Source organism: Castanea sativa, chromosome 5, assembly GCF_040712315.1.
Source record: "Castanea sativa cultivar Marrone di Chiusa Pesio chromosome 5, ASM4071231v1".
Lineage (NCBI taxonomy): Eukaryota > Viridiplantae > Streptophyta > Magnoliopsida > Fagales > Fagaceae > Castanea > Castanea sativa.
Window position 1 is genome coordinate 20,000,876 of NC_134017.1, and position 68,392 is coordinate 20,069,267.

Here is a 68,392-nt window from a genome sequence, read left to right on the forward strand (position 1 = left end):
TAGGACTAACACTAGATACACCCTGACTTTGACGGATGTGAGACATGTTCTGGATATTCACCTAAATTTGATTTCCACTCATGTTCTTGATAAAGAAGGTTATGGCAATTATTTCCGTGATGGAAAATGGAGGCTTAGCAAAGGATCATTGGTGTTTGCTAGAGGGAAAATTTGTTGTACACTTTACAAGACACAAGTAAAGTTGTGCAAGGATGTTGTTAGTGCAGCCCAGGAGGATTCTTCGCCTAACTTGTGACATAGGCAGTTGGCTCACATGAGTGAAAAAAGGGTTGCAGATTTTGGCAAAGAAGTCTCTCATTCCCTTTGCCAAACGTACGTCACTAAATCCTTGTGATTTTTTTTTTATTTGGTAAACAACATAGAGTTTCATTTAATATACCCTCTACTAGAAAACCCAATGTATTAGATCTTGTTTATTCTGATGTATGTGGTCCCATTGATGTTGAGACCTTAGGTGGCAATAAATATTTTGTTACATTTATTGATGATGCTTCACAAAAGGTGTGGGTTTATGTTTTGAAAACAAAAGACCAAGTATTTGAGCATTTCAAGAAATTCCATGCCATGGTGGAAAGAGAGAAAGGGAAGCCTTTGAAGTGTCTTCGTAGTGATAACGGAGGTGATTACACATCTAATGAATTCAAGAGTTACTGCTCCAAGAAATGCATTAGATATGAGAAGACAGTTCTTGGTACCCCACAGCAAAATGGTGTGGTAGAAAGGATGAACCACACTATTGTTGAGAAGATCAGATGTATGTTGAGAATGGCTAATCTGCCTAAGTCATTCTGGGGTGAAGCTGTTGTGACTGCATGCTACCTAATTAATAGATCTCTATCAGTTCATTTGGGTTTTGATATTTCAGAAAGAGTTTGGACAGGAAAATATGTTTCTTACTCTCACTTGAAGGTATTTGGGTGCAAGGCATTTGTACATGTGCCTAAGGAACAAAGATCGAAACTTGATAGCAAATCCACTCCTTGTATATTTGTTGGATATGGAGATGCAGAATTTGGCTACAATTTATGGGATCCTAAGGAAAAGAAAATGATCAGAAGTCAAGATGTAGTTTTTCATGAGAAAGAAAACTTGGTAGACTTTGAGAGAACTGAGAAGCCTAAAACTACAGTTGAAGGTGTTCCTGATCTTGCACCTACCTCTTCTTCCTTAGATAATGTCACAAATAGGGAAGAGGTATAAGACGAGAATTATGGTGATGAACCAACTGAATTTGATGTTGATAAGCCAGTAGGTGTTGATGGTGATGATGTGATAGATACAAATGGTGTTGAGCAGGGGGAGCAACCTCCTCCACTAGAGATGGTAGAACATCAAGTGAGAAGGTCTATTAGAGAGCGTCGTCCATCGACTAGATATCCCACTTCTGAGTATACTATGATTACTGAAGAGGGGGAGCTAGAAAGTTTTCAAAAAGTACAGTCTCATAAGGATAAGCAAATTTGGTTAAAGGCTATGCATGAAGAGATGAATTCTTTAAATAAGAATAAGACTTATGACTTGGTGGAACTTCCTAAAGGAAAGAAGGTACTGAGAAACAAATGGGTGTTCAAGCTAAAGAAAGATGGTGACAAGTTAGTGAAGTATAAAGCTTCATTGGTGGTCAAGGATTTCAGTCAGAAACAAGGGACTGACTTTGATGAGATATTCTCTCCAGTAGTCAAGATGAGTTCCATTCGGGTAGTTCTAGGATTAGTAGCTAGCTTGGATCTTGAGCTTGAGCAACTTGATGTGAAGACTGCTTTTCTTCATGGTGAGTTGAAAGAAAAAATCTACATGGATCAGCTAGAGGGATTCAAAGTGAAAGGGAAAGAACACATGGTTTGCAAGTTAAAGAAGAGTTTGTATGGCTTGAAGCAAGCTCCAAGATAGTGGTACAAGAAGTTTGACTCATTCATGGTGGGTCACGGGTACATGGGGACAAATGCAGGTCATTGTGTGTATGTTAGAAAATTTCTCAATGGTAAATTTGTTATTTGTCTACTATATGTAGATGATATGTTGATAGTAAGACAAGATGCATGTGTGATTGGAAATTTGAAAAAGGACTTGTTCAAGTCATTTGATATGAAAGACTTGGGTCCAGCAAGACAAATTTTGGGTATGCAGATTCTACGTGACAGGAAAGCTAAGAAGCTATGGTTATCACAAGAGAAGTATATTGAACGAGTTCTTGAAAGGTTCAATATGAAGCATGCCAAGCCAGTTAGTACACCTCTTGGTGCTTATTTCAAGCTAAGAAAGAAATCTTGTTCTTCATCCAAGGAAGAGAAAAAAAAGATATAGCATTAACTATTTATTCCTCAGCAATTGGGAGTTTGATGTATACTATGGTTTGCACACGACCAGATATTGCTCATGCAGTTGGTGTTGTCAGCAGGTTCATGATTAATCTTGGTAAAGATCACTGGGAAGCAGTGAAGTGGATTTTTTAGGTATTTGAGAGGTAGCTCTAAATTGTGCTTGACTTTTGGTGATTCTAAACCAGTTTTGAAGGGTTATGTAGATGCAGATTGGGCAGGTGACCTTGATGGTAGGAAATCTACATTGAGGTACTTATATACTTTTGCAAGGGGAGCTATATCATGGCAGTCAAGATTGCAGAAGTGTGTTGCCTTATCTACAACTGAAGCTGAGTACATTGCAGCTTAATGAAGCAGGTAAAGAGATGCTTTGGTTGAAACAGTTTCTCCAAGAATTGGGTTTGAAGCAAGATGGGTATGTAGTTAATTGTGATAGTCAAAGTGCTATAGACTTGAGCAAGAATTCTGTGTACCATTCACGCTCGAAGCACATTGAGGTGAGATACAATTGGTTGAAACTAGTTGTTGAACAACAGTCATTTGAATTAGAGAAGATTCACACAGATGAAAATCCAACTGACATGTTGACCATGGTTATGTCAAGAGAGAAGCTAAGGCTTTGTGTCGGGTTGGCCGGCATGAATTCTAACAGAAGAGTTGGGTTGAAGATCTCCTCCATAGTGGGCTAGAGGGGGAGATTGTTGGGTGCGTGGCACCTAGTGGGTCCAGCCCACTTGCTTGCCTCTTGTCAAAGCTCATTTATGAGCTTGTCTTCTCAAGCCCCACAAAGTCAGACCTTGGTTTGATGCAAAGCTAAGCATGCATGGGAAGGTCTGACTTCTCTTAATGAGAAGGGATGCAAAGCCAAGTTAGAGTGTGAGACATACTGAGGAGAAAAGAAAGAAAAAGAAAAGAAAGGCCATTCAGCCTTAGAGAAATAGCTGAAGCAGAGAGAGCTGAAGCAAGAGAGGGTCATTCGGCTATTGTGAGAAAAACAAAAGTGAGAGCTTCAGGAGGTACAGTCCGAAAAGATAGAGAGAAACACAGTGAGAGTGTGAGAGAGTGAAAAAGAAAAAGGAGACATTTTTTCTTTGCTCAAGTTACACACAAGGAAGATAAATTGGTGGAGTTTTCATGGAGTTTTTGAGTGCTACAACCATGGAGAGTTGGAGTATTCAGAGGAAGATTTTGCTACTAGCTTTGTGGTGAGATTGTATTTACTCCTTGAGATTTATTTGTTGTATATCCAATTTATTGTGGACCCAATTTTAGTATAAACTTGATAGTTGTAATCTCTATTTCATAGTGGATATTTTTTAGAGCTACCCCGTGGTTTTTCCCTCTACACCGGAGGGTTTTCCACGTAAGATTTGGTGTTCTTGTGTGGTTGTGTTTATGTGGTGCTTGCTGAAATTTTTTTTGTTTCCATAATATTGCTATTGCTTGGTAGTTATATATTTTAATTCACACATAGACATAGAGGGGATTAGGACTTTTCCCCAACAGTTAGTTCATGCAAGTTCGAGTGTTCGTCGATATTACGAAGCCCCTATGTCGAGGTAGGAAGATTGGGTTGAACAACGGTGAGGATAGCTGGGTTAGTTTCAAATATGAATGTCTGTCTAATCTATGTTATTGGTGCGGCCGTCTTACCCACCATGATAAGAGTGTTCACTGTGGTCAAAGCGGAAGGGACCAATGAAGGAGGGTGACCAACAGCTTGGGTCGTGGCTGAGAGCTAACACCCCAAACCTTTGGAAAAAAATGATAGTTCGTGTTGCGGGATATGAGGACGGGGAGAGTATAGATACTGAGGCAGTACTGAGAGTAGAGCCAAGAACTGGTTTGGTTGACATGGATGCAAGGGGGTCTATTGATCCTAAGGAGCTCCATATGGAATGCGGAGGCGACATCAGTGTCCATGCTTCTCCAGAGGGGGTATACACGACAGATATGGCAGACCAGCTCGCACAAGGGGTGTTACATAGAGCTTCGAGTTGAGAAGTTTCAAATTCTGAAATTGTTAACTCACCCGATTGTCTGGTTTCAGTGTAGGTTGCGGAAGTTTTTCCTACCAGTGATTTTCAGGTGCAATTGCAAGTTGTAGATGATGAACTAGACAAATTTGATCAGAGGGTAGACAAGAGTGTTGCAGGTTCAATTCCTATGTCAAGTGAAGTAGGTGCACGAGTTGTGGAATCAGCAGGCTTTCTGAAAAAATTATTCACATCCGCTGGGTCCAGTAAAAATGGTTCGGTGGTGTAGAAAGTGTCTAGGTGGGGAAGGTAGCAAAGTGTGAACTCTGGGGAGATGAAAACAATATTATCGAAGTAGATGAGGCAGAATTCAGATGAAGAAAGGGAGGAAGAGTGTGGTCACAGAAAGAAAAGGGCTTCAACAACTTTTATTCAATTGGCGGAGGCTGATGAGCAGCCCCGCCAATAGCCATGAAACTCTTAGCTTGGAACTATAAGGGGCTTGGAAACCACCGTGCAGTTTAGGAGCTTGTAGATATAGTACAAGTACAAGATCCCATGATTATGTTTTTGTCAAAACATATTCAGATAAGGAGCATATGAATTGGGTCCGTGATAGGATTTACTTTGAGGGCCGGGGTGTTTTACGGTTCCAAATGAGGGAAGAGAAGGGGGTTTGGCTTTACTTTAGAAGGCAGGCGCAAATGTTTGGGTGGATAGTTTTTCGAAGTACCATATTGATTCAATAAATAATGGTGGTTTGAAAAATACGTGGAGGTTGACTGGCTTTTATGGTGAACCTGAAACTAGAGTGAAGGGATGGAATATGCTAAGAATGTTAAGCTTTAAACCGAAACTCCCATGGTGTTGTTTTGGGGATTTCAATGAATTACTTGAGGTGCAAGATAAGAGAGGTGGTGCACCTAGGTCATATAATTTGATGTAGGCTTTTTGTGACGTTCTAGACCATTGTGGGTTTGTGGATTTAGGTTTCTCAAGTCTGGATTTCACTTGGCATGGCATTCGTAGGGGGGTTGATATGGGAGAGATTGGATAGGGGTGTTGCCAACTATGAGTGGTTAGATAAGTTCCCCATGGGAAGGATTAAACATCCTAACTACTTTACATTGGATCATAGGCCAATTCTCTTGTCACTGGATGAGAACGGAGAGCACCAAAGGTGGAGATAGAAACCTTTTCGTTTTAAAGCTATGTGGGTTGAGGATCCAGGATGCAAAGAGATAATTACTAGAGCGTAGGATTGTACTCCTAATGGTACACCCATGTATGCAGCTACTACAAAATTGAAGCGGTGCAAGAAATATCTGAAGGCATGGAGTTAGGATCATTTTGGGAATGTTTTGAGATGAATTAAATTGGAGAAAGAGAAGCTTTGGAGGGCAGAGGTAGCTTTGGCTAGCTCTGGTAATCTTGAGGAAGTAGTCCATTTGAAGAAAGAGTTTAATCGTTTGTATGACAAGGAAGAAAAGATGTGGCAACAGCAGTCTCAGATTCAGTGGTTGAAGGGCGTGATCAAAATACTAAGTTTTTCCATGGTTCGGCTACCTAAAGGAAGAGAAGAAATTTTATTAAAGGACTACGGGATGGGAATGGGAATGGGATGTGGCAAGAAGATGAGGAGGTAGTTTTGGCCCTTTTGATTGATTATTACTCTCAACTATTTACTTCCTCATCGCCTCATGATTTGGAACGTATTGTGGAAGGGGTTCAACCCATGGTATTAGAAGAGATGAGGGATGCTCTTGCTAAGCCCTACACTAGTGAGGAGGTTGGAGTTGCAATGAGGGAGATGGCTTCGCTTAAAGCCCTAGGTCCTGATGGTATGCCCCCTCTTTTCTTTCAAACTTATTGGACTGATGTAGGTATGAATATTACCTAGGCTGTGTTGTCTTGTTTGAATTCGGGCTCCATTCTTAAATCTATCAACCTTACTTTCATTACTTTGATCCCTAAAGTAAATAATCCAAATAGAGTTTATAATTTTAGACCCATTAGCCTTTGTAATGTAATTTATAAAATTGTTAGTAAGGTGATAGCTAATCGTCTTAAGTCTATGCTTATTTCTATTATTTCAGAGACTCATAGTGCTTTCGTGGCTGATAGATTGATTATTGATAATATCTTAATAGCCTTTGAATCTTTTCATCCTATGAAGACTTGCTGTACAGGAAAGAAAGGGTTCATGGAGATGAAATTGGATATGAGTAAAGCCTACGATAGGGTGGAATGGAATTTTCTTGAAAAATCCTCCTCAAATTGGGTTTTCAAGATTCTTGGGTGGCTCTAATTATGGAGTGTATTTCCACAGTGTCTTATTCTAGCCTGGTGAATGGGGAACCAAAGGGCCTAATTCAACCATTAATAGGTCTAAAACAAGGAGACTCTCTTTCTCCTTATTTGTTCTTGTTTTGTGAGGAAGGGTTAAATGCGCTATTTTGTAATGCCGCATCCAGAGGAGAGATTCAAGGATTTTCTATTTGTCGAAATGGACCTAAACTGACCCACCCCTTTTTTGTAGATGATTGTTCGATTTTTTGTAGATCTACCTTGGAGGAGTGTAACAAAATTCAAGAACTTCTTGCCTATTATGAAGTAGCTTCAGGCCAAATGATTAATAAGGAGAAAACTACCTTATTCTTTAGTAGGAACACGGATGAGCACTCCCAGGAGGCTATCAAAGTGGCTTTGAATGTGCTAGCTATTCAGCATTATGAAAAATATTTGGGTCTCCCTTCATTCGTGGGACGAAACAAGACGGCGTGTTTTATTCAGATCAAAGAAAGAATATGGGCAAGGATGCAAGGATGGAAGGAAAAGCTCCTATCTCAGGCTGGAAAGGAAGTCATGATCAAGGCTATGGTTCAATCTATTCCTGCCTACTCTATGAGTATTTTCAAACTCTCTGTTGGTTTGTGTAAAGATCTTGAGGCAATGATCAGGAAAAGTTGGTGGGGTAATGGTGATTTGAGGAAAATTCATTGGGTTAAATGGAGTTCACTATGTTCATCCAAATCTGTGGGAGGTATGGGTTTTCGTGATTTCTAAAAATTTAACAATGCTCTGCTAGCCAAACAAGTATGGTCCCTTCTTCATCAAAAAAAATACGCTTCCTTTTAAAGTCTTTAGTGCCAAATATTTTCCTACTGGTACTATCCTTGAGGCTCTTGTTCATCTGAAGTGCTCCTATGCCCGGAGGAGTATTTTGCAAGCTCGAGATGTTATTAATCAAGGGGAAATTTGGTGGGTGGGGAGTGGTCAATTAATAGATATTTGGAACCACCATTGGCTGCCCAACCTGGCTTGCAGCAGGATCATCTTCTTTCTCCCTCTTCATCTCATTCTACCATTCCAACTTCTGTTTCTTCTACTCTTGATGATACCATTCTTCAAGTCCATTATGAACTTGTTGATGATTTTCTTCATGATATTCCTGTTGAACCTCTTGAGCCTCTTGCTAATCCTATTCCCATTAAACAGTCCTCTAGTGCTTGTAAGAAGCCTTCCTATCTTTAAGATTTCCATTGTAACATGGTTACCTCCTCTCCCATTGCTTCTGTTCTCCAATTAGGTACTTCTCACCCCTTATCTTCTTTCCTTTCCTATCAATCCTTATCTTCTTCCTATAAATCCTTTTGTTGTTCCATCTCATCTATTGTTGAATCTACTCACTATTATCAAGAAATTACTAACCCTAAATGGCAGAGCCAATGGCTACTAAAATCGCAACTCTAGAAGCTAATAATACCTGGACCTTGACTAACCTACCTGCTGGCAAGAAGCCTATAGGATGTAAGTGGGTCTCTAGAGTCAAATACAAATCTAATGGCTCTGTGGAAAGGTATAAGGCATGGCTTGTTGCTAAGGGTTTTACTCAGAAAGAGGGTGTTGATTACACTGAAACTTTCTCACCAGTGGCCAAGATGGTTTATGTTAAATGTTTATTGGCAGTGGCTGCTGTTAAGGGTTAGTTTCTTGCCCAACTTGATATCAACAATGCTTTCCTCCATGGGGATTTGTCTAAGGAAGTTTAAATGGCTATTCCACCAGGGTTTCATAGCCAAGGGGAGCAGGTTTGTAGGTTGAACAAGTCTCTTTATGGACTTAAGCAAGCCTCTAGGCAGTGGTTTTCTAAGTTCTCTACTACCCTGATTCAAGAGTTGGGTTTTATACAATCTAAGGTTGATTATTCATGGTTTACTAGGCAAACAGATCAATCATTCTTAATCCTATTGGTTTATGTAGATAATGTGTTAATAGCTAGTGACAACAAAGATGAGATTGTCAGATTCAAGTTGTTACTAGATCAGAAGTTCAAACTGAAGGATTTGGGAGGCTTGAAATATTTCCTTGGCCTTAAAGTTGCTAGATCAAACCAAGGAATAGCCTTATGCCAAAGGAAGTATGTTCTTGAGCTGTTGAATGATGCAGTATATCTAGGGTGCAAGCCAACAAAGACACCAACGGAGCAAAACCTTAAGTTGAGTAAGTATGAGGGAGAGGAACTTAAGGATCCTCGTTTGTATAGAAGAATGATTGGTAGACTGTTGTATCTAACAATTACTAGGCCAGATATTACCTATGCAGTTCATAGGTTAAGTCAATACATGGCTAAGCCTAGAAAGCCTCAGTTAGATGTTGTATACAGGTATTACAATATCTGAAGAGTGAACCAAGGAAAGGCATCTTGTTTTTTTCAAAATTAGAACTGCATGTGAAGGGATTTGCAGATTCTGACTAGGCTGCATGTCTTGACATAAGAAGGTTAGTGACTGGCTATAGTGTATTGAATGGTTTCATGGAAATCAAAGTAGTAGTGCATTGTCTCAAGGTCTTCAATAGAGGCTAAATATAGGGCCATGGCTGTGGCTACATGTGAGATAGTTTGGATGTTGTATTTTCTAAGGGATATTGGAGTTCAACACAATAGAGAGGCTTTATTGTTTTGTGATAGCCAGGCTGCACTGCACATTGGATCAAATCCAGTGTTTCACGAAAGAACTAAGCATATAGAGATAGATTGTCATGTAATGAGGGATAAGGTGCTTGAAAAGGTTATCAAATTGATTCATGTTAGAATACATTGTCAATTGGCCGATTTGCTGACCAAGGCACTCAATTTCAATCAATTTTCCAACTTGATTTGCAAAATGGGAATGATTAATATTCATTCTGCAGTTTCCTTTGAGGGGGAGTATCAGAATGTAAAGCATGTTGAGCATAATGAGCATGACAGACATAACGGCTTGACAGAATCAGAACCAAGGCAAAACTGCAGAATTGAAGAAATTAAAGACAAGCAAGTGTAAAACGACAAGTAGCTTAAGGTGTTAAAGTTGTATGTAGTTTAGTCTATTTTATCAGTTGTAGATGTTAGTTGAGACACGTGAGAATGTTAGTTACTCTGTAGATTCACACGTGTATAGTTGGTTAGTTAGTTTTTGGCAGTTACTCTTTATTTTGTTTTCATTTCCTTTAGATACTCTAATAGTATATAAATCATGTACAATTCATTGATTGATTAATACAATTGAGAAAGTTTTCTTCCCTGTTTTCTGATAAGAAGTATCTTGCATGATACCTTGCATTACTATGTGTCTTCATGCATACATACATACATACATACATACATATATATATATATATATATATATATATATATATATATATATATATATTGTGCATTTTGTGTAATGCAAAATTGCCTTTTTGCACTTTTCAACTTACCTTCATTTGATCAAAATTGTTTATAAACATTTCTATTTTTTTGGAGAAAATGGCCCATTAGCCCTAACGGTTGAAGAATATAGTTAGTAAGCACTTGTTTGGAAGAATATGTAATACTAACATCTCGACTCTTATAGAGTCGATTTTCAGCCTATAAATCGACTCTTACATACTCGATTTACATGTTTTGATTAGATCTGATGTGGCGCTTTTCCATGTGGCGGCCACCTGGAAATCGACTCTTAGAGAGTCAATTTATATGCGAAGAATTAAATACTATTATATGCTGCCAGCTGGATGAACGGGAACTCCAAGTAGAAATCGAGTCTCATAGACTCGGTTTTTATAAAGGAAAATCGAGTCTCAGAGACTCGATTTTCAATGGTTGGTCCCCTTTCTACCACGTGGTTAGGGCAGCTTCTTTTTATCATACCATACCTATTTTTTGGGTTCTGCCGTTTGCCACACCTAAAAACCCAGCAGCTCTCTCTTCCTCTCTCACTCTCTCTCTCTCACTCTCATAGAAAACTTCAAATCAAACTCACCCTCCATTTACACATTCTCATGTCAAGTAAGGTTTTTATACACTCTCTCTAGTTGTTAGTTTTTTTTTTTTTTGAATAGTTGTTAGTTACATAGATGTAATGTTAGGGTTTTTTTATGGGTAATTGTTAGTTACATATATGTAATGTTAGGTTTTTTATGGGTATGTATCATTAGTTTTTTTGTTTGGTTTGTAATTTTTCTTTATATTTTTTATAGAATGATTTGAATATTTGTGCATTTAGTTTTTTTTTTTTTTTTTAATTTGAGTATGATTAATGAATTTTTTTTTTTGTTTAGAAACAAATGGTAATGATTGAGTATATATGTTAATGTGGGGTTTGTAGATGCATATGATGTAACAAGTTAGTGTATATATGCTAGGCTTTTTTTTATTTTTTTTATAAGAAGTAAAAAATATTTAAGATATATATTTGTATTGTTAGGCTTTTATCATGGCTATTTTGTTGTTGTTTGGTTTAATATTTGTTATTATCTTTTTGTTAGAATGATTTGAAATTTTGTAGTGGGGGTAAGTGTTGTCTTTAGTTTTTTTATTTGTTTGAGTATGAAATAATAATGATTGAGTGTGTTTGTAAGTGATGTGGAGTGAGTATATGCAAATGTGGGGTGTGTTGGATGTAAGAAGTTGTAATTTTCCTACTTTGAGTACATAAAAATGTTTTGTAATTGTGTTAAAATATGTCACTAACATATTACCCTTGACTAATAGGTTCACAATCTCTGAAGAATATTGACATAAATGTATACTACGGTGGTCCCCTTTTCAATCCTGAACAGATTAACGGATTCCCATTTCAAGGGCCGAGTATCGAATGCTATTACATGATGATACGTCGTAAGTTGAAGACATTAAATGATTTGAAGATGAAAATGATGAAAGAATTGAGTTTGAGCCCTACTTGTTATGACATAAATATTATTTATCGTTACCCACAAGAAGTCCTTCATGAGCGGATAAATTACAAGTACATGGCGATCAAAGAAGATAAACATGTAAAGGTCATGTTTAATAGAATCCATAAAATGCCCCAAGTAAATGCTGCTGAGTTGTACGTAAGTTCCGAGCCGCTTGCAGAAGTTGATGTCGAGGAGTTGCAGCAACAAACAACTACATCTTTGCAATTAAACGATGGATGCACTACAATGGGAGGTTACACATTCCCATCTCAAGATTATGCTGCCAATACTAGTGAAACACTTCAACCTCAAGAGACATATTTAGGGGTGGAGGACGAAGATCATTTTGTGAATAATGATGAAAATCTCGATGATATGGATGAGTACGAAGAGAGGATTGAGCGAGGCGACTTTGAGAAGGATGTGGATGACCATGAACTTGCTTCCAATTTTGAAGAGGAAAATATAAAGTGCCATGATGAAGATGATGCGGACGATGATATTGGTGTCCAGCATGTTACAAATACGACCACTGCCTACACACCTCCTGCCGAGTCATTCTCCGCAAATACTTGGGAAAATATGGTTGATCCTTCACGTCTTCAGATACCATTTGTTTCTACTTGGGAAGATGGGATGCATTTTAATAAAGGGTTGACTTTTGCAAATAAAGAGGCGGTGAAGCGTGCATTGATAATATACGCAGCAAAGGATAATAGAAATTTTATAATCCGGAGGTCGACCAAAACTAAATTGTGCGCCGCGTGCATTGACACCAACTGCAAGTGGTACGTTGGGGCATTCATGAAGGCTAAATTAAATGGTCTGTGGATGGTCACGTCTTATGTGGGTCCACACAGTTGTATACCCTTTGGCCTGCAAAGAGACGGTAAAATGATGGATTCTAATTTTGTTGCATCAGAAATTGTGGGGAAATTGCGACAAAATCACACTGCTCGTATTGAAGAGCTCCGGGGCCACATAGATACTAAGTATAATCATAAGCTCTCTTACTATAAGGTATGGGATGCAAAACAAAAGGCAATTGCTAAGATATTTGGAGATTGGGAGGAGTCTTACCAAAGGTTGCGAAAGTTGTTGTTGGCATACTTGGATCAGGATTCGGGTACCCAGTACAGCTATTGGACCATACCTAGCCCCATAGACGGTACTACGTTACTGCGCTATGTATTTTGGGCATTCGCTCCATGCATTGCTGCATTTAGATATTGCAGGCCAGTGATCAGTATTGATGGGACTCATTTGTATGGTAAATATCGAGGGGTGTTGATGATTGCAATGGCAACGGATGCTAACCAAAAGGTTTTGCCTCTCGCCTTTGCTGTTGTGGACAAGGAGTCAGGGGCTAGTTGGGGGTGGTTTTTAGAGTGTCTCAGGAATTCGATAGGGCATGTGATACCTAACGAGGGCATTTGCATTATTTATGACCGACATAAAGGTATCAAATGCGCCATTGCTGAGTGGCCTTTAGGTGATGATGGAAAGTTACAGGTACATCACCGATATTGCCTTCGACATGTTGCTAGCAACTTCAACACACACACTTTGATGACCCGACTCTAAAGGCATTGGCCTTGAAAGCTGGATATGCGACTCATGACGCTAAATTTAAGTCCATAATGCAAACTATTAAGGATGTCGAGATTAATGCACTGAGGAGGGTAGACCCTGATGATCCCCATCTTGAACGCTATATGCCATACACATATCTAATGAGTGAGGATGTGGAGAAATGGACCCAGTCACATGATGGTGGAAGACGTTACGGGGCAATGACAACCAATATCTCTGAGTGCTTTAATGGGGTACTTAAAGGTGCCCGCGGTTTGCCCATTGCTGCAATGGTTGAGTTCACTTGGTGCAAACTTGTTGCATATTTCCATGATCGACATAAACAAATTACTTCTGATCGCTCTCAAGGTAAGGTGTGGAGTGATTATGCAATGGGGATCTATAACACAAATTTGCAGAAAACTTCAGGACACACTGTGCGGGAATTTAATCATGAAACTGGTGTATATCAAGTGGTTACCCCGTACAACGACCATAGAGGTGGAGGGGGAAACCACAGTCATGAAGTGCGCGTATTTGCTAGAACATGTGGTTGTGGAAAGTGGCAAAACATTAAAATCCCTTGTTCACATGCAATTAAAGTTTTGCAACAATTGCATCTCAATGCGACTAGCTATATTGACCCATGTTACAGTTTGGAGAACGTCATTCACACATATTCACATCAATTTGTGGTGCCAATGTCAGAGTCATTGTGGAGGGACGTTCGCGGACCACGGTGGGTGCCTGACCCAAGTCTGTTGCGGGCCAAAGGTCGCCCTGTGAAGTCAAGAATAAGAAATGAAATGGATGGGGTACGGCGAAAACGGGGAAGCCGGAACCCAGATTCGGACTTGAGGGAGATTCAACCGAGGCAGCGATGCGGAGTTTGTCATGAAGAGGGGCATAACTGCAGAAGATGTCCCAATTCCCTTGGGGGTTCGACAAGCGGTTCCCGTGGGGCTTCGACAGGCGGTAGTGCTACAAACTAGGCAAGTGCCTTTGTTGTTTTGATATAATATGCTCAGAATCTTATTTGGTTTTTGTTCTTCGCATTTAGGAACTAACAACTGCATTTTAATGTTTTTCAGGCGAGCGGAGGCTCGATTTTGGAATGGCATTGTACGTGGGAGTTATAGTTATCTTCGGTATGGACAACAAGTGTTAGGCAACTATGTAGACTATGTTGTATCGACTTAGTTGTTATTTTGTTTATTACTGAATGTTGTTGTAATTAAAGCAGTAGCTATCCATTGTACTCGTTACATTAGTTGCGTTGTACAGCTTTTTTGGCTATAATGCCAGCAATTGTACTACTTTGGCATTAGTAGCACTTACTTCGGCAAGTTAAACCACAGGGGCCTTGTTTGAAGCAATGATAGCTAGTTATCAAATTGTATGCCGGATGTACACAGCCTTAAATTTGTATGGTCTGTACCTAAGAGGGCAACTATATTGCCCATGCCCAGTAAGTAATTAATGTTTGAATACATTGCCCATGTGTTGTGCTCTGGATTTGGTTTACAGTTGCAGGGGGGAAGGAAAAAAAATTTCTGGTATACTGCTGCAGGGCATGCCAAGGCCTTGGCTGCGTGCCTTGGCCTTGGCTGCTGCGTGCCCATGCCTTGGCCTTGGCAGCATGCCCATGGGGGCTGCCTTGGCCTTGGCTGCATGCCCTACCTTAGCCTTGGCAGCACGCCCATGGGGGCTGCCTTGGCCTCGGCTGCACGCCATGCGCCTTGGCCTTGGCTGCTGCATGCACATGGGGGCTGCCTTGGCCTTGTGCATGCCTTGGCCTTGGCAGCGTGCCCATGGGGGCTACCTTGGCCTTGGCAGCACGCCCATGGGGGCTGCCAAGGCAGCCAGGCCCTAGGCAGCCCCCATGTGCATGCAGCAGCCAAGGCCAAGGCGCATGGCGTGCACAGCGTGCCCATGGGGGCTACCTTGGCCTTGGCAGCACGCCCATGGGGGCTGCCTTGGCCTTGGCTGCATGCCCTGCCTTGGCCTTGGCAGCACACCCATGGGGGATGCCTTGGCCTCGGCTGCATGCCATGCGCCTTGGCCTTGGCTGCTGCATGCCATGTGCCTTGGCCTTGGCTGCTGCATGCACATGGGGGCTGCCTAGGGCCTGGCTGCCTTGGCCTTGTGCATGCCTTGGCCTTGGCAGCGTGCCCATGGGGGCTACCTTGGCCTTGGCAGCACGCCCATGGCTGCCTTGGCCTTGGCTGTGTGGGCCTTGGCCTTGGCCTTGGCAGCACGCCCGTGGGGGCTGCCTTGGCCTTGGCTGCTTGCCTAGGAAGACTAACAGGAAAAAAAAAAAAAACAACCCAGTAGAAATCGAGTTACAAAAACTCGATTTGTATACGACTTATTTACGAAAATACCATTGAGATAGAAATCGAGTGTCAGAGACTCGATTTTTACTGGGAATTTTTCCAGTGGCAATTGCCCGTAAATATTTTTCAACTCTCTGCCTGGCGTACTCGCTGGTAGGGAACTCGAGTTCCACTGATGGAAATCGAGTGTCTAATACTCGACTTCCAATCGAATGGCATAATGGTAATACTGGTAGTACAAATCGAGTTACAAAAACTCGATTCATATAAGACTTATTTACGAAAATACCACTGAGTTAGAAATCGAGTGTCATAGACTCGATTTCCACTGGGAATTTTTCCAGTGGCAATTGCCTGTAAATATTTTTGAACTCTCTGCCTGGCGGACTCGCTGCTAGGGAGGTCGAGTACTAAATATATAACTCGAGCTTCTAACACTCGATTTAGAATGTAAATCGATTGTTTAATACTCGATTTATGTAACTTATTTTTTTAATTTTTTTTAATCGCAGAACTATAAAAAGGTGATTTAACGAAATTCTGCGAAATTCTATGTAAAGAAATGGAGGTGATGTGGAATCTGGTGCATGTCAAAAGAGTGTTCAAAAATAAAAAGGTTTTCTCAACACCTTGAAAATTGTTTAAAAAAGATTTATAGGAAAAATATAATTTATGCACCTTAAAAAAACATGGAATTTGTAGAATATATGGTTGTTCACACTTAATCTTTTATTGTCACATTTAACAATGAAGTATGACAATTACAAAATCAGAGAAGTATGAAATTCCCAAATAAAAATCTGTATCCAAGTTTTTTATTTTATGCACGATCTTTTTTTTTTCTTCCTTTTTCTTGTTTTATTCCTCATAAAGTATCGAAGTTGACTGTGCATAAAATGGTTGGAAGTATGAAACACTAAAAGAAAATTTTATCACAAAAGAGAGAAAAAAACAAGATTGCCTTGGAATAGCCAAATTTACCACGCTGGAATTCTCCATTACAAGCCACCAAACATTGTAACCATTATTTGCTAGATGGTACATTGTAACCATTAAAAAACAGGTACTAAACATAAAAATAGCATTCAAACGCCACTCATCTCAACAAATCATGCTCTACGTATTCAAATATTTGCGTTCATATTCATGATAGAATCACAAGGCTGGTACAGTTTAAGTGCCAACAGAAAAATGAGAAAAAATATTTAAGTAATGTGACAACAGAAAACGGCTTAAAGCAGCTCACTAAGAATTTTGAATAGCCAAAAAGGGAAAGTATACCATCTATGAACTTTAAAATTCAAGAAGAAGAAGAAAAAAACACTATTTCTCAACACTACAAGTAACAGTTTCACAATTCCAGCTTAATTTTCTGTCAAGCATTACCAAATAAAGGTTTCATATGTTTTTGCACAAAATCCAAACTGTCCGAAAGTGAGTATTTGTAACTTCTTTCATTGCAGAAGCAAAACCAAAGGAGTTAGAGAGAGAGAAACATGAAATTCCAAGAGAAATCACAAAGCAGTCATGAGGGCTGTCTTCTCTTCAAATCCCATCATCTTTGACCCAATTCTCCTCCCATACCTCAAGCTTGCCTCATCAATATCATGACATTCTTCTTCCACAGAACTTTTGAATCCAATTAAATCATCAAAGCCCAATAATTCAAGCAAAATTGAAATGATGTTACTGTCCTATTTCCCAAATTCAACGCCCATGATGAAACCTATCTCATAAGGTTTCTGCTTGGAACCACGGCACATGGAAATCACACTCTTCTTAGACTTCACATAGTCTCTCTCTAAAAATTTGTAACAAGTAGAATATTCACAAATGCTGTTCCTGAATTAAAAAAAAAATAAGAAAAAAAAAAAAAAAGATCAAAGATCAAAGAGCAAATTAGAAAGAAAAAAATTACTTATAGAAAATTACACAGAAACACAAACACACGAAGAAAGAGCTCCACTCTGATAAACATATTTAACATATACTAATAGATAAATAAATATTCAAGAATTTATTCATTTAGCCATATATTCATAAAACTATCATCCAAATTCAAGCCAATATGGTTAGGACCATGAATGCTAACCAGTGCTCCCAAAATCTTAAGGTGTTACGAAGAGGCGAATCAAAGTCTGTATCCAATGGCAGCAGAGCAAAGCCCCACGTCAATACATGTTGCAGGTGGGCATGAGGGTCTTCACAGTGCGTTGGTAGACTGCATCAATTAACTGGGCTGTAAAGCACTGATGCCACGGGATCTCCCATACGGCTACATGACAGTGAAACGTCAGGGCGATTGCTGAAAATTCCAACACGTGAAACAGAACTTTGTCACAATAACAAGAAACACAACCAAACATTTTCTCATAGGAACCAAAGATACACTAAGCATATCAACAAAACCATGAGATTCAAAACTAAAATTACTTCCTTCTCATACATTTTCGTAGCAACCAACCAAGATGCTTTAACCATTCATAAATTACAATGGAAAGCCTCATATCCAATTTCTCTTTTCGATTCATTAATTCATTAATTATCTTTTTTTGTTTCTTATATGTTTTAACAGACAAAAAATGATATACAAAAAAAGAATCATACTATTAAAAAAAAATCAATCAAATGGCCCTAAATGTAGTAGAGAGATTCAGAAAGAGAAAAAAGAAAGAAAAAAAAAAGTCCCACACCACACACCGTCAGAAACAATAGGAAACCAACAATAGGAAACCAAAAAAGTCCCACATTAACTACAGAGAGCATAAAACTTCAAAATAGTATAGAAGTGTTAAATAATGAAAACCTTGTTCCCACTATCTCCAATGAATTCACCGTTCTGATGTTTGAAAGTTCTGGTTCTGTCTCAACTTTAATCATTGAAGGTCGAACTTGAATTGTTCTAGGAGGAAGCTACAAAATTTGAATATAGAAAATGACCAAAGTATGCAATATTAAAAGCAAAAAAAGGAAACTAGATCAAAACCAGTCAGAAAAAAAAATAATAATAATAAAGAGCATCACCCGCCAATCATTGCAGTCATTTAGGACATTTAATAACTAGAACATATTAGATACGAAAGCCGAAACCAGAATTCTTTACACTGAAGTGAGAAGCATAATGTATTTCACTAACATTAGAGTATAAGTAGCTAAATTTTACAAAATTATTAGACACAGAGCTGCAAGTTGGAGGTTGAATGATACTGAATTATAAGAACTTTTCATCGTGCGAGTATTAAACAGAAGTCAGAGGTGATTTCCACTAGCACTATAGCAGCCAAAAATAATAATTAATCAAACTAATCTAAAATTAGATATCTTCACAAGTGAGGCACATAGTTGATACATGGTTAAACTGTTAGAGTTACTGTTGTTATTTTTTCCATTCGCTTGTTATTACACATTAGCGAGGAGTATTCTAGTAATCTTGCCATATCGCAGTAATATAAATATGTGCTAACCTTTCTCTCTTTTCTCTGTCTCTCTAACTTCTCTTCCTCTTTCTTCTCTTTTAACCATAATTTTCATATTTTACAATTCAACTAAAACCAACAACAGTAGAGTCATGTTAAACTTTTAAGACTCGACTTTGCTAAGCTCATTTGCAGCCCTATCCATCAGCACTAGCTTGGGGAAAAAAATTATATTCTTGTTAGGCTCAGGAAGTGTGTTTAGGGTTAATTAATTTACCCTAACAACGCTGACTCAAAATTTCTGCATCTGTGGTGTTAGGAGCATAATTGTTTTCAGTTAAAGTTGGATCCTTTGGAATTAAATCTTTGTTCAAGTAAGAACGAAGTCAACGCTCAAGTGAGTACCAAAAAGAAAGTACCTTTTTTATTGACCAAAAGGGTTCCCTTAACAGCACAACCATTGTTAAAGAGACGGAACTGGATTAGCAAAGGCTGGAAAACAAATAATAATTGAAATGGAAATGAATTCCAAACCCAAAATAACCACACACACACACTAGTAAAGGCTCCAAAAGAGAAGGAAACACCAGTTTTTGATCAACATACTGGTTCTTGAGCTTTAGATTCTTGCCGTTGCATTGCCAAAAGATTACTTTCAAGTTCAACAATTCTGGGATTTGTCTGACATTATTAAAGAGACCATTAATCAAATGATAAGTTATGTACACAGAAAAAAAATTTCAACTTAACTAGATTCATAGAAGACAAGAAATTTCATTGAAAAGATAATTCTAAGATCATACCATGCAAAGTACATCTTCAATTGTTTGGATATTAACAGATGCTAAATCAACTTCTACCTTTGTAGTCTTGGACAAGATCAGAGAAAACCTGACTTCACAGTAAAAGTAACTTTCAAATCATTATAAAAAATTCTTAGATATGGCTCTCAAAAGACTCATTGGATTGTCAACATACCTAGCCATATAATTGGCCACACTAGGCAATCGATGTGCATGCATGAATGAAGACCTTGCTTCATAAACCTTTTCAATTGACTCCATACGAATGAAAAAACACTTGACAGATGAAGAAGTTGGGTCTTTTTTGTTTCCTTCTTTGCCTCCATCCTTAAACACTAATCAATATAAAGAAAACATAAATTACACTAGATCTTTTAACAAGTCAAAATTGAAAAGACACATGTTCTATCTGTTAACATGTCACTGGCAACAAAACGATTAACTTGCCTCAAGGGAAAAGAGCTTGTCAAACAAAACCACAGTAATTGTGGAAAAGTGATACATGTGTCAAAGTTGCTTACAAATCAATTGTACTTTCTAGAATTCTTTTCACACTAGCTGCACATCCTCCACACGTCATTCCCTGCCATACACACACAACACAGAAACACAACCAATAATAAATATAAGACAAATATATGAAGTATGTGCCTATATAACATAGAAATCTGTGTCTCAGTTCAGTGTATAATTACCTTTTTTGAACCTTACGCCGTCGCGTATAATGAGGAGGAGGTCTTGCATGTCCTTCGTCAGATACCTCAGGCCCAGCATTGTGTCCATGTTTGTGCCCTCCTGTCCCACAAGGAGGTGCCTTTGCTATGCGTTTCGGCCGACCTCCTGCCTCTGCAGGTAACCCAACAGGCTGCTCAACGTGAACATGGGATGGGTCAATGCCCGAAGAAGGGCCAGTGGATGTACTGTGGGAGGGTGGCTGCGAGTGCATGTCAGGAGGGGTTAGATCAAGACCCAAGTCGAAGGAAGGAATGGGTGACAGCTCAGGAAATGACCGTGGGGTAGGTGGACGGATGTCAGACCCAGGACATGGATGTGGAGTGGGTGAAGGGATGGTGGTGGGGCTAGAGGATGGATGTGGGATGGGTGAGGGGATGGTGGGGCTAGGGGATGGATGTGGGATGGGTGAGGGGATGGTGGGGCTAGGGGATGGATTTGGGGTGGATGGGTGGGGATCGGGGGTAGGGACAACTCTCGGGGTAGCAACAGACGAACGAGACCCACGTCCGACGAGAGCTCTGCTTGTGCTTGGGCTTTGAGTAGGCGCTGCCGCAGGAGTAGCTGCCTCTTCATTCGGGGCCTCAGGGATAGGAGCTTGTACACGGCCAATCTCCTGCACTGGATTTAGCACATCAGTAATGTCCTTGTGGTCCTCGGTGCCCACTGGGTGACGCCTCAACAAACGGGCATATCCTTCAATCTGACATGAATAAAGCCAGGTATATTAGTAATGCAATACCAGGTATATTAGTAATTCAATCGATAATAAAATAAACATTGGTTTTGAATTGGTTCTGCTAGTAATAATTGCAAGTTATAGAGTAGACAAAATGCTAATTAAAAATTCAACAGATAGAAAAGTTACCATTATAATCAATCTAGCACCGAGGACATTGATGAACCTCCGAGTTACCCTTTTGTACCAATCAAAGTACTCGTGTTGTGGAGGCATATCACCAAGCACTGCTTCACAACGCTGTTGAAGGCGACTACCCCACTCTGTAATATGCGCAGCATGTTTCCGCATCCAATCAACACCAACCTTCCCCCTCAAATCAATGGCATGAAGCACTGTATCGGTGTCAACATTACGGGGAATTTCTTGGATCATCCCGAATTGACGAACGACACGATCCGGTGTATGTTTCTCTACTAGGTGGAAACATACAAGTGGCACCGTTGCCGTCCACACGGCCCTCCCTGCAACGCACCACAGCGGAAGGTCCTCGAATTCAGCTTCATAAGGCTGCCACACCACCTACGACAGCCAAAAAACAAGCAACACATTAGGCAACAATGCTTATATGTCAAAGTTCACCAAACCTATATCTTGTTCCTAAACATGTTAAATAAGGCATTTTCATACCTGGCTTGGCAACATTGAAGCTATTTGCTCGCGGTACCTGTCCAGGAAATGTGGGCGGGCCTGTTTTTCTTGTTTGGGACCCACAACCACCTACAATCCAGAACAAGGGATCATATTAACCGATATAATTTAGAAAATTTGACACAAAATTATAGTGTATAACCTCTATTTCAAATTGTTTAATATAGACTTAAATAATTCCTAGAAGCTTTTAAAAAAAATAAATTGAAGTTACATACCGTGTATGAGGTAGAGACTTACTTCAGGGACAGTGGACCACGAACTGGAGGACCATAAGCATCCGCTGGCGGGCCATGTTCAACTGTCGGGCACAAATATGGGAACCTGGCCCATGCCCAATACTGGACCAACAGCAAACACCCACTAATCTGATTAGCTTTCTTATCGCTTGCCCTGCATAACTCTCGGTACAACCATGCAAGGCAAGCACTTCCCCAGCTGTACCTTCGTGGATTGCGAAGGTCTTCCAACTGCTGCACCCACATTAAATGTACCCTATCGCCGGATTTGTCCATGAAGATTGTGTCCCCTAGTAGCGCTAGGATGTAGCATCGTGCGTACTTATGCAACTGATCCTCTGTGGCATTAGGCGGCAATGGATTGGCAACAGCTTCCAAAAGCCGTTGGATGAGAATCCTCTGGCCATGAAGTTCCTTTCTCTGATTATTTACAGGTCGGAAGCCAAGAAATTTCTCACACACATTCTCCCATTCTTTCTGCGTGCTCCCTGTAATGACCTCGCCGTCAACAGGAAGCCTGAGAAGAACCTCCACATCTTGCAATGTGATGGTGACCTCACCATGTGGCATGTGGAAGGTGTGAGTCTCCTGCCGCCATCGCTCCACTAAGGCCGTTATCAGGCCGTGGTCAATCTCTCTACCCGGGGTCCTAAGGAGTCCCTCCAAACCGAGTGCCTTAATGATGTCAATGACTCGGTCGTCCACCATTGGCTCTCGATCGGAGAACTCTTCAGTACGGACACGGCATTTAAGAGACCCTGGATCCTGCACAGAACAAAACCATGGATTAATATATGACAACAAGTGCGTGTACATTGTATAAATCAAATGTGTGTACATTCGTTGGCATATTTAGTGTTGTGCTTTACCTGCCCATTCCAAATAGCTTCTGACCGATGGTTGGCCTGCAACGTCAACACCGACTGGTCAATGGGACCAGGCTGTGTGTAGTCAATCTGTCCAGCATTTGCAGCAGCCATACTGCACAAGAATTATAAGCAATTAGCACGTAATAGACATTGAAAACAAAAAGAAAAACAAATGAATATTAATTGGTGCTGCACTTGGCCTTGATTTCAATTTGTACAATGAATCAATCATTCTTAATTAACTGGAAGTTGTTCCTATAATTTATTGAAAAAATCAACGTACCATATTTGTCTAACTATAAGGAGGTTGATGATTTTTCTATGGGACATGGCTACATATAGTTCATAAGACTACACGGGCAGTCACTCACATTGGTAAATTTTTGCAACAAAGAAGAAAATACAAGTATCAGAGCAACCATACAGGAAATGAAGATACATTCCTCTCAAGCTTTGTTGGACATGCCAATGTGGAACATGTCTCCCATATATTCACAAGTCTAATAATATCTTACAATTACAGGCATATGTTGCAACTTGTGCAGTCTCCTTATATTGTAGCCTCAACACAACCTAATTAGTTTGGCTTATAGTCCTTAATTTGGCATACAAAAAAGGCTGCCTTAGATATAGATCAAGGATATCCACCCATAGTCTGTCATCTGGAGGAGCAGAGTGTCCAGTGCAGATACAAAACAACTCCAAGAAATATATATTATTACGTAGATTCAATAAGCTACACGTACTAGTTAACCACAACAAATTAAATTCAGCCAACCTTTTGATACTTTTCCCTTGATTTCTTTCTTCTTCTTTTTTTCCCCAGCTTTTTACCCCTTCAGTGGAGGAGGGGATTGCAAACAGCAAGTAGAGGCATTTGGCAATTTATTGTAAAAAATAAAATAAACTAAGAATTTGGAGCTGCATCTAAAGAAATAAGAAATAGTGTGAAATTCAGCCTTGGAAGTGTCGAAATGAAACTACATTTGGCACTTTTAGTGCCAAATTATGTGCTCAATTGGCACTCAATTATTATGTGAGGGGAGGGAAAATGCCACACTTCTGGTAGTTAAAAGAACCAAATTCGCTCAAGTGGGAACTGGTAGTTAAGCACCAATTTTGGTGAACTTTAGCCACTGAATTTGGTGAACAGTTGCACATTTTCCAGATATTTTTAGCTGCACAATTCTGAAATTAAAGCATGGAATAAAGTGACATGAAATTCAGTACTTTAACTGCCAAAATGAAACATGTCAATAACTCTCTGATCGGTGTCAAAATGGCTACCATTGACATCCCACAACTCAAAATCTCGCACCTTGAAAGGGTCTCCAAGAAGCTATGGCTTGGTTCCTTCAAATTTCTACTCCTGATTGGATTATCTACCTTTTTTTTTTTTTGATAAGTATTATCTATAATTTATTTCCTCACTAGTTACCGCCAATTGCTGCTAAAATAGGCATCTCAATGCATGTTCCATTTCTTTCTTTGGTTCATCTACTCCAGAGATAATGACCAATTACAAACCAGTAACTAAGTGAGAGGACTTGATTGTCCTTTCAAAGTGGGTAACCTTTCCAACCAAGGCGATGTTTTGACTCTACAAGGGCAAGAAATTTTTTGAAATGTTCAGAGATATCTCCATTGAGACTATTTTGGGGCCATTGATCTCAGGGACTGAATGCTTATTTTCTGCAGTTGCATGGAGCTCAAATCTCAATGGCTGAACCTCCTAAAAGAGCTCCACCAAAAACCTATGGTTCTGGTTGGCTTATTGCCCCCCAAAATACAAGTTTGGGCAGACAACAAAGATGACACTCAGGATACAATTGTTGAGTGGTTAGACAAACAAGATAGGTCTGTGGTTTATGTAGCACCTGGAAGTAAAGTGAAACCAAGTCAAGAGGACCAGGAAAAGTTGGCTCATAGGTTAGAACTATCCGGGTTGCTATTCTTTTGGGCTCTAAGAAATCAAAATATTTTGGTGGATGGGGATACTTTTTAGCTACCAGATGGTTTTGAGGACCAAATCAAAGGTCGTGGAATTGTATGTACAAGCTAGGTGTGTTAAGTCAAGATATTGGCTCATGACTTGGTTGGATGTTTCTTGACTCATTATGGTTAGGTCTCAGTCATAAAAGGAATTCATTTCTAGACTTACTGTAGTTGAGATTCAGTTCATAAAGATATGAATTTGCAGACTCTATTCCAATTTTAAAACTTAAAACTCATTGGCTTCGGCAGTATGGCTACGAAAATCCAGCTCTTCAACAGCTAAATTCCAACATAGCAGACCCAGCAGCGCACATGGCAAGTTGAGTGCCACATATACACGAAATTCAGAACTCTACTGGTTGAATTCAACCTAATTTCAACACTTTTGCACTCAAACTCCCTGCTATTCCTGAAACCCCTAAATTCTTTCAATCTTACCCTGAACACTACATTTAATTAATTTTTTTCACAATAAACTGCTAAAAGCCTCAGCAATAAGCCCACCTTTTTCAACCATACTCCAGACCCCCATTTTATTAATAATGAACAACAAAAGAATAGAGCTCAAACAAATTAATTTTTTCGGCAGCTAGATGAATTGTTATACAAACCCAACAGAACTAGGGTCCTGACAAGATCTAAAACTGCACACACATTATGAGTGGCCTTTGTAAGTTCTTAACCCAGGAAAGTGCAAATCATCATTCCGTGATGATCCATGAATGCATTTTTCCATCAACCTTTTTATTGTATCATATTTGAAGGTGCACATGTTCCACATTGACTAGTCTTCCAATGACAATGTCAATCATGCAATAATTGTGAACAAAAATTTGTGAATGTGAAAAACATATTACTCTCTATTCGACAATCAGTTCAATCATGATTTTCGAACAAAAACAACTAACCCACATAAAAAAATCACACACTTAAGAAGAAAAACATACCTGATTACTGAGTGAGAGTGGAGAGAGTGCTTGAGAGTGGAGACTATGGCAGGCTGAGTGACAGCTTAGGGAGCGAGTCAGAGGGTGAAGAGCCGTGACAGCTGCGAGTGAGAAGGTGGACAGAGGCGCGAGAGGGAGAGTGAGTGACAGAGAGTGAAGAGCCGCGACAGGTCTGCGACAGTGAGAGGGTGAGTGACAGAGAGTGGAGAGAGGCGCGAGAGAGAGAGGTCTGGTCTGTGCGAGAGGCTGGACTTGGGTTAATTTGAAAAACCCCTATTAGAAATCGAGTCTCAAACACTCGATTTCCAGGTGGTTCAAGTGACATGTACACGTCACCTGGAAACCTAGTATTTAAGAGTCGATATATAAATCGACTCTTAGAAACTCGATTTCCAGGTGACCGCCACGTGGAAAATCGCCACATCAGATCTGATCAACCCACGAAAATCGACTATCTAAGAGACGATTTATAGCCTCAAAATCGACTGTCTAAGAGTCGAGATGTTAGTATTCTATAATCTTCTCAAACAGTGCCTACTAACTATATTCTTCCATAAATATGGCTAATTGCCCATTTTGTCCTATTTTTTTGATCAACTCTGCTCTTTGACGTATCGAAACTTGTGCTTTAATTCCTTGACTCTTGCTTGATTGATCAAGATTCTCCTCTTTGTAGTTAAGTTACAAGCCTACTCCTAGACAATTGTGTGAGGCGATACACACTTGAAAACAAGAAGTTATTCTTCAGTTGATTGAAAATGGTCATTCTGGATAGAAGATTACGTTGTTGTTAGAGAGAGTTTGCTTGTAGACTTCAATCTTTCACTAATTGACAATAGGTGGAGGCTATTTTCAGCCCATAACTACCCCACCCCACACATGAAAGAGGGGTAGTTTATGTTAGGTTCATATTTTCTATGTAACTGGCTAATCAAGAAGTATGTTGCTCAAACATATCAAGTGATATCTTTAAAGTCATGAAGATTGATCCAAGAAACAAGTGAAAAAAAACTGATTCATTAAGTATCGACAGAAGCTCGACAGATACTGCTATTGAGGTTAAATGAAGAAGCTTGACACATGCTCGACACAAGCTCGATCTATCGAGAATTACGATTCCAAATCTAAAATTTGGCCTAGGTTGATGTACTTGTTTAGGGTTTCTTTTCACACAACCCTAAACATATATAAGGCTTATTTTAAAGCCGTCACACACCGATACAAAGACTAAGAGTTTAATTCTCTCTGTGAGAAGCTACTGCTTTTGTACGCCATAGGGTTTTGTAACCAAGTACTTCCTAATTTTCATTGTTTATTAAATGAAGAACTTTGTTGCCAACAACGATCATTCAAGTTGCTGGAGTTAGTCACGTATTGGGATCTATGCAAAGGAGTTAGTCACAGGTTGAAGATTTGTTCAACAAAGGAAAGAAGACTACTATAAAATCAAGTTCAATTGGGTATTGAAGCGAAGGTTCAACTGTAGATTGATATTTTGGGATAGGCCAGGGTAGTGGTAATATTCCTCATACTTGTAACCACTTGATTATTGATTAATGGATTCTTGGGAGTGATGACCCTAAATTCACTCGGTGGAGTTTTTGCCTTGTGAAAGGTTTTCCCCCCATTTTGTTAACAGATCACCGTGTCAATTTAATTTCCGCTGCATTTTGTTTATTTGATGATTTGTTGGTTCCTCCACAATTTGCATGTAATTTTATCTAATTCATCAACTTGGGTAATTGAATTAATTAATCGGAGTCATATCTATCTTAACCCAACAGTTTATTTGCAGGAAATAATTTACTACTAGTTACAAATGTCATCTTTTTGCCAATTTATCTCCTAAATAGCATAAGCGATTACTATTTATTTATTTATTTATTTTATTTTTATATTAACAGTTTGTGATTCCTTGCTTGCTGTCTTGCATTTCTTTCAATTGGTTATTCATATATTTCTTAAGTCTTGGCATCCCGTGTACCACTCTCTCGTTTTTCCTCCTAGTGTCTACAATATTTGCACTCATGTTCTGTTTATGGCCTTAAATTGTGTCCCCACGGCCACAGGTCTTATTTCGCTAAAGTTATGTAGCTATTTTTGAGCCTTTTGTCATTTTTGACAAAAAGGACGAGAAATTTGGTAACATTTTTTAACAGGGTTAATTCCTAATTAAGTGGGAGTGCAATTTATTTCTCAGGAGGAATGTTATTTATTTTATTCAATTGATATCATTTTATCTTTCACGTGTGCTTATACTTATTAAATATATTCTTGCTAAGTGATAAATGTTTTTGTAAGCAATTTGAGCTGCTACTGTCTCTGTTACCTTTTGCTTAATTTCCACATGGTGCGTAGCATGTGTTTGTTCATTTTTTCAGAAAGACAAATACTTCTTATTGTACATTTGGGTCCTGTAGAGAGTATATGTATCAATGTCGTCGTCAGTTTGAGTTCCAAAGTACCTTTAAATGGCAAAAATGAAACCACTCCTGATGACAATTGTCTATCTAAATAAATTAGTAACAGTTTTGGTTAAACGACTTGAAGGCTATATTCCTGTTGACCATTATTAAATTATCCACATTTGCCTCTTAAATAAAAATTTATCCCCTCACAATTCTCTCTCTCTCGGGGTTGTTTTCAAATGGGAGAACAAAACGATGTAGGCTAGCCGATCTCCAGGGGCTTAAAGAAAAATATGCGAACCATGCATTCTAATGAGCTGCCCCAAGCGGGCCTTTTTCTTGGCTTTCAAGCCTATGGTGGCTGCATGACATTTATTTATTTTTTCCTAATTTTAGTGTGATGATATTATTAGTGAATTTTGAATTGTATAAACTTAAAATTCTATATATTATATAACTTTTAATTTTAGTATTTAGTTATTTTTGACATTTAGTACATTTTTTTATTCATTTTTTTGGCATGTGAAAATAAAACAGATCGACTCCTAATTTGATCCGTAACCTGATCGACAGTAAGTTATTGTCTCTCATTGCCCAAAAAATGAAAGAGCCAACAAGCTTATAATAAATTATTATAAGCTAGTGATTAAGTTTACATTTCTATTAATGCAATTAGTGTAATTGATTCTTTGAAGCACCCACTAGAGTCCGGATGGTTGGTTTTACCTATCATACATACCTCACTAGGAAACTTTTACCCTAAAATTAAATTATATTATTCACAAAATAAGCATCAATAATTCTTCTAAATGCTTACAAGAAAAAAAAAAGAAAAAAAAATATAAATGTAATCATCAATATAAATATAAAAGCAGAAATTTTATGTGGAAAAATATGAAATATTGTCAAGTGGCACATTTTTTGCAAATAGAATTAAAATATTCTCAAGTACCACATCAAAAATAAGAGAAAAATATTAACTTTTTTTTTTTTTTGGTTTCATTTAGTTCAATATTTTAATACTTTTCTAATTAAAAAATAATTATTTATTATTTCATTTGATTCAATGTTTCAAGACTTTTCCCCTATCACACATACACACAAAATTCTTTGCATTTCAATTCACCATTTTCACATCTTGCACTTTTACTCCTTTATATATACCTATCCATAACCCTTTACGCAATCCCGTGTCAGATATACACAGATCAAAAACGATGTTATTTACCTTCAATCTTTTGACAACACCTACCTAGTTAGTTCTAACATTGTTGTCTCATCTAATCCTAACTCGTATGAGTTGGCTACAACCAAAGAAGGGGGCTTGCATTTTATATTGAGTGACAGCAGCAATTACAATTTTGATGTTAAGGTTGAGCGTTGTGGACTTGTAGGTTTTGTAAAGGCTGTGATTGATTGTGAGTATTTAAGATGTGTATTTTATTTTAGAATTAAGGAGAAAGAAAAAGACACATTCTATATCAAATTTCATTCTACAATATTCCTCCAAAGTTTTTATTTTTATTTTTAATTTCTCATTACTTGAAATGAATAATTATAATGGATATATGTGTGCAATCTATAATTGTTACTTTCTTATGATGAATTCATTACTAATAAAGTTCTATAACAATTATGCTATAATATATATATATATATATATATATATATATGTGTGTGTGTGTGTGTGTGTGTGTGTGTACAACATCCTTTAAAACCATCTTATATGAAACATTATAAAATTATTTGTGCATTACTAGTTATGTATAAGTGTATACCTCTTATTGAAAATCCTAGTAAAGCATCAGGGAATAGCCTTGTCAAACATGCATGTATATATACCACTTTCATACGTAAAAAGTGTATTTTATTATGGGTCCGGTTAATATATGCCCTAAGGAAAATTGAAAAATTTGTAAAACTTTTTCAATTCCCGATAAAAAAAATTTCAAAAATGGTACACTATTATGTGCCCTTAGGGCATACGTTAGTAAAATCCTTTTACTATTTATCTAGCTTCTATTTGTGAATGTGTGACTTTATTTATAAATGTGTGACGGTATTAGCACATGTGGTCATGAGTTCAAAACATGTTTAATGTTTCACTATCTACTATGACTTTTATTTAAAAGTTGAAAATCTTAAGTGTTAGTGAATATAATTTTTAACTATTATTCTTTTGAGTATATATCATTTTGTTTCCTAACAAATTATTTATGGGTCAAAATGATCCTAATGTTTTAAATTATCAATTTAATTTCTGATTTTTTGATATTGTATTAAAATAGTCTTTATCTATATGTGATATATGAAAAATGTTGACATAGATAATAAAAATAATAAAATTACTTTCATGCAACTTAGGCTGCCACATGGATTTCCACATGGCATGAATTTTAAAAAAATAAAAAAGAAAGGAGAAACTAGACTAATTAAAATTATTTTCCTCTCTTCTCGCCCTTCCTCTGTCTTCGCTCAAACCCAAATTTCTTAACCTCTCCACATTCTCTCATCTCTTAAATCCAAGGAGGGCTCTGCTAGTCACTCTCGAACAAATTACCTATGGTAGGGATGGTGCTTACGATTTAACCCAGAGAGAGAGAGAGAGAACCTTATAAACTGGCGCAAAACCGCCCTGTCCTAATTTATTTTCCATTGAAAAATCACTGGTAGCTGTATAAATGCTTTCGAAGCTGAAACTTTGAAATTCATGGCCAGCATGCCTATCATTGTTTTCTTTTTTCACTTTGTCCCGTACAGTGAAAGGAATTGCATCATCTTCAAGCTCTTGTAAGAGACACTTTCGTCGCTTGTTTATGCTTTATCATCAATAGTATATATAAAACATCTATATATAGTTGGGCCATAAATTACCTTTCGCTATGTGATTTTTCAATTTTGCATAGAATAATAAGCACAACAGCGTGATGATAATCCCCCCTACTGCCAGGATGAGCCATATCCAGTATCCACCACCTAATATTTGCCCTTGACTTGTTTGCCAACATGCCATCCTTAAAAGTAACTTGTTGGCTGGCTATTCCATAATGGGATTTTCCAAAATATAGTCTCATTAATATTATATCTGTACAACAATACGCATATTTACACCATAAAAAATACCTTTAAGACCAAAATATAGTTGTTTATATTATGCACGATTATAGATAACGTAGTTTAGCATTATTTGTAGCTATTCTACAAACCAAATTTAAACAATATATTTAAAAAATATAGGCTTTTCAAAACTTACGTGCACTAAAATAAAATGGCTTCAATTTTATAAATATTATAGATATGATTTCAAAATTCATATAAGAAAAATATTGATACTATTCCTAACTTAACATTTCTCTTTTTCCCTAAAATTTAGATTAATGATAATTTTCTTAGTTACATTTAAAAAAATAATAATAATGCATTACAAAGTTGAATTTTTTAAAATAACCGACTAAATGAGGATGGAGTACATTTTTTGCTACATGTTATTCTACTAGTAATAGTACAATCTATATTCATTTATCTTTTTCTTTTCATTTTATATCCTTTAGAAAAGAAATTAAGACCGATTAAACATAGCTGGATGGTCGTAAGAATAAAATGTATGCGGATTCGGATGATTCACCCACTAAAAATAAAGCTTATTGTGAAAATAATTCAACTAGTTAAGAAATCAACAATGTGTATTTATCAATCTACACATAGAAGGGCAAGCATATCGTATGTTCTTACGTACTCTTTATGTGTACATATAAGTATGTAAGTACTAGGGGTGTCAAATGAGTGGGTTTGGGCAGGTTTGGGGTGGGCATAAATGGGTTGGGTATATAAAACCCATTCACCCATTAAAACTCATTTAACTAAATGTTTCTAACCCAAACCCAACCTAACCCAACCCAATTATAATGGGTAAATCCCAACCCACCCAATTATCAAAATTACCAAAATGCCCATAAACACAGTAACAACACTGCAACAGGAAATAGAGGAATGTCCACCGTTTGGTTGCCGAGAAAATTTAGAAAAATAAGGAAATGAATTTTGAAAATTGGATTCCAATTATTTACGAACTGAAAATCAACACACACACACAAAAAAAAAAAAAAAAATGCTTTCTCCTCCTCCTCCTCCAAACCCCCAAGCTCATCATCCACCCTAACTCAGCCCGGACCCGAATCTACAGCATCGCGTGTCGGGTCAAGTACCTTGTTGACTCGCCGAAGAACAGTTGGGGATGCCTCAACAAGTCCATATTCGTCGAGTCCACTGCGCAATACGTCCGCGCAAAGCATGTGCACCACACTCTAACCTCAACCTCGAGCTCCTCCTCCTCCTCCGACGACGACGATCTCTCTGTTTTGTTGAATTTTCCTCTGCTTCACCATCAATGGCGGATCTTCAAGAGCTTCAAAGTTTAGATCTCGCAGCGAAGTTGCGAGCGGTTGCTAGAGTGAGAGCTTCCCATTTCGGCTTACGCCGATGCGTTGGCTGGCTTCATCGTCATCGATGAGATTCATCCCAACCAGGTTCTTCCCATCAATCATCCAATTGTTTCCAGCTTCGATTCCGTCTTGAATTTCTCTCAAGGTTTGGAAAATGCTTCCTCCGATGCTTCGAAGCCACTAGAAATGGATTTTGGTGAGCTCTCTTTTAATGCTTTTGTTAAAGATATTAACGAAATTGGAATGCGTTTGGTTGCCGAGAAAGTTAGGGAAACAGAAATAAGAAAATTAGAGTCTAATTTTGTCTGAGGGCTGTTTTTGTTTTGTTTTTGTTTTTTTTTTAATGGGAAGGGTTGGGTTGAATTTGGATATATTGTTTTTGGGTTAAATGGGTTGATGCCCATTTAACCCAACTAATAATTGGGTGGGTTTGGATTCAATTAGAGTGGGTGGGTTTGGGTTGACAAATGGGTTTGAGCTTACTTTGCCACCCCTATATGTAACACATCGATTATATGCATAAATATGATAAATGGAGCATGAATTATATAGACTTACTAAGGAAGTATATTGTCCGTGGAATACTACCACCATCGGTCAGAACAAGTCCCCCTTTGCTCCAAATCTCACAGATAATTTGGTTTTCTTCATTTGTAGATGCATAGGCAACACAAGAACAATTTTTCAAGCACTTGGCCTCACAATCCTTAAGGGTCAGGTTCTCACCTTCATTAAACTTCAATCCCTCTATGATAAGCTATGAAGCACGGGTGCGTTTCGGGATTCGGGTGCGAGACTCGGCAATTTTTGAAAAAGTAGGGTGTGGGTGCGGGTACGGCGATTAAAAAATTATTAAAAATATTTTTATTTATATTTTTAATATATTGCTAAACATACTTTTTTCACATTATATAAACATATACCAAATTTAAGAGTAATAGTAAATAATAACTAGAATACAGAGAACGGGAGAGAGCCTAGCTGAAGAGTAAAGGCAGAGAGTGGGAGAGAGGCGCAAGAAAAATGAAGAGGGAGAGGGCTGGGTCTTTGTTTTTTTTCCAAATAGTGCGTTTGCACCTTTTTTTTTTTTTTTTTTTTTCGGCCAAGTTAAACGGTGCGTTACACACCTGTTGTTTATTTTTTTGAATTTTGGCCGGTATCGGCCGATTTCGCCGGTATCGGTGTTGCGCCCGATACGGACCGATTCGGGCGGAATCGACGCGAATCGGCCCAATTTCGCGCACGTTGGCCCGAATCGGCGCCGTATTGGTGCGTATCGCGCCGAAAAAAATATTTTTTTAATGTCCGACGTGGCACGGATGCACAGGCAGCGGTGTCGCCTGCGCGTCCCCGTGTCGCGCCGCGTCGGACGCGGGTGCGGCGGCCCAAATGCCGCACCCGTGCTTCCCAGATGATAAGTGAAGAAAATGTATCATTAGGACTCCAGCACTCAGGAAGCTGCGCCACACATCCTTCATTTAAATAAGCAGAAGCAGAAGTACAATTAACTAGAGTGCCGTTATTATCAGAAAGTACTCCCAAGTAATCTATCGTTAACTGTGGCCAAATTATTTGCCCAGTATCCATAGAGCAGTTGAAGTATGTTTCATTCTCATTTGATATGTAGTCAAAACTGTATATGGAATTTGTTAGGCGTGGTGAAGAAGAGTTCAAATACCCACTTGTCTAATAGATGTCCCTGTTCAACAAGATGACCAATCGATTTGTAAGGCTAGGGTGGAGGCCAAAGGTAAAGTTGCCCAATTCAGGTATATCGGCGCCTCTCCATGATGTTAGAAACCATTTTTGTCTTGTTTTAGCAACAAAAAAAATATTTCCTCACTAAGTTTCGTTGCTAAAAATACATTTTGTTAAAAAAATAACAGCCTCATCATAAATGAGGTTCCTTTTTTTTTTTTTTTTTTAGTTAAGTTTTATAGTTGTCCATTCGTCTGAATTTGAGGTTTACATGTTTATCTACAAATTTTATGCATTTGTAAACTGCTGATACAATTAGGAGTTTCATGAGGCTATCTCCAAAATAGGAATAAATCTATATACAAACATGATTTCAATGCTATTAGTGTTTATTTTTTAGAGCTAGGTCATGAAACTTCTGGTTGTATCATTAGTTTGCAAATGCATAAAATTTATGAACAAACATAGAAAACCCAAAATTGAGACAAATGGACAATTATAACACTTTCACCCAAAAATAAATAAAAAAGTCTCGTCACATACTCTCAATATATGGAAATAAGATGAAGCAGCAGGATAGAAAAGATGTTACGTCCGTAAGAAATGGACTTGGTCACCGACTCACCGTATGGGTCGGGGTGAGCAGGACCTCGACTAATTTACCTTGCTGAAGATTTTGTGGAAACTTTGATCCAAAAGATTCGAGATTTATTTGGGTGACTAGAAGTCAATAAAGTTGAAACTTTTGTCTTATCAAAAAATAAAGTGAAGACTGTGAAGTTAGTAAAGAAAGAGGAAACATTTAGGAGAGAAAAAGGAAACACAGTGATAGTGGACCAGCGGAATCCAACGTCCCCAAGTGAAGACTGAGAAATTATTACAGAGTACCATCAAAGAATAATAGGTCTTCAGCTCAGAGCTCAGATTGAGATCACCTAATACAATAACATCTCAAAACATAGACAACCAAACAAACAACAACATCATACAAAACAAGGGTATATAATTGGTCACTTAAAATCTAATATGAAGCTTAGTCCTTGACATTCCCAGCAGAGAGACCAACATGGTTTGGAGTGCTCTCAAAAAGAGATTTGGGCACTTAGGGCACCTCTTTTTTGGGTAACTATGTGGAGTCGCCACTTATTTTTTATACAAAAAATAAAAATAAAAATACAATTACATGACCAAAAATTCCTCAAATGTTATTAATTGATTATAGAAATACAATTTAGTAGAATAACTTTACAAGGCCTTGGTCCTAAATACAATCTATGTAAAAATTACAAAACTTTGATCCTAGTTACTATCTACCAAAACAAAAGACAAAACACTAGTCTACTATCCAAAAACCTAAGTTTGGGGACTAGGTTACGAAATGAAAAGGTGTTAGATACCTATTTTGCCTAAACAAAGTCTGGTCTTCTAGACTCTAATGACCATTATATGCCCTTTTGTATGGCATTGAATGATATGCTATGCCATATGTAACAAACACTTAACAAAATTAATTTAAACAAATTTTCCTTATGAATATGCCTTCTTTTTAAAGAAAAATCAGATCTGTTTTGGAAGGTTATGAAAAGTGAAATTTGGTTAATAAAAATCAGATCTGTTTTGTAAAGGATAAAAAAAATGAGATTTGGTTAGTAAAAATCAGATCTGTTTTGCAAAGGATAAAAAAAAAATGGGATTTGGTTAATAAAAATCAGATTTGTTTTGTAAAGGGAAAATGGGATTTGGTTAATAAAAATCAGATCTATTTTGTAAGGTTAAAAAAAATGAGATTTTTAAAAGAGGATTCATATTTATAATTCAAATCTATTATGCATGCATCACATATTTATGGAATGACATAAAAAATTAAAAAAAAAATTAAACTAACTATTAATTCATTATTTAAAATTCAAAATCTGTAGTTTTTTATTTAAGAAGAAAACTATTTTAGAAAAAATTTCAGATCTGTATTTATTGAAAATATAGATCTATGTTGTGACCAAAAGAAATTTTAGATTTGTATTTAGTGAAAATACAGATTTGTTTTGTGACCAGAAAATTTTCAAATTTGTATTTAGTGAAAATACAGATATGTTTTTATTATATATATAAAAAGAGTTTTAGTGATTAATTGCCAATTTTGAAATCAAAGAAGAATTAAAACATGTTAAACAATTAAAGAACATTCTAACTAAGCATACGAACATGGCATATATAAATTCTTAACAAGATCATAATAAAATCATAAAATTATTAACAAAAATCATGCAATGAACAACTCAACATGTCAATTAAGAGAAAAGAAAAATGAACATAAGAATGAAACTAAATATTTACTTGCATGAGCGTACCCTTCAACGGAAGAATATCTTAGAAATCAAAGAAATTTTCACTTCTTTGAGGTCTAAAACACTTTACTTACAAAAAAAAAAAAAGTTCTTAAAAACAAGGCTTCTAGAACGTCTTTGACGTAAGGGAAGCAGAGAGGTCAGAAAACGAAGGGCCCTAAATTCTAATCTTTTTCCTCTATTTATAGAGGTTAGGATGCTTGAAAAATAAACTGAATAAGATCGGATACAAATTGGAACATCTCTTTATCTCTAAAAAGTTGAAAAAGATAGGTTTTATATTAATCAGGAAGTTCCCGGGCCGGGCCAAGCATTTGGGCCAATCGGCACTTGCCATGTGTCAATCGGCACTCCAAGATAGCCGACAGGCCCTCTTGGGTGCCGAGCCCCCTTTTCAATTTTGGTTTGATTTGGACTCCTTTTTTGAGAATTTTTGAGCCGAGAATTGCACTTAAATGCGTTTTTAATTCATATTATAAAAATTAATCCCTTTTTCTTGATATTCAGGTCTTTAAAGTAATAATTATATGATAGATAAATATTCTAAAAAGACTTAAACATCCACAATTTCTTTTTTATCTGATTATCCACTTTATTCCCATGCAAGCAGGCTTATTTTTTACACTAACCAACAACCATTCACGAAATTATTTAATTCATTTTAATTGTTTAATTAATTAGAATTAATTTAAATTATTCACACGTAATTAGTTCCACCCAAACAAAATGCATGTGGTCCGTGAAAACTTGATTATGTGATATCTTTCAATCCGACGGTCTGATTTGCGAATCGGGCATACCGTCGCAATCGTTAGAATCCTAAAATCATTTTTATGATATGTGTCAAACCGTAAGCTGTGTCATTCCACCTCAAAACCAATTGGTGATGAAGAAGGCACATTCAAATCGTTTATGGCATTCAACATTACACCACAAGGGCCTCTTTTTAGAGTGGTTGTAGAGAGTCAAATTGTGGTCCCCCCAACAATCCTTCCCTCACAATGACACTTCCATGACTCGAGTGTCTACAATGTCATTTACTTTCAATCTTTTGACAACACCTACCTAGTTCTAACATTGTTGTCTCATCTAATCCTAACTCGTATGAGTTGGCTACAACCAAGGAAGGGGGCTTGCATTTTATATTGAGTAACAGGGAAAATTACAATTTTGATGTTAAGGTCGGGTGTTGTGGACTTGTAGGTTTTGTAAAGGCTGTGATTGATTGTGGGCATTTAAGATGTGTATTTTATTTTAGAATTAAGGAGAAAGAAAAAGATAAGTTTTATATCAATTTTCATTCAACAATATTCATCTAAAGTTGTTTTTTTATTTCTCATTACTTGAAATGAATAATTATAAGGGATATATGTGTGCAATCTATAATTGTTACTTCTTATGATGAACTCATTATTAACAAAGTTCTATAACAATTATGATATAATATATATATATATATATATATATATATACACACGCGCGCGCGTACAACATCCTCCAAAACCATCTTATATGAAATATTATAAAATTATCTGTGCATTGCACGTGAAACTTACTAGTTATGTATAAGTGTACACCTCTTATTGAAAATCCTAAAAAATCATCAGGGGACAGCCTTGTCAAACATGCATGGATATACACTACTTTCATACGTAAAAAGTGTATTTTACTATTTATCTAGCTTCCATTTGTGAATGTGTGACATTATTTATAGAACATTTTTCTAGCTTAATTTCGAAACCCCCTAATGTTCCATCTTGATTAGTGTTGACAAAAAATGCAAGATGTTTTGGAGGGAAGAGTTGAAGAGTTTCTTTTGAAAGCATAGAAACAACATCTACCATGATGGGTCTATCTGTTGCTTGGTCTTGTACGCATAAAAGACCAACATGAATGCATCTCAATACATTAGATGGAAGGCATGACCCATCTAATATTGTTGGGTCAATTAGCTCTAAACCCTTACCTTCATTCCATAATTGCCATGCCTAATACAATCCAGTTGTAAACAAGATGTTAGTAAGTTCAAAATTATGTATATAAATTTAGAGTTACGAGAGAAACTTACATATCCTATAAGGTTGAGCTGATAATCAAAGCAATTGTGACTATTATTTTTCTTGCCGCTCACGATTTCCAATAGTAGGACTCCATAGCTAAATACATCAGTTTTCATTGAAACAACACCATACCTAGCATACTCTGGAGGCATATAACCACTGAAGGAATAATTCAAAAATGTACTTTAGTGTATAAACAAGCACATATTCACATACACACGTGCTCAAAAATAGAATTAAATTATGCTTACTTGAACCTTAATTAATACTTACTATGTTCCAACAATTCTATTTGTGTTTTCTTCTAATCCTTTCAGCCCAAATATTCTAGCCATTCCAAAGTCTGAAATTTTTAGATTCATCTCCCCATCAAGCAAAATGTTGCTTGCTTTTAAATCTCGGTGAATTACTCTTAGTCTTGAATATTTGTGAAGATAAACAAGTCCTTGAGCAATGCCTTCAATGATGTTGAAGCGTTTTTTCCAATTTAATATAAACCTTTTAGTAGAATCTAATACAGAGTAAAAAAATTTGCTAGCAAATGATTAGTATTGATTGATTTCATATAAAAATGTGTGTGTGTGTGTGTGTGTGTGTGTGTGTCATCATATAAGAAATTTTTCTTAGTAATGAACATATGTCCTACCAAAGAGGAAGAAGTCTAAACTTTTGTTGGACATGAACTCATAGATTAGTATTTTTTCTTCTGGTTGAATGCAAAACCCTAAAAGCCTCACGAGATTGGTGTGCTGGAGTTTGGCAATAAGAATAACTTCATTCTTGAACTCTATCAATCCCTGTTTAGAACTTCTCAAGAGTCTTTTTGCTGCTATTTCCTGCCCATTCAATAGTTTACCCTGAAAGCATATTGCATGAGTCATTATTTAATTTTCTATGAAGATTCTACCTACTCTTGGGATGCATTCAAGTGATAATTTATTGATTTTACGTATTGAATTAACGAGTTAGGCTAAGACTTAAAGTGCAAATTATGTAAAAGAAGAAGAAGAAGAAGAAGAAGAAGAAGAAGAAGAAGAAGAGAGAAAGGATAGCTTTAAGGTGGTAGATTTTATTAGAATAAAAGTTTAAAGATTAAAACTTTTGGATTATTGGTATTTTGTGACAGTATTAGCACATGTGGTCATGAGTTCAAAACATGTTTCACTATCAACTATGACTTTTATTAAAAGTTGAAAATCTCAAGTGTTAGTGAATATAATTTTTAACCATTATTCTTTTGGGTAAATATCATTTCGCTTCCTAACATATTCTTTATGCATCAAAATGATCCTAATGTTTTAAATTATCAGTTTAATTCCTGATTTTTTGAATTTTATTAAAATAGTCTTTATCCATATGTGATATATGAAAAATGCTGACATAGATAATAAAAATAATAAAATTACTTTCATGCAACTTAGGCTGCCACATGGATTTCCACATGGCATGAATTTTAAATAAATAAAAAAGAAAGGAGAAACTAAACTAATTAAAATTATTTTCTTCCTTCTCGCCCTTCCTCTGTCTTCGCTCAAACCCAAATATCTTAACCTCTCCACATTCTCTCATCTCTCAAATCCAAGGAGGGCTCTGCTAGTCATTCTCAAACAAATTACCTATGGTAGGGATGGTGGTTACGATTTCACCGAGAGAGAGAGCCATGGATATCTTTATTTGTAACATTTATGGGACATGCCAAATGAGTTACAAAACTCTTAGCATTTGATTATTATTCTAATATGTTCAAATTTTATCTCTCTCTCACACACAAGCAGAGAGAGAGAGAGAGAGAGAGAGAGAGAGAGAGAGAGAGAGAGAGAGAGAGAGAGAACCTTATAAACTGGCCCAAAACCGCCCTGTCCTAATTTATTTTCAATTGAAAAATCACTTGTAGCAGTAGAAATGCTTTCGAAGCTGAAACTTTGAAATTCATGGCCAGCATGCCTATCATTGTTTTCTTCTTTCACTTTGTCCCGTACAGTGGAAGGAATTGCATCATCTTCAAGCTCTTGTAAGAGACACTTTTGTCGCTTCTTAGAACTCTCCCCTAGTAAACATACATGCAAAACATGACTTGAAAATTTGCTTATGCTTTATCATCAATAGTATATATAAAACATCTATATATAGTACGGCCATAAATTACCTTTCGCTATGTGATTTTTCAATTTTGCATAGCATAATAAGCACAACAGCGTGATGATAATCCCCCCAACTGCCACGATGAGCCATATCCACCACCTAATATTTGCCCTTGACTTGTTTGCCAACATGCTATCCTTAAAAGTAACTTGTTGGCCGGCTATTCCATAATGGGATTTTCCAAAATATAGTCTCATTAATATTATATCTATACAACAATACGCATATTTACACCATAAATAAATAACTTAAAGACCAAAATATAGTTGTTTATATTATGCACGATTATAGATAACATAGTTTAGCATTATTTGTAACTATTCTACAAACCAAATTTAAAAAATATATTTGAAAAATATAGGCTTTTCAAAACTTACGCGCACTAAAAAAAAATGGCTTGAATTTATAAATATTATAGATATGATTTCAAAAATCATATAAAAAAAATATTGATACTATAGTTAGTAGGTACTGTTTCGAAAGTTTATATAATACTAACATCTCGACTCTTAGAGAGTCGATTTTGAGCCTATAAATCGACTTTTAGATACTCGATTTCCATGTTCTGATCAGATCTGATGTGGCGCTTTTCCACGTGGCGGCCACCTGGAAATTGAGTTTCTAAGAGTCGATTTATATATCGACTCTTAAATACTCGGTTTATATGTGACGTGTACAACACGTGGAAGCTAGCTGATCCGAGTTGATCCACCTGGAAACCGAGTCTCTGAGACTCGATTTCTAATAGGGTTTTTTAAAAAATAAACCAAGTCTAACCTCTCTCACTCTCGCACAGACCTCTCGTGCCTCTCTCCACTCTCTGTCACTCACCCTTTCACTCTCCCTCTCACGCCTCTCTCCACTCTGTCACTCACCCTCTCACTCTCCCTCTCACGCCTCTCTCACAACCTCTCCACCTTCTCAGGCTCGCGCCTCACCACCCTCTCACGCTCTCGCCTCTCCACCCTTACACACCCTCTCACGCTCGCGCCTCTCTCACTCGCCCCCTGAGCTGTCACTCACTCACTCAGTCTCCACTCTCAAGCACCCTCTCCACTCTCCACTCTCACTCAGTTCTCAGGTATGATTTTCTTAATTGTGTGATTTTTTCATATGGGTTTGTGGTTTTTGTTTGAAAATTATGATTGATTTGATTGTTTCATGTGGTACTCTGTTTTATCTGTACAACTGATTGTTTCGTGTGGTACTTTGTTTCGAAAATTATGATTGATTTTATTTAGTGTCACGTTTGATAGAGAAAGGTTTAATGATAGGCATGTAAATAAGTTGTGTTTGTTTATTGAAGAGAAAATAAAAGATGCTTCTTTGATTGGTTTAATAAAGAGGTTGTTTGAGTGTGAGGTGGTGGGAATTGAATTGGGTGGTTGTTACTTAGGAAGGGGGTTTCCTCAAGACAGCAGGTTGTGTTTGATTTTGATTAATATTTACTTTAATGGGTTTGATAAAGAAATTCAAGATATGGGTCTTCAGAAAAATCAAGAGAATCCAAAGTTTAAATCAGAGCAGCTTGTTTGGATGTCTAGCCTATTTTATAAGTCAGTGAAGATGTATGTGGTCAGGTATTTGGGTTTTGAAATATTTAGAAGGTAGGTTGGATTTGAGGGCGGATAAAATGAAGATGGCAATTCATAGTGCAGTATCTGAGAATATTAGTTTTCTAAGTATGGAACTACAGGCGGTTCCACCTTCAATTTTGCATCCTCCCATGACGGAGAAAGCAATTAGGAGAATGTTAAAAGCCTTAAATTAGATAGCAGAATGTTGCAGTGGCAAAGTCACACTTGCAATCACTCATTTAGAAATATAATGCGTAGGTTTAAGAATTGGACCTGACCAGCTGGTCTGACTCTTCAGTTCAACTGTGAAATGGGACATATCCCATTCCAGTCCACACTCAAAAACCTGAAAAGTAAAAAATCTGGTCAAAACTTGGAACAGAAACCAGTTGATTGATTTTGAAATTTTTTTAATAATTGTTGAAAAACTTTTGAACTTACCCCTTACATGTAGTAATTCTTTAATAAAGGAGTGAATGGCCAAGTAACAAAAGAATGTTAAGCCCATTAAAAAACTTGCCCATACATTCAATGTTTACAATTCGTTATTGGAGTGTGGTATTTATAGAGGAATACCAATAACACTTTCATTTCTCCAATGTGGGACTTTCAATAAGACTTTCTCAGAGAAGAACAAGTCCCACATGGAAAAAGAAGTTGATATTATGAATGTCTTTGACTAATAACTGAGCCACTCTAGCCCTTTGTCTTTCATTCTTTATGTGTAAAAACTCTTAAGTGATTAAACTCCATACACCCCTTTACGTTTAGATTTACAATATTATCAACCCTGAATGTTCTTGCGTTCTAATTTTTGAATTTTAATAGAGGCTTTCATGATTAGGAGTTGGGTTCAGCGAATTCCTTCCTAGGCTTAACCTACTCCCAGATGCCTGGGGGTGGGGGGTGATAGGTTGAGATGGTGAAGTCTGTTTTATATTCATTGAAAGAAAGAATTAAATACTAACCTTGCAATGTTTTTATCTGGCTTGCATCACATGCTGTCGGATCCTACTTCCAACTATTCCAGTGTCCATGAGGGAAAAAAAAAGATTTTTTTTGTTTTTGTTTTCAATAATGTCTATTACGTGCTAATTACTTATCATTCTTGTGCAGTATGGCTGCTGCAAATGCTGGACAGATTGACCATGTGCAGCCTGGCCCCATTGACCAGTCGGTGTTGACGTTGCAGGCCAACCATCGGTCAGAAGCTATTTGGAATGGGCAGGTAAAACACAACACTAAAGATTTAACTAATGTACACGCATTTACTTCATACAATATACACGCACTTGCTGTCATATATTAATCCATGGTTTTGTTCTGTGTAGGATCCAGGGTCCCTTAAATGCCGTGTCCATAGTGAAGAGTTCTCCGGTCAAGAGCCAATGGTAGATGACCGAGTCGTTGACATCATTAAGGCACTTGGTTTGGAGGGACTCCTCAGGACCCCGGGTAGAGATTGACCACGGCCTGATAAAGGCCTTAGTGGAGCGATGGCGGTAGGAGACTCACACCTTCCACGTGCCACATGGTGAGGTCACCATCACATTGCAAGATGTGGAGATTCTTCTCGGGCTTCTTGTTGATGGCGAGGCCATTACAGGGAGCACGCAGAAAGAATGGGAGAATGTGTGCGACGAATTTCTTGGCTTCCGACTTGTAAATGATCAGAGAAAGCAACTTCATGGCTAGAGGATTCTCATCCAACGGCTTTTGGAAGCTGTTGCCAATCCATTGCTGCCTAATGCCACAGAGGATCAGTTGCATAAGTACGCACGATGCTACATCCTAGCGCTACTAGGGGACACAATCTTCATGGACAAATCCGGCGATAGGATGCATCTAATGTGGGTGTAGTAGTTGGAAGACCTTCGCAACCCACGAAGGTACAGTTGGGGAAGTGTTTGCCTTGCATGATTGTACCAAGAGTTATGCAGGGCAAGCGATAAGAAAGCTAATCAGATTGGTGGGTGCTTGTTGTTGGTCCAGTATTGGGCATGGGCCAGGTTCCCATATTTATGCCCGAAAGTTGAACATGGCCCGCCAGTGGGTGCTTATGGTCCTCCAATCCGTGGTCCACTGTCCCTGAAGTAAGTCTCTACCTCATACACGTCATGTAACAAATGAGTCTTTATTTATTTATTTTAAAAACTTCTAGGAATTATTTAAGTCAATATTACACAATTTTAAACAGAGGTTCAATATATACCATTAGGTTAATATACTCTAATTTTGTGTCAAATTTCCTAAATTATATGATTAGGTTAATATATATGCTACTTATTCATAATTTTTAGTTTTTTATTATTTTGTAAGTATATAAAAACTGCTTAGTTAACCAAGCTTCAGTTTACTAGATTAAGTATCTTATTAGAAAACATACTCTAAATGCACCATAACAAAGTATGTTTGCAATGATTAGTTGAAAAGCTAGTGGGTGGGCTAAGGTTATAAATACTTGACCATCTATAGAGAGTCCATATGCAAATTGTGAATACAACTTCATTACATTAACTTGACCATCCATAGATTGTCAACATTATCGTTTTAATCATATGATTTTCTCAGTGGGAAAGTTGTACAAAGTTAATGATCCCTTGTTCTTGATTGTAGGTGGTTGTGGGTCCCAAACAAGAAAAACAGGTCCGCCCACATCTTCCTAGACAGGTATCGCGAGCAAATAGCTTCAATGTTGCCAGGCCAGGTATGAAAATGCCTTGTTTAACACGTTTATTTGCAAGATATAGGTTTGGTGAACTTTGAAATATAAACATTGTTGCTTAATGTGTTGCGTACTTGTTTTTTGGCTGTTATAGGTGGTGTGGCAGATGTATGAAGCTGAATTTGAGGACCTTCTGCCGTGGTGCGTTGTAGGGGGGGCTGTATGGACGGTAACGATGCCGCTTGTATGTTTCCACCTAGTAGAGAAACATACACCTGATCGTGTCGTTCGTCAATTCGAGATGATCCAAGAAATTCCGAATAATGTTGACACCGATACAATGCTTCATGGTATTGATATGAGGGGGAAGGTCGGTGTTGATTGGATGCGAAAACATGCTGCGCATATTACGAAGTGGGGTAATCACCTTCAACAACGTTGTGAAGCAGTGCTTGGTGATATGCCTCCAGAACACGAGTACTTCGATTGGTACAAAATGGTAACTCGGAGGTTCATCAATGTCCTCGGTGCTAGATTGATTGTAATGGTAACTTTTCCATGTGTTCTGTTCATTTGAATTTTTAATTAGCATTTTTGTCTACTCTATGCGCTAGCTACATCTTTAATAGAAAAGATAATTTAAATTTAGTCAAAGGTAACACTTGGTCTCCCTATAATTTGTAAGTATTATTAACAGAACCAATTCAGAACCAACATTTATTTTATTATTGATTGCCATTGTTGATTTGGTATTGCATTACTAATATACCTGGTATTTTCATGTCAGATTAAAGGATACGCTCGTTTGTTGAGGCGTCACCCAGTGGGCACGAAGGACCACAAGGACATTACTGATGTGCTAAAGGAAGTGCAGGAGATTGACCGTGTACAACCTCCTATCCCTGAGGCCCCGAATGAGGAGGCAACTACTCCTGCGGCAGCGCCTACTTAAAGCCCAAGCACTTCTGAGAGGCCAAGCACGAGCAGAGCTCCTGTCGGACGTGGCTCTCGTCCGCCTGTTGCTACCCCGAGAGTTGTCCCTACCCCCGATCCCCACCCATCCACCCCACATCCATCCCCTAGCCCCACTACCATCCCTTCACCCACTCCACATCCATGTCCTGGGTCTGACATCCGTCCACCCACCCCATGGTCATTTCCTGAGCTGTCACCCATTCCATCCTTTGACCTGGGTCTTGATCCAACCCCTCCTGACATTCACATGCAACCACCCTCCCACAGTACGTCCACTGGCCCTTCTACACCCACCCCACATCCATTCCCTAGCCCCACCACCATCCCTTCACCCACTCCACATCCATGTCTTGGGTCTGACATCCGTCCACCCACCCCACGGTCATTTCCTGAGCTGTCACCCATTCCATCCTTTGACCTGGGTCTTGATCCAACCCCTCCTGACATGCACACGCAACCACCCTCCCACAGTACGTCTACTGGCCAATCTTCGGGCATTGACCCACCCCATGTTCAGGCTGAGCAGCCTGTTAGGTTACCTGCAGAGCCAGCAAGTCGGCCGAAACGCATATCAAAGGCACCTCCTTGTGGGACAGAGGGGCACAAACATGGACACAATGCTGGGCCCAAGGCATCTGACGAAGGACATGCAAGACCTCCTCCTCATTATACGCGACGGCGTAAGGTTCAAAAAAGGTAATTAGACAGAAGAGAGACAAAGATTTCTATGTTAGATAGGCACATATTTCATATATTTGTCTTATGTTTATTATGGTTAATATGATATGTATTAACTACTACTTGTTGTTCTCTAATACTTAATGTTAAAGTGTACTGCTAATAATAGTTGCTACCGTATTTTTTTTTTTTTTTAATCATGTCAGTGTGTGTTTTGACTTGTCTTGCTTCCTCTCCTTTTTGTTTACATTTGTAATTGGTTTTCACTTATCAAACAAAAAAAAAAAATTTTATTTGATTTTCTTGTTAGCATCAATTTTCAAATCTACTTGACATTCAGTAGCAGTGATATGAGCCTCATGTCTTAAACAGGCAAGAATAGCGCTCGAATGGAGGAGATTTCTTAAGAATGCAGAAACAGCAGTACAACGACAAGCTATATGGTCAAATTTGTCTCACGAAATGACCATAGAGATGCGTGGTCTTTGTGCTGAAGAGGTATTGTGCAAACTCATCAACATTCATGGGATGGACTTTTGGTTAGGCTTTTGGTTAGGCATTTTACACTTGGGAGAGTACAAAATTTAGTTATTGTCCTTTAATTTAAATCTTCTCTTGTGTCTCTTTTTAAAAAAAAAAATACATTTGAGTGTAGACTAGTACAATACATCAATCCTATGGTTGAGGTAGTATGTGCAAGTGGCTTGGTCATAAGGCTTTCTCTCCTAATCATTGTAGTCTCCTTCTAAGGCTATTATTGTTTTAGTTTTGGATGTAACTTTATTTTTGTCATATTATTTCAAGGGAAATTCTGAGATTGATTATAAGGATTTTAAGTTTTCATGGGCTGGTTGAGGACAAAGTCCATAGTAAGATATATGTTTGAGCTATAACTCTTAATTAGATGTTAGTTGCACTTGTAACTATTGGATGTTGGGAGGCCTATGGTCCTTTTGATAGTGTTTTTTTAGTGTCATCAGATTCAAGGTTGTCATTATGGTACACAAACATGGTTTCTTTTATTCCCTTTTAAAGCTATCCAACAATGCATAAAATGGGTCTTTAAGAGACCACCAAAAAATGGCCTTGTTGTGGTAAAAGCTTGGGCATTTTGAAATACTTTTTTAATGTTATTAAGTGAGGAGTTTGGTTTTTTTAGAAATATATATTTTTGGGTTCCTTAAATTAGGCTTTACTGTTTAAAGTCCAGGCCCTCCAGGGTTCAGGCCAGCATAGGTAAAATAATTTTGAAAAATTAACCTTAGCTGTGGAAACCTTATTTTGGAGGTTTAAGGATTGGTTAATTTAATATGTGAAGATTGGCTTTTGGTGTCTATTTAGGGCGATCATGGGTTTGAGACATTGAGGCTTATGGTGGACAAAAAGTGGAGCTTGTTTGGTGCCTTGGACCTCTTTGGGTTTTATTATTATTTTTAATGGGTTTGAAGGTTTGAGCACATAGTAAGCATTATATTATATATGTATTCTTGCCGTGCTTATATTTTTGTATTGAATTAATTTCCTATCACTAGAGGCATTTAACCAATCCTTAAACCTCCAAAATAAGCTAGTATACCTAGGTAGAACCCTAATATTTTATCAATAAATTTTTACTTATCAAAAAATGTATTGGCAGTTTTAGTCTTGTGCCTAGTTGACATGGTTGTGCAATTCTTCATTAGGTTCTTGTTGGCATCACTTGGAGTACTTGAATTGAGCTTGGTTAGCATTACGAAGTAAGCAGAATTTGCCGATTTGGGATTTTTTTAGAGACATGCTACTGTTCTCAAACTTATTGTTTTCAAAGGAAATAAGAGTGCTACTTGTTTTCAAATAATATGCTAAGTATCTTGTTATGGTGTGAAAGTTTTTGCAAATATACATGTACGGGCCCTACCCCCCTGTCAAGCCCAATTGCCCTAAGGCCCGTAAGGACTAACTCCTGTAGAGGCCCGCGCCGACCACACGTAGTAACGCGCATGCCATCCAAGAGGTCCGATCTAGGAGCGCTCAAAGCAGCCTGTGACATGCCCGGCAGAGCACATACTTACCTACGGGGTTGGTCTCGGCGCCACTATCATTTTCTCCTGCCCACCACCAAACATCCACTTAGATGAAGCAGTGTTAGACCCCTCTTCCATTGCCTAGGGAATGCCCCTACCGAGTATCAAACCCAGTGGTGGAGCCAGTTCCAATGCCACTCAATTTCTCCTACTCCCAACTAAACCCCCACTTACAGGTAATAGTATTGGACCCCTCCCTTCACCCATCAGGAGAATAATCATGACCATTCCACTGAGTTTGGCTATAAATAGTAGAAGAAGAATCAGTCAGAGTGGTTGGCACTTTGAGAGAGAAAAGACTAGAGATAGAGAGCGGTAACAATTCTTCCCGAGGAAGAGAGGGGAGAGATAGTGAGAAACAGGGGAAGGAGGCCTAGTACACGGGTCTGCCGAGCATAACACCACCCGTTGTAGAAAATCCAGAAGCCCACTAAACAAATAGATTGTGAGCCCAAATCCCTGTGAGGCCCAGCAGCCTAATTTTGGGACGCACAATATATTTTACAACGAGATCCTGCAGGATGAGATAGAGGAAGACTCAAAATAACATTAGAATGAGTAAAAAAAAAATGACTTATCAATTAAGGAAGTAACAAAGTATGATTTCATACAGAATAACATTAGAGGAGTGTTTAATTTTCTGTGTTGTATAATTCTTTGTGCGTTTTTCTTTCTGGGAATTAGGTTAAATTCTCAACAACATTAACTATTTTATTGAGGATCCATAGCCGACCCCAAAATTTTGGGATTAAGGCTTGTAGCTGTTGTTGTGATGCATGTATTCAGTGAGGCATTTCATATGTATACATGTTTCTAAAATATTATAGCTCCAATTATCTATTATTTTCTTTGAGAAATTTGTTGCTCAATTTTATTCATGATGTTTTGAGAATGTATCGTAATAGGTGATTTTGAATGCTTACAAAAATGTTCATGTTGAGATGTTTCCATTGTAAGAAATTATTGTTTGACTATTCATTATGTTTTATAAATGATTTGATATTTGTTCATTTTTACTTGCAATGGTATGAAAGTATAATTATATTGGAAGTATATGTTTAGGAAAGGTGTTTCCCATCGTTTTGCTCTCTTTTCTCCTCAAAATATCATTCTTATTCCCTCATTGGTCTTTGTATTACCACTACCGCTGACTCCCTCCTGACGGGTTTAACAATGATAGGAGCTGGAGACCCACTAGGTTCGGCACATGCTTGACACTTGGTTGCTATGAGTTGTAGTAGAATGCATTATGTTGGCCCAACCCTATGGTGGCCAAGAATGCTGAATCCTACATAAATGTTTGTAGTAAAATTTGACTGTGGGTACTTGAATACGTCATGAGTGTTAGAGTTAAGTTTAACCATATGAAATGGGTGATGGAAGGCTTTCAAGACTTTTATTCAAGGTCCAGAGGTGTCTTGTTAAGTCTAAATTAACTGGAAATGAAGACAAACTGGATTTATTAAATTTTCTTACTTACAGACCTCAAGCTGTAATGGCCACTGGGCAGGTTCTATTCCATCGTTTCTATTGCAAGAAATCATTTGCATGCTTCAATGTGAAGGTTAAACTTTGTCTCCCATCATTCTCTCTTGCTGAGATATAGATAATAGACAAAGGAAAAGGAATGATTTTTATTTTTTATTTGGAAGTACATTCATGTTCTAGTTTCACATGGGCAGTGTATACAAACATTGATTGAAGAGTACATTGAATGCAAGAAACTTGATTAAAACAGTTACTATTCATGGGCAATATAGTTACCCTCTTAGATACAGACCATACAAATTTAACCAGAGTACATCCGGCATACAACATGATTACTAGCTATTATTGCTTCAAACAAGGCCCCTATGGTTGAACTTGCCAAAGTAAGTGCTACTAATGCCAAAGTACTACGGTTGTTGGCATTATAGGCAAAAGCTGCACAACGCAACTAATGTAACGAGTAAAATGGATAGCTACTAGTTCAATTACAACAACATTCAGCAATAAACAAAATAACAACTAAGTCGATACAACATAGTCTACATAGTCACCTAACACTTGCCCAAACTGATACAACATGGTCGCCTAGCACTTGTCCATACTGAAGATAACCACAACTCCCACGTACAATGCCATTCCAAAATCGAGCCTCCGCTCGCCTGAAAAACATTAAAATACGGTTGTTAGTTCCTAAATGCAAAGAACAAAAACCAAATCAGATTCTAAGCATATTATATCAAAATAACAAAGGCACTTGCCTAGTTTGTAGCACTACCGCCTGTCGAAGCCCCACGGGAACCGCTTGTCGAAGCCCCAAGGGAATTGGGACATCTTCTGCGGTTATGCCCCTCTTGGTGACACACTTCGCATCGCTGCCTCGGTTGAATCTCCCTCAAGTCCGAATATGGGTTCCGACTTCCTCATTTTCGCCGTACCCCATCCATTTCATTCCTTATTCTTGACTTCACAAGACGACCTTTGGCCCGCAACAGACTTGGGTCAGGCACCTACCGTGGTCCGCGAACGTCCCTCCACAATGACTCTGACATTGGCACCACAAATTGATGTGAATATGTGTGAATGGCGTTCTCTAAACTGTAACATGGGTCAATATAGCTGGTCGCATTGAGATGCAATTGCTGCAAAACCTTAATTGAATATGAACAAGGGATCTTAATGTTTTGCCACTTTCCACAACCACATGTTCTAGCAAATACGCGTACTTCATGACTGTGGTTTCCCCTTCCACCTCTATGGTCGTTGTACGGGGTAACCACTTGATATACACCAGTTTCATGATTAAATTCCCTCACAGTGTGTCCTGAAGTTTTCTGCAGATTGTTGGTATAGATCCCCATTGCATAATCACTCCAGACCTTACCTTGAGAGCGATCAGAAGTAATTTCTTTATGTCGATCATGGAAATATGCAACAAGTTTGCACCAAGTGAACTCAACCATTGCAGCAATGGGCAAACCGTGGGCACCTTTAAGTACCCTATTAAAGCACTCAGAGATATTGGTTGTCATTGCCTCATAACGTCTTCCACCATCATGTGACTGGGTCCATTTCTCCACATCCTCACTCATTAGATATGTGTATGGCATATAGCGTTCAAGATGGGGATCATCAGGGTCTACACTCCTCAGTGCATTAATCTTGACATCCTTAATGGTTTGCATTATGGACTTAAATTTAGCATCATGAGTCGTATTTTCAGCTTTCAAGGCCAATGCCTTTAGAGTCGGGTCATCAAAGTGTGTGTTGAAGTTACTAGCAACATGTTGAAGGCAATATCGGTGATATATCCGTAACTTTCCGTCATCACCTATAGGCCACTCTGCAATGGCGCATTTGATACCTTTATGCCGGTCAGAAATAATGCAAATGCCCTCGTCAGGTATCACATGCCCTATCGAACTCCTGAGACACTCTAAAAACCACCCCCAACTAGCCCCTGACTCCTTGTCCACAACAGCAAAGGCGAGAGGCAAAACCTTTTGGTTAGCATTGGTTGCCATTGCAATCATCAACACCCCTCGATATTTACCATACAAATGAGTCCCATCAATACTAATCACTGGCCTGCAATATCTGAATGCAGCAATGCATGGAGCGAATGCCCAAAATACATAGCCCAGTAACGCCGTACCATCTATGGGCCTAGGTATGGTCCAATAGGTGTACTGGGTACCCAAATCCTGATCCAAGTATGCCAACAACAACTTTCGCAACCTTTGGTAAGACTCCTCCCAATCTCCATATATCTTAGCAATTGCCTTTTGTTTTGCGTCTCATACCTTATAGTAAGAAAGTTGATGATTAATCTATGTGGCCCCGGAGCTCATCAATACGAGCAATGTGATTTTATCGCAATTTTCCCACAATTTCTGATGCAACAAAATTAGAATCCATCATTTTACCGTCTCTTCGCAGGCCAAAGGGTATACAACTGTGTGGACCCACATAAGACGTGACCATCCACAGACCATTAAATTTAGCCTTCATGAATGGCCCAACGTACCACTTGCAGTTGGTGTCAATGCATGCGGCACACAATTTAGTTTTGGTCGACCTCCGGATTATAAAATTTCTATTATCCTTTGTTGCGTATATTATCAATGCACGCTTCACCGCCTCTATATTTGCAAAAGTCAACCCTTTATTAAAATGCATCCCATCTTCCGAAGTAGAAACAAATGGTATCTGAAGACGTGAAGGATCAACCATATTTTCTCAAGTATTTGCGGAGAATGACTCGGCATCACCTTCATCATGACACTCCATATTTTCATCTTCAAAAGTGGGAGCAAGTTCATGGTCATCCACATCCTTCTCAAAGTCACCTCGCTCAATCCTCTCTTCGTACTCATCCATATCATCGAGATTTTCATCATTATTCGCAAAATGATCTTCGTCCTCCACCCCTAAATATGTCGCTTGAGGTTGGAGGGTTTCACCAGTATTGGCAGCATAATCTTGAGATGGGAGTGTGTAACCTCCCATTGTAGTGCATCCATCATCTAAGGCTGTAAATTGCAAAGATGTAGTTGTTTGTTGCAACTCCTCGACATCAACTTCTGCAAGCGGCTCGGAACTTACGTACAACTCAGCAGCATTTACTTGGAGCATTTTATGGATCCTATTAAACATGACCTTTACATGTTTATCTTCTTTGATTGCCATGTACTTGTAATTTATCCGTTCATGAAGGACTTCTTGTGGGTAACGATAAATAATATTTATGTCATAACAAGTAGGGCTCAAACTCAGTTCTTTCATTATTTTCATTTTCAAATCATTCAATGTCTTCAACTTACGACGTATCATCATGTAATAGCATTCGATATTCAGCCCTTGAAATAGGAATCTGTCAATCTATTCAGGATTGAAAAGGGGTCCACCGTAATATATATTTATGTTAATATTCTTCCAAGATTGTGAACCTATTAACGTCAAGGGTAATATGTTAGTGACATATTTTAACACAATTACAAAACATTTTTATGTACTCAAAGTACAAAAATTACAACTTCTTACATCAAACACACCCCACATTTGCATATACTCACTCCACATCACATACAAACACACTCAATCATTATCATTTCATACTCAAACAAATAAAAAAACTAAAGACAAAACTCACCCCCCACTACAAAATTTCAAATCATTCTAATAAAAAAATAATGAAAAATATGAAACCAAACAACAACAAAAATATCCATGATAAAAGCCTAACAATACAAATATATCTTAAATATTTTTTACTTTTTATAATAAAAAAAAGCCTAGCATATATACACTAACTTGTTACATCATATGCATATACAAACCCCACATTTGCATATATACTCAATCATTACCATTTGTTTTTAAACAAAAAACAAAAATCATTAATCATACTCAAATAAAATAAAAAAAACTAAACACACAAATCTTCAAATCATTCTATCAAAAATATAAAGAAAAATAACAAACCAAACAAAAAAACTCATGATACATACCCATAAAAAACCTAACATTACATATATGTAACTAACTACTACCCATAAAAAAAAACCCTAACATTACATATATGTAACTAACAACTATTTAGCAAAAAAAAAAAAAAAAAACTAACAACTAGAGAGAGTGTATAAAAACCTTACTTGACATAAGAATGTGTAAAAGGAGGGTGAGTTTGATTTGAAGTTTTGTATGAGAGTGAGAGAGAGAGAGTGAGAGAGGAAGAGAGAGCTGCTGGATTTTTTGGTGTGGGAAATGGCAGACCCCAAAAAATAGGTAATCTGGACTAAAGAGCAGCTGCCCTAACCACATGGATTAAACTGGACCAACCATTTGCAAATCGAGTCTCAAAGACTCGATTTTCCTTTTTAAAAACCGAGTCTCTAAGACTCGATATCTAGCTGGAGTCCACGTAGATGCAACTGACAACATAAATAGAGTATTTAATTGTTCACATGTAAATCGACTCTTAGAAACTCAATTTCTAGGTGGCCACCACATGGAAAAGCGCCACATCAGATCTGATCAGAACATGGAAATTGAGTATCTAAGAGTCGATTTATAGGCTCAAAATCGACTCTCTAAGAGTCGAGATGTTAGTATTATATAAACTTTCGAAACAGTACCTACTAACTATATTTTTAAGCAATTATGGCTAATGGCCCATTTTCGCCGTTTTGCCCAAGGTAAACATGTGGTTTCGTCCCCACGTGATAAGCCTAGACTAAAACTGTGGCTCATTTTGGGCCGCACCGTAGCTCATCTGAACCATTGACTTGAATCATTTCAAGGAAATTGAATGAAGTCATCACTGGCCCTAATAAATTTTGTGGCAATCTAGTCAATGTGCAAGCTCAAAATTTGAATCCGGAGTCTTTTGATACCAAAATATATAAAAGTATATTTTTATATACGTACACTACAAAAAAGATTGCTATTTGCAACGAAACTTTTTCGACGACTACAAAAAGACGTCAGAAAAACTAGCTTTTTCGACGGCAAGTTTCTTTCGTCGATAATTGCTCATCAAATATTAAAACATTTGTGACGGCAAAATGAGTCTGTCGAAAATGCCTATTATTTTTGTCGAAAATATGAATTTTTTTGGAGGGAAGTGTTCCTGCCTTACTTTTTGCGACAAAATAGAAATGTTTATCACTAATAAAGTATTATTCACGACAATTAAAGAAAAACTGTCGGCACTATTAACACTTGTGACGGCTTTTGTATGTCGAAAATACAAAATATATCTTTTTTATTGTGTTAGTATTAGCGACAAACATTCTTCCATCGTAAATATAAAAGATGGCAGTAGCGACAGAAATGGAGCCATCGAAAATGATAAAATATTTTGGAGGGAAAATCCCCCCCCTAACTTTTCACAATTGTGACAACATTTATCCATCACAATTAATTTTTTAATTTTTCTAATTGATTTTGTATTTGCAATGAACACTTTGACTGTCGCAAATAGTTATTTAATAAAAAAAAAGAATGCATCAGTGATGGAATTGGATCCCTCTCAATAAATAATATTTGCGATGGACCTAAGCCCTCAAAAATCGTAAAAATTTGAAGGGGGAATTCAAGCCCTTATTTTTCATGGGGTTTGAGAGTTTTTTTCCATCACTGTAGTCTATATATTGCATTGTTGTTTCCGACAAACGTTTTGGTCGTTGTTAATAGTTAAAATTTTCTTAAGATAAGAAGGTATTATCAACGGTAAAGTAAATCCGTCACAATAAAGGTGATTTCCAACAGACATATTGTCGTAAAAAAGGATTATTTTCTTTGAATGGTGAATTTTCCACAATTTTGTCTTAAAACTCTAGAAATTTTCCTTAATTTTAAAAACTACACAAAACGTATTTCAAGACCCTCCAAGTACTTAAGGGCTATTTTGGTCATTTCAGATTTAAAAAGTATTTTGATCATTTTGAAGATTTGAGGGAATTTTGGTCCTTTTGTTTGTCTTGGGTTGTATTTTAGTTACTTTATAAGTTTATGGGTATTTCAGTCATTTCCTAGCTTTGATGGGGGGTATTTTGGTCATTTTGAAGGCTTTAATAGTTATTATTGGTTATTTGGTAGTTTTTATCAATATATGAGACAACGACATGTATCCATCATGCGGTCAACTCATATTCAAATTTTGACCATTATATTGAAAGAGTGAGGTAAGATATTGGTTTTGGCGAATTTTAAGCTTAATTGGATGGTCAAATTGTGTCAGCAGGGTTAATCAAAGTTTCCTAGTGCGTGGGAACAACGACACGTGTCCATCATGCGACAGATTAAAATCCAAAATCTGACCTTTGGATTGGTAGAATGTAGTGAAATATTTTTGTTTGTGAAGTACAATGACAATTAAACGGTCAGATTTGTCAAAGTTGATCTAACTTGGTCAATCTTTGGTTAAACTTTAGAGTTGGTTCCAAGACCACTGGATTTGATCAAATTAGGTTGATTAGAGAGGTTTTAAATGGGTTTTAGGTATTGGTCAACGTTTTAAGGTTTTCCTAGTTTTCATGCTTTTATCAGTTTCAAGTTTTAAAATGGCAAAACAAGGTAGTCAAAAGTCACATGCAAATCCATTGGGGTCATTTTGTACGTTTTGGGCTGTATTTTTTAGGTCATTTTCTGCATTCTTATAAATGTTTATAAAGTGTATAATTCTCTTAGAAGAGTATTGAATATTTTTAGTAATTGAAGTTTCATGATAGGTGGATAGAATGACACGCGTCCATCTTATGCCAAAGTTTGATTTGAAATTTGACCATTCGATTGAAAGAGTGAGATAAAATATTGGTTTTGATGAATTTTGAGTTCAATCAAATGGTTGGATTGGGAGAATGTGACCAATCAAAATTTGTTGGTGTTCTATAAAATGACACAAGTCCATAATGCTTTAGACCCCAAATCCAAAATCTGTTCGTTGGATTGGAAGAATGTGTTGAGATATTGGTGTTCGTGAAGTATGACAACAATCAAATGGTTGGATTGTGAGAAATGAGTAGTCAAATTTTTCAAAACTTTGTCAAAATTGGTCAATATTTGAAGTTTTATGATAGTGGATACAATGACACATGTCCATCTTGTGCCAAAGTCAGATTTAAAATTTGACCATTGGATTGAAAGAGTGGGATAAAATATTGGTTTTGATGAATTTTGAGCTCGATTAAACAATTGGATTGGGAGAACGTGACCAATCAAAATTTCTTAGTGTTCTAGTAAAATGACACATGTCCATAATGCTCTAGACCTCAAATCCAAAATCTGACCGTTGGATTGAAAGAATGTGGTGAGATATTGGTGTTCATGAAGTATGACAACAATCAAATGGTTGGATTGTGAGTAATGAGTAGTCAAAGTTTTCAAAACTTTGTCAAAATTGGTCAATATTTGAAGTTTCATGATAGTAGATACAATGACACACGTCCATCTTGTGCCAAAGTCAGATTTAAAATTTGACCATTGGATTGAAAGAGTGGGATAAAATATTGGTTTTGATGAATTTTAAGCTCGATTAAACGATTGGATTGGGAGAACGTGACCAATCAAAATTTCTTAGTGTTCTAGTAAAATGACACATGTCCATAATGCTCTAGACCTCAAATCCAAAATCTGACCGTTGGATTGAAAGAATGTGGTGAGATATTGGTGTTCGTGGTGTATGATAACAATCAGATGGATGGATTGTAAGAAATGAGTGGTCAAAGTTTGCAAAACTTTGTTAAATTTGTTCAATATTTAGTCAAACATGATCAATCATCGAAGTTGGGTCAATGACCACTTGTTAGGACTAAATTAGGTTGAGTAGGGAGGTTTTGAGTGAGTTTTGAGTATTGGTTTGTGTTTTAGGGTTTTCTCGACTTTCGTGCTTTTCTATAAAATTTACCAAAGTTTAATAATGATTAGTACATACATCATTGGAATATTTAGAATAATTATGCAAAAATTATCATGCACTAAAATACTTGCAACCACAAATATCTCCACAGCCTGTTGAAAAACTAAAAAAATAAGAAAAAGTCATAGTAAATATTTAAAAACACTCTTTAATTAAAATTTTAAATCAATGGATTTTAATTAAGAAATAAGATGATTCTACAAATTTGCCCTTAAGAAAAGGGTAAGTTAGTGCACAACATTTTTAATTTTAATTTAATAAAATGTGGTTAATCAGATGTCAATAACAAAAAATGGTTTTTCTCTTCAAATTTGGGGTGAAGTATAGTTTTTTCAAATCTCAAAATTTCAAACTGATGACGACCAAAAAGTGAGGTAGTTTTGCCAAATAATATATACAAATTTTATTTTTTATTTTTTTAAATATTGAGATTATATTTCCGTAAAAGAAATTTACCTACACAATATTTATTTTATTTTATTTTAAATAAATTCCCACAATAAGTAGTTTTCAGTTTTAGAGGGATTTATTATTATTTTAAATAAATCCCCCCAATATCGTTTTTACCTTAAAAACAAAAAATAAAAACCCTACCTCCCTCCCTCTTCCTCTCCCTTTCCCTCTCACTAAGAAAAAAAGGGCGGCCAATTTTTTTAACCCCCGCCCTGTCTCTCCCTCTCACTAAAAATACCTCTACTTTGACCCAAAAAAATCTCCCTCAAACGCCTCTCCTTCTCTAATCAAACCCCAAATCCCAAATCTCCAAACACAAATGCCTCTCCCTCAAACGCCTCTCTCTCTAACCAAACCCAAAATCCCCATTCAAACCCAAACTCAAACACCTTTCCTGCATAAACCACAAACCCCAAGCCAGCAGCCAATAGTGCACGGATTTGTCAGAATTCCCAACTGTTGCTGCAACGAGTCCAACCACGCCACCTTGAGAGCTTTGATGTTGCCTATGCTGCTATCCAACACGGTGTAGGTACATTTGCTAACCCTCTCAATTCTTTAAATGACACCCATGTATTGGTTGACTTAGTCGTAGTTCTTAAAATGCAATGCTGGGTGGTTTGTTTCAATTCATATTTATATATATAAGTTCCCTTGGGTGTTGTCTATTTAAGATGCCATCTGTATGTGGGGTGGGCTATGTGTCTTAAAATAGTGAATCTTGAAGTTGTCAAATATCTAAACCCTCACAGGGCCTTCTGAGCTAAAACTTTTATATTAGTTATTATGTGAATTAGTTTAATGACCTTATCATTGCAATACTTCTCAATTTAGACAAAAATGAACTGGTAACTAAGTATTAGATTATTATTACTTCAATATCTTCTTCTAAAAAAATTATAGATTAATAAATATTAGTTCAATATCTCATACAAATATATGAATAATTGTCTATAGATTGGTTTTTTACTTTATCATGACATAGCTGGGGCCAAATCCTGCTCTAGTGACTACATAATTTTCTTACTCTGCAAAGACACTCACTTCATCAAATATATGAACAATGATAAGTTGAAGGTGATTATAAATTGAAATACCTTAACAATCTTATTTTTTATTTTTTAATCTTTCTTAGAATTTTAGCAAATGTTTAAAAACCAATTCCTTTAGTGTGTTTCTCATATAACCAGGATAAATGTGATAGAAATCAAGAAAATCACACGGAACATGCAGCCACCATTGTAACTATAGGTTCTGTACCAATGAATAAGTGCAGAAAAGAATTGGTATAATAAAATTGACATGTTTACTTTTTATTACATTAGTTTGAACCTTGAATTGATTTCTCTTACGATTTTCCTTTAAAATGGTAATAGGAGGAGAATACCAGTAGCAAACCAAGTTCAATCGAATGTTTCAAGTTGATGCATAAAGGATGGTGTTGCTTTCGCCAATAAAAAAAGAAAAAGAATTATATGTATGTTATTTTTTTTTTTACAGAGTCTTATTTAATTTAAATTTTTTATATATCTGATAAGTTATTAGTGTTGTTTTAGGAAAAAATGGATGCTAAGGAATCAAAGATGGCATCTCAATGTGCAATTGTGAATGATAGTTAAACATAGAGATGTGTATTGCCTTATTTCATCTAGCCATTCTAGTAAGCAATGTGAAGAGGATTCCTTGAAAGAAAATGAAGATTTTGAGCTCTGTTTGAAGATCCGTTTGAAGATATTGAGCTTATTTTATTTCGATGGGCTTTAGTTCTATGCAAGAATCTACTACACAGGTATATATATAATATTTTCATTATAATCAACATTAAATTTTTTTTGTTATTTTCTTGACGTTGTTGAAATAATTTGTAAAATTGCTCATTATAGATTTCAATTATTTGGATCACTAAATTTAGATTACAAATATGTTATTGAAATTAGTATCTCTTTACCTATCCATGCAAAATACATGATTTATAGTGTTTGTTATGAACATGTTATTAATATTACCGACTAATGTGATTATTGGTGGCAAATGAATTCTTTGGAGTTCTCAGAACTACAAGGTCATTGTTAGTAGTAAGGTTTTTTTATTTATTTATTGATGATACTATTGTCAATAGTAAGGATTCTGTATTCTTTGATGTTGATGATACTATTGTCATTCGTCGTGGGGATTGTTGTTGATGTTAAATTAGTACATTTTAGTTATATCTTTATTATGCATTGTAAATATAATTTGCATAGTAATAATTTTTTGTATACTTATTTAATTTAATTAAAATATTTTAGACCAACGCTAGAGGAGGAAATCAAAATATTGACGAAAACACAGAAGATGACTCTGAGGAGGAAGATGACTCTCAGAAGGACAATGACTTAGATGATGATTGATCCTCTAATATTTATGTTTTCAAGTTTGGTGAAGGATATCATAGCTTTCATGTATTAATGAACATCTGATGCTATTTTGTAGACCTTTTAATATTTTTATTTTTATTGCATTATGCAATTATTAGTTTTGGACAATTAGGGATTCGTGCTTGTTATTTGAATGGAGAAACTGTTGGGAGATTTATGTTATCTTGCAATTAAAGTATTAGAAATGATTTCTCTTTGATTATCAATAGAGTTATTTTGTTGCAAATAATGTATAACATGGTGAATAGGTTTCAATAACAGTCGAAGTTTATCGAAAAAGGTAAATGGTCACATTGATAATGTATTGTTGACGACAAACCAAGTATTTTACAATGGCTTTTAGTCGTTGAAAAACTACATTAATGATGACTATAGTTCATCACAAAGTTATTTTTAATGACAAATCAAGTACTTACGACAACTTTTATTACGACAACTTTTATTCGTCAAAACAACGGCATTAACAATGGCCTTAGTTTGTTGTAGAAAGTATTTAGTCATCTAACTTCCTTGTATGAAATTGCATTGTCGACGACAAACCAAGTAATAACGACAACTTTTATTTGTCAAAAAAAAAAAAAAAGTATTAACAACAGCCTTAGTTTGTCGTAGAAAGTATTTGGTCTTACGACTTCATCATATGAAGTTGTATTGTCGATGACAAATGAAATAACTACGACGGCATTTTATCGTCGAAACTATGCATTAACGATGGCCTAAGGTTGTCGCAAAAGGTATTTGGTCGTCCAACTTCCTCGTATGAAGTTGAATCTACGATGACAATTATCAAGTACTTATGACGGAGTTGTGCTGTTGAAAATGAGTGTTAGCGACGGTCTCATCGGTAATATAGTATTACCGACAAGGCTTTTTCCGACGGCTGTCGACGGCCTTTTGCTGTCGACAATACTAATCTACGACGGCTTTTGGTGTTTTTGCGATGAACTCTAGCCATCGCTAATAGCAATTTTTTTTGTAGTGGTATACATAGAAACATAGAATATAATATATGTATATAGTCCCTCACTACTATGTTTCCGAATATGTTGAAATTCAATATACATACATATATATAAATATATATATATATATATATGTTTCCGAATATCATTTAAAAAAAAATAGATATAAATTTATTTTTTTCTCTTATATTCTTCTACTATAATTTTTAAGTTGATAAAAATTTTAATTTGATTACAATCCAAATTCTCCATCTAATCCTAAGTGGCTTCATCAAATTGCAGAAATTTTTTTAGATTTAAAAAAAAAAATTGATATAAATTTTTTTTCTTACCTTCTTCTCCTATAATTTCTAAGTTGATAAAAATCTAAATTTAATTATAATCTAAATTCTTCATCTAATACTTTTCTTATTATAATTTAGTTGATAAATAATATCAATTTGATTACAATCCAAAATATTCAACTAATTCTTTTTTTTAATCTAAATTATATTACTACATGTCTAAAAAAACGTTGTACAAGTAAAATAAAAATAAAAAGAGAGGTGGTGCACGTAAAAAAAATAGCAAAATTCTTGGTTTAGCTGGATTTTATGGTGAATTTTAGATTTGTTAATTTAAAAAACTGTCTCTTTTTTCTTAGTTAGGACTTTCAAGGTGCCTTTTTTTTCTTTTTCATTTTTTTCACATAGCTTATTTTATTGTTATATTTATTGAAATTTCAATTTTTGATTTTTAAGATTTTTTATTCCATTCATGTCAAATAGAATTTTGTAAGATTGATTTAACATCTTTTTTCTAATATTATTCAAATGCATTTATGGGAAGCAATTGTGATGGTGAGTTTTCCTTCTTTCTCTTTACAAATATCTTTAAGAATTTAATTGATTAGGAAAAAGATATTTGGTTGATAACAAGTTCTTTTAAAAAAAAAAATAAATATAAATCTTCTTGATATCACAGATGTTAGCTTTGGGGCAAAGGTAGCATGAAGTTCGTGGTGAAAAGCTAGCAAAATGTAAAAAAATCAAGAGCTTATTAATGGAGTGAAGGCAATCTCAAAAGTATTATATCACTATTTCTTTTATATAGATTGTTTATAGTAAAACCCTTTAAAAAAATTAGATACTTTTTATGATAGTTAACGCCTGTGAGTTCTACGTGCTCATTTTATGGGTTTTAAAAACATTAGTATTAGAGCATTCTCATCAAGAGTTTTAAAAATTTTAACATTTAGTACTTAAAAAATCAACTTTATAGCATTTAACACATCACTTTACATTACACCTAACATCAAAACTTCTATTTTTTTTTTTACTATTTCATTAAAATATTATATATTTATCATATTTTTTTTTTTAGAGAGAGAGAGAGAGAGAGAGAGAGAGAGAGAGAGAGAATAAAAAATAAGTAGTAACTTGCTACAGTATATAGGGTATTAGTAATAGCATCTTACTGTAGTAAGGTGTTAACAAATTTAAAATTTAGCACCATTAATGTAGGGGCTTTTTTAGTAGTTTTGCTGCTAAAAATAGCTTTTAGCATTTATCCCACATTTGATGAGAATGCTCTTTAGTGTGTATTATAATAAGTATTATTGTTTACTCAAGAAAAAAATAGGGATGTTTATCCCACATTGGTTATGTGTGTCTAGTATCCGCTGTTTATAGCTGCAGTTTAGAACTATAAATGAGATGCCCTTTTATAGTTGTCCTCTGATTATGTAATGTATTATAAAATCGGTTTAAAAACAATAGTATTACTATTTTCGTGTTTATACCCCCAGTCTACAACTACAAAGGATAGGTCATTTTGTAGTTGTACTCTAGTTATATAATGTATTATAATTTATAAACTCGGTTTAAAAGCACTAGTATTACTATTTTCGTGTGTTCTAATAAGTATTATTGTTTACTCAAAAAAAGAAAACTTTTAAATGTGTGATGTATGTACCTTGACATCGTTGATAGTGTATTAGTTATTGTATTAAGTTATGAGAGTGTTGAAATTTTCAATTAAAAATAGAATGTGTGAGAGTTTTGTATTAGTTATAAGAGTTTTGTACTTAGGTTGATGGATTTTCCTTCTTTATTTCCATGAACAAATATCTTGCTTTAATTTACGGAAATTTCTTTAGGTTGATGTTTGTATTAGTCATCGTATAATGATATCACTTCTCTTATATATTCTCTCAAAAAGAAAAAAAAAAAGCATAAATTAATGAGGATAACAAAATAGATGAAAAAGGCAGATGAAAGATCTACTTGCATGTAATCAAGTTGTTTGTACTGTTTTAGATTTTAAGCTGCAACTTGCAAGGGTAGGCTATAGACTAGAATGTAATAAAACAATAATTTTTATTTTATTATTATACATGAAAAGTTTTGTCCTTTATAGAAAAAGAATAGAAGAGCCTTAAAGTATTCAATCCTTTAGAGGCTACACCATCATTTTCATAATAATAATATTATAATTGTTCTATTTTTTTTATAAGCAAAAAATAGCTAATTTGTATTATTGTAAGCTAAAATAGTCTAATTTATATGACGTTAATTGTTTTTGTTTTTCTTTTAACGTTAATTATTTTTTTTCTTTTTGGGAAAGTAACCAAAAAAAAAAAACTAATGTAAATTAATGTAAACTGAAAAAATATGATTTACACAATGTCAATTTTTTTTTGGATAACGTTAGTTTTTTATTTTTTATTTTTTTGGGATAAAGTAACCAAAAAAAAAACTAATATACAGATTAAGAGTATGTTTTTCATTGAATTCCTAGAATTTGCATTTTACTTTCATTATTATGGTTGCCAGTAGGCGTTTTTAATTAAAGTGGTTGCCTATAGATAGTTTTAGTAACATTAATTCTGACCAATTTCATAAATTCAGGTGTTGTGATATTTTGTTAAAAAAAATAATAGCCTCATCATAAATGAGGTTCTTTTTTATTTTTTTGGGTTAAGTTTTATAAATGTCCATTCGTCCAAATTTGAGGTTTACATGTTTATTTACAAATTTTATGTATTTTTAAACTGTTAATACAATTAGGAGTTTCATGAGGCCAGCTCCAAAATAAGAATAAATCTATATACAAACATATGATTTCAATGCTATTAGTGTTCATTTTTTAGAGTTAGCTCATGAAACTTCTGACTGTATCATTAGTTTGCAAATGCATAAAATTTATGAACAAAGATAGAAAACCCTAAATTGAGACAAATGGGCAATTATAACACTTAACCCAAAAATAAATAAGAAAGAGTCTCGTCACATACTCTCAATATATGGTAATAAGATGAAGCAGCAGGTAAGAAAAGATGTTACGTCCGTAAGAAATGGACTTGGTCACCGACTCACCGTATGGGTCGGGGTGAGAAGGACCTTGACTAATTTATCTTGCTGTCTTGCTGAAGATTTTGTGGAAACTTTGATCCAAAAGATTCGATATTTATTTGGGTGACTAGAAGTCAATAAAGTTGAAACTTTTGTCTTATCAAAAAATAAGGTGAAGACTGTGAAGTTAGTAAAGAAAGAGGAAACATTTAGGAAAGAAAAAGGAAACACAGTGATAGTGGACCAGTGGAGTTCCAATCCAATGTCCCCAAGGGAAGACTGTGAAGTTAGTACAGAGTACCTTCAAAGAATAATAGGTCTTCAGCTCAGAGCTCAGGGATTGAGATCACCTGATACAATACCATTCTTCCCTCTCACAAAATATTTTTCCCTTTTCACTTTTTAACCTTTACTCTTTTACTTATTTTTAACTTTTAGAACCCGTGATTGTATGGTATAAGGATCTTTGAATGCAAATATAATATATATATATATATATATATATATATATATATATATATATATTTTTTTTTTTTTTTTTTTTGCTATTGCTTCAGCAAACTATAAGAATAGCAAATGTAAAAAAAAAAAAATGGAAGATAAATTTTTTGTGCGGGAAGAAAGTCATAAGAAATAAAATATGTCTGTCTCAAGAAAAAAAAAAATCCTTGAATCTACAAGGAGAGCTCCTAGAATCCTCCAAAAAAATAAAGAAAAAAAATTCTGAATTTTTATTAAACTAAAATATGTTATTTAATTTTCGTTTACAAACCAAAAAACATGATTGATGAGAAAAATATGCTAAAGGAGATCGTAAATAATACTCTACCATAACATGATTTTAATTTTAAAAAAACCCAGGGGGTTGGCCGAGTTGGTTGGGTTCTCGGTCTCAAGGTGCTTGTACTAGGTTCGATTGGGTGTGCTCCCCAGTTCGAGTCCTACTACCTGCATTTTGAAAATAATTTCTTAGGCCAACACTTTACCCCTTTGTGAGCCCACTCGGCGCAAACAGTGATTAGTCTCTGGTTGAAAGTGTTGAAGATACAATGTGGGAAACCAAAAAAAAAAAAAATTAACTTGAAAATAATTAAATGCACTTAAAATTGTGAAAATAATAACCCTGAACAGCTGAGCCTAAAATTTTAAAAATTACATAAAAATATTAAAATTCATCAGTTTTCAAGCTTTGCTTGTATCCTATCTTTATTTTGCTGTAGCATCCTATGTGCTAAGTTAAAGTTAGTTAATACTAAGGCTGGCAAAATTGAACACGACTCGCGAATCCGACATGACACGAAATTAGCAAGTTATAGATTGAAGCTTAATGAGTTCGTGTCATATTCAGGTTGATACGATTAACCCATTTAATAAACGGATTGCGTTAGTGTTCAACCAATGGAACCCGTTTGACCTATCTGACCTATTTAGTTAAATGACATTTTACTAATACACCCTTCAAACCCTAGGTATGTAAACTTATTAGTTGTTGTGGTTTACTTTCGTTGACATATAGTGATTGATTATTTGTGATATTGAGATATACTTTAATTTTGAATAATTATTTGTAATGCAGTTACTCGTTAGTTCTTAATTTTATATTAAAAATATTCATTTATTTGTTTTTACATAATTTTGTTTTTTCATTTTGATAGAATTTGATAAACAAATCAACATGACTGGTCTCTTTAATAAATAGGTCATGTTAGGATTGAGTAATCTTGACCCGTTCAATAAATATGTTAAGTTAGTGTTGACATATAGTCGAATACTCATGAGGTGATACAACACAAATCTGACACACAAACACGAAGGGCCACTCTTAGGTGATACCAAATTCCCAATATTTATGTTACAGTGATGGGCTGGATAAGAATGGAATTGTTGAAGGAATTTTAATTGCATATATAGTCCTAACACGGTATGGACAACTGTATGGTGATTTAATTCTGCAATTTAAATTTACGTGTGAACTGGTTCTATTGAGAGCCCTCCCCATCCCTTTTCCCATTGAAGAAGTCAAAGTTATCCAATTACAAAGATAATATGAAAAACAATTTAGACTAATCTATGTTTATAATTGTTGCAGGCATTGACAATTGATATATTGTAAAGATTTATCTTTTCTATGCATTAGGTGCAAAGATTTTTTTTTTTTTTTTTTGGTATCCCTCATTTAGTGTAACATATTTATATGAAATAGATAGAGCAAATAATTGAAAGTCTCAACACAAATTTCACAATATTATTTGGAATACTAATCGTTGTAGCTTCAGTCAAAATAAATAGTGCATCACACAGTTAGCAACTAGTTATATTTAAGTTTGGCTACCTTGTTCGTTAAACAAACGAACTTAAACAAGTTTTTTCTCCAAAGTAAGCTCAAGTTAGTCATAAATTAATTACTCGGTTCATTTACAACTCTACTTTCATCTCTATATTTAAAAAAACAAATAGGGATTGTACAGATGCTCTAACTAAGAATGGGGCGTTTTCAACTTGAAAACTTTGTTTTGCAATTTGATTCCCTGTAGCTATCGATGTCTTATTTCTTTTGAATTAGGATTGTTTGGGTCATTGTTTTGCATGGTCAGTTATTGTTGTAACTGATTCCATAAAAAAAAAAAAATATATATATATATATATATATATATATATATATATATATATATAAAATAAGACTGATTCCATTTTTTTTTTAGCTGAAATTGATTTAATGATTTTCTTTTTTGAAAAAAAAAAAGGTCTCTTGACCGAACACAAATCTTATGTCTCGCTTTTTGTGTTGCAAATTAATGAGTCTATTATATTTTTACCCATTTAAGAAAAAAAAATTGCTCTGAGATAAAATTTTATTCTAAACTAATTTTAGTAGGCTCTTTTGGATATACATGCATCACTGTAAGTTTCTTTAAGATCTTTTCCCTCTTCCTGTGTGTGTTA

General features: G+C 36.3%; 6 protein-coding genes and 1 long non-coding RNA gene across 9 annotated transcripts; 3 read left to right on the forward strand and 4 right to left on the reverse strand.

Moving 5' to 3' along the window:
• Positions 1–2,369: 2,369 nt before the first annotated feature.
• LOC142634879 (secreted RxLR effector protein 161-like) lies at positions 2,370–2,691 on the forward strand. Its single transcript, XM_075809128.1, has 2 exons — positions 2,370–2,436; positions 2,528–2,691. The coding sequence occupies exons 1-2, from the start codon at positions 2,370–2,372 to the stop codon at positions 2,689–2,691; spliced, it is 231 nt and encodes a 76-aa protein (XP_075665243.1).
• Positions 2,692–12,826: 10,135 nt separating this feature from the next.
• Positions 12,827–14,299, forward strand: LOC142634881 (uncharacterized). The gene is made up of 3 exons (XM_075809129.1): positions 12,827–13,039; positions 13,183–13,838; positions 14,191–14,299. Exons 1-3 carry the CDS (start codon positions 12,827–12,829, stop codon positions 14,297–14,299), a joined length of 978 nt encoding a protein of 325 aa, XP_075665244.1.
• A 6,046-nt stretch (positions 14,300–20,345) lies between these two features.
• On the reverse strand, positions 20,346–21,341 carry LOC142633837 (uncharacterized). Its single transcript, XM_075808086.1, has 2 exons — positions 21,255–21,341; positions 20,346–21,089 (listed from the first exon to the last, which is right to left on the reverse strand). Exons 1-2 carry the CDS (start codon positions 21,339–21,341, stop codon positions 20,346–20,348), a joined length of 831 nt encoding a protein of 276 aa, XP_075664201.1.
• A 286-nt stretch (positions 21,342–21,627) lies between these two features.
• LOC142634882 (serine/threonine-protein phosphatase 7 long form homolog) lies at positions 21,628–25,845 on the reverse strand. Its single transcript, XM_075809130.1, has 5 exons — positions 25,827–25,845; positions 22,885–22,996; positions 22,033–22,780; positions 21,756–21,845; positions 21,628–21,647 (listed from the first exon to the last, which is right to left on the reverse strand). Exons 2-5 carry the CDS (start codon positions 22,993–22,995, stop codon positions 21,628–21,630), a joined length of 969 nt encoding a protein of 322 aa, XP_075665245.1. The 5' UTR covers position 22,996; positions 25,827–25,845.
• Positions 25,846–38,392: 12,547 nt separating this feature from the next.
• LOC142634883 (G-type lectin S-receptor-like serine/threonine-protein kinase At1g67520) lies at positions 38,393–41,118 on the reverse strand. Its single transcript, XM_075809132.1, has 6 exons — positions 40,926–41,118; positions 40,612–40,826; positions 39,426–39,636; positions 39,053–39,290; positions 38,788–38,938; positions 38,393–38,707 (listed from the first exon to the last, which is right to left on the reverse strand). Exons 1-6 carry the CDS (start codon positions 41,116–41,118, stop codon positions 38,393–38,395), a joined length of 1,323 nt encoding a protein of 440 aa, XP_075665247.1.
• Positions 41,119–50,668: 9,550 nt separating this feature from the next.
• On the reverse strand, positions 50,669–52,388 carry LOC142634884 (uncharacterized). The gene is made up of 3 exons (XM_075809133.1): positions 51,379–52,388; positions 50,930–51,026; positions 50,669–50,815 (listed from the first exon to the last, which is right to left on the reverse strand). The coding sequence occupies exons 1-3, from the start codon at positions 52,386–52,388 to the stop codon at positions 50,669–50,671; spliced, it is 1,254 nt and encodes a 417-aa protein (XP_075665248.1).
• A 6,499-nt stretch (positions 52,389–58,887) lies between these two features.
• Positions 58,888–61,314, forward strand: LOC142637056 (uncharacterized). 3 transcript variants are annotated; one of them, XR_012844512.1, is made up of 4 exons: positions 58,888–59,270; positions 60,115–60,215; positions 60,284–60,527; positions 61,027–61,314. It is a non-coding gene; the product is annotated as an uncharacterized LOC142637056 (long non-coding RNA). The 3 variants fall into 3 exon arrangements; XR_012844513.1 differs by having other exon boundaries at positions 60,295–60,527; XR_012844514.1 differs by having other exon boundaries at positions 58,888–59,266.
• The last annotated feature ends 7,078 nt before the right edge of the window (positions 61,315–68,392 follow it).

Excerpts from the sequence above, each read along its gene's own strand:
- LOC142634884 (XM_075809133.1), bottom strand. The coding sequence starts at position 52,388 with ATGGCAACCAATGCTAACCAAAAGGTTTTGCCTCTCGCCTTTGCTGTT. Across the intron at positions 51,027-51,378 it reads AGGGACGTTCGCGGACCACG|GCGAGCGGAGGCTCGATTTT; the intron begins GTAGGTGCCTGA and ends AATGTTTTTCAG. Across the intron at positions 50,816-50,929 it reads ACCATGTTGTATCAGTTTGG|TTGCGTTGTGCAGCTTTTGC; the intron begins GCAAGTGTTAGG and ends TCGTTACATTAG.
- LOC142633837 (XM_075808086.1), bottom strand. The coding sequence starts at position 21,341 with ATGCCTCCACAACACGAGTACTTTGATTGGTACAAAAGGGTAACTCGG. Across the intron at positions 21,090-21,254 it reads GTGCTAGATTGATTATAATG|ATTGAAGGATATGCCCGTTT; the intron begins GTAACTTTTCTA and ends TATTCATGTCAG.
- LOC142634883 (XM_075809132.1), bottom strand. The coding sequence starts at position 41,118 with ATGAGACTATATTTTGGAAAATCCCATTATGGAATAGCCGGCCAACAA. Across the intron at positions 39,637-40,611 it reads GTTTTGGGCCAGTTTATAAG|GGTAAACTATTGAATGGGCA; the intron begins GTTCTCTCTCTC and ends ATATGCTTTCAG. Across the intron at positions 38,939-39,052 it reads AATAGAATTGTTGGAACATA|TGGTTATATGCCTCCAGAGT; the intron begins GTAAGTATTAAT and ends TTATTCCTTCAG.
- LOC142634881 (XM_075809129.1), top strand. The coding sequence starts at position 12,827 with ATGGCAACGGATGCTAACCAAAAGGTTTTGCCTCTCGCCTTTGCTGTT. Across the intron at positions 13,040-13,182 it reads GTGATGATGGAAAGTTACAG|GATGTCGAGATTAATGCACT; the intron begins GTACATCACCGA and ends CAAACTATTAAG. Across the intron at positions 13,839-14,190 it reads AGGGACGTTCGCGGACCACG|GCGAGCGGAGGCTCGATTTT; the intron begins GTGGGTGCCTGA and ends AATGTTTTTCAG.
- LOC142634879 (XM_075809128.1), top strand. The coding sequence starts at position 2,370 with ATGGTTTGCACACGACCAGATATTGCTCATGCAGTTGGTGTTGTCAGC. Across the intron at positions 2,437-2,527 it reads CAGGTTCATGATTAATCTTG|TTTTGAAGGGTTATGTAGAT; the intron begins GTAAAGATCACT and ends ATTCTAAACCAG.
- LOC142634882 (XM_075809130.1), bottom strand. The coding sequence starts at position 22,995 with ATGGCTGCTGCAAATGCTGGACAGATTGACTACACACAGCCTGGTCCC. Across the intron at positions 22,781-22,884 it reads AAGCTATTTGGAATGGGCAG|GATCCAGGGTCTCTTAAATG; the intron begins GTAAAGCACAAC and ends TGTTCTGTGCAG. Across the intron at positions 21,846-22,032 it reads TTATGGTCCTCCAGTTCGTG|GTGGTTGTGGGTCCCAAACA; the intron begins GTCCACTGTCCC and ends TCTGGATTGTAG.